Source organism: Nuphar pumila, chromosome 2 (assembly GCF_984573655.1).
Source record: "Nuphar pumila chromosome 2, dmNupPumi1.hap1.1, whole genome shotgun sequence".
Taxonomy (NCBI): domain Eukaryota; kingdom Viridiplantae; phylum Streptophyta; class Magnoliopsida; order Nymphaeales; family Nymphaeaceae; genus Nuphar; species Nuphar pumila.
The window spans coordinates 100,092,323-100,164,411 of record NC_143250.1 but is presented as its reverse complement, the minus strand read 5'-3'; the positions used below and the strand labels follow the sequence as shown (position 1 = coordinate 100,164,411).

Here is a 72,089-nt window from a genome sequence, read left to right as displayed (position 1 = left end):
GATTCATTCCATCAGTCACAATCAGCCTAGGATCTCAGAGTTGAAAGTTGTTTTGACTCGAATTTTTGCATGGTTGATTTGTTTAGGTTCGACCCCTGTGTCAGATTTTTTAACATAAAATATATTTTTCAACTTATAAAATTTTGGTATTTTTAAGCCCATCAAATTTTGAATCGCTGAAAATTTTGCCACAAATTGGAATATCTGATTCAATTGCAGATCTCCACTAAACAGACCTGCACTAACTATCTAACGATTTTTATCGATCATCCCATCGTAAAAGTATTGCACCAGTTGCAAATGGGGCACATGATGGTGGGGACACTTTCGGATAAGATCTTTCATCTTTTTTTACATCTCATGAAATTGTTATCCTTCAATCTGAAAAAAACTAGTGATGACTTTTTGAAACTTGTTTTTCTTACTAATTGAGAAGTATTTCTTGAGAAACTCTCTCTGTATTCGTTCTTAAGTAGTAAACTACACCGTGTCTAATGCCTTCAGCCAATGCTTGACTTTGTCCTTGAGGGAGAAAGGGAACAAGGTCAACCTTGAGGCATCATCTCCGAAATTATTGATCTGCACCATAGAGCAGATCTCGAGAAACTCATCAAGATAATGGTAGGGGTCCTTGTTACTAAGGTCGTAAAATAAAGGTAACATCTGGATAATACTGACCTTGATCTCGAACTGGTTTGCTTCTACAAGGGGTCTAACGATGCAGGAGGTGGGAGTGTATTCAGTGGGAATGAAATACTCCTGGAGGGGATGGGTCAATTGTTGATCATCAACCATGGGGACGGATTGACGGGCTCTCCTAATGATAGACTCGGGGTCCTCTACTAGCTCAGCAAGCGGCTCTGTACCGAGCTCCCCGACGACAAGCTCGACGTCGAAGACGGCAAGCTCGACGTCGACGACGGCACCCTCCTCAAGTGGAAGGCCGAGTTTGAGAGTTGCGCCATCCTCGTCGCCCCCTCCTTCCGCCAGTGGCCCGCTGCTGGCTATGATCTCCCCATCGATCCCGCCATTGAAATCGAGAGGGACCCCAATTACAACCCTGAGGACCAAGGAGGCATCTCAGAGTCACTTTACATGAACGGCAGACTGAAGTTGCGCGTCATCTGGACGATCACCTCGCTGATCGCCGCCTTCGTTGAAGAGCATGCTAGAGAGCATGCCGATTCTGTGCAAAAGACCCTGCAGTGGCGGGCCAGGCCGCTCGGGTGCAATGCATGTGTGGTGCGGTACAAGTCCAGCCTATTGCTGCCGGAATACCGCCCGACAGGGAGGAATTTTTTTTTAAAAATTTAGCGACGGATTAGCAACAGATATTATCTGTCGCTAATTTAAAATAACGACGTACTCGCGATGGATCATGACCGTCGCTAATCTGTCGTAAATTAGCGACGAAAGTAGAGACAGATAAGTTCTATCGCTAATTAGCGACTAGGATTATGCGACAGACGCTATCCATCGTTAATCCGTCGCTAAAATGTTTAGCGACGGATAGTGTCTGTCGCTAATCCACATTTTTCTTGTAGTGATAGTAAACACACACCACACACTTGCACCCAAACAAATATTTTGTAGAAAGCAAACTGTGTACACAGTACAAATCGTGCACAGTCACCTACTAAGGGGTGACCTACTAGGTGGGCCGTGCAGGAAAAGTAAACTAGTCTCTAGGACTCGCTAACAATGTGGTTCTATAAATCTTAATTACCAAAAATGAACTAACAATCCTAATTAATGAGAAAGAAAATAAACTAGCAGTCCTAAATAAATAACAGAAAGAAAAATAACCATCTTAAATAAAACGTGAACACACAAGAGACAATAAAGTGGATACTTGTTTCTATATTTCCGTTCCTCGATAATGATGTCAAAAAATTGGTGTAAGTTTTATGAAATAGATTTTTAAAGAGATTTTTTTGATAAAAACGTTTTATAAAAGCCAAACACCAAATAATAAAAAACTGACTCGCACTAGGGTGAGATCCGGGTCAAACTCAGGGAGCGGAAGAAGAAACTTTGTATTCCACAAAATGACAAGCTTTGTTGCCTTTAAAAATAAATAAGTAAAAGTAACTAGCTATTACAATGAATTACCCTCTTGCAAAGGGCTCAAAAATAATAAATGGCTTTATTACAAACCCAAATTAATGAATTAAATAAACCTAATCTAAAAGAAAAGAAAAAAGATCTTCAATTGCTTGAGTTTTAGTTCCTTTGATCTTCACTGTTTCTCTTTGATCAACAAGCTTATAAAAGATACTAGTATTTTATTATTATTTAAATGTCTTGTATTCGTTGAGGGCTCTCTGAGGGACTCGAAGAGCCTTTTAAGGGGACCTTTTAGGGACTTCAGAAGGCTCTTCAGGGGCTCTTTTGAGGGTCTATTACACGCATAACCACTTTCTTGCAAAACAAAAAGGTAAAACAAAAATAAAAACACAAAAATCTATGCCAAGATCTAAGGTTAATTTTATGAAAAATCATTAAAACAAGACTCTAAAAAACTTAAAACAAACTTTGTAACAAATAACTAACATGTAATAAATAAATTAACTAAGTAACAAACAATGTAACAAATTAATTACTTGAAACAATAAAAAAACTAATTAATCTTAAAACAACTAAAACAAAGTAACTAAATTAAAACAAGAAAGAGACTAACTAATCAATAAAAACATGAATCTAAACTAACTAAAAATTAGATTGACTAATTAAAAACATGATACTTAACTAAACTAACACTTAATGAAATCTAATTGAATATGCAATAAGCTAAAACAACTTTTGACTACTAAAATCAAGAAACCATGAGATCAACACTAATTAAATCTAACAATTATCCAAAACCTAACTAGTTATTAAATATTCTAAAAGTAATAGTTAAATCTGAAAACACTTTGAGTCAAGAAAAAAAATGGACTAAACAAACAACATGGAATAAGTAGATTCAAACTAATGTATTAAACTAATGTAACAAGTAACAAATGCAATAAAGAAAAGAAAGACTAAAAAAAATTAAACGTGACTAGGTTATACCACATTACTAACTAGCTAACCAATTGCCAAAAAAATAAAACGTGAAATGTAATCTAATCTACAATAAGAGAATAAGTAAAGAGACTATAGTGCAGAAAATAAAAACCAAAAAATATAATGCAGAAAATAATAAACAAAAAAAATGGTTAGGCTGCAAGTTCTGGGAATAACTTTTACGCTCGAAAGGTGTCGACCAGTCTGATCAATACATAATGAAACATTACAGATCATGATAGACTCATGCGGCTGACCTGTTCAGGTTGGTCGATCGGGTATGGGTCGGTGACAGCCACCCAGTCAGTCGACCAGAATTGGTCCGGTCAATGGCCTGGTCAGATTCTGATCAGAATCAGATCAGTTAGCTTGTCACGCAGGCCAGATCGAGGGTGGCACTGGAACCCAACCAGGTCTGTTCCAAATTCAAAGAGAACTATGTTGCAACCACATGTATTAAAATAAAACAAAACATGTAACGATGAAATAACATAAAAACTAACTATGCAATGTTAAATCACAATCTATGTTATTCTGCATGCAATGATACGACAAAAACTAAACTATGCTATATGCAATGCTAGACATGATATCTATACATTTTTTTTTCTTTTTGCAATGAATAAAAGCAAGCAATCTAAACTACATGTCACAAATATAAAGCTATCCTATATGCAATGATGAACTATTATGCATGTATTCTATAAAATAAACAAGAAAAACTAATCTAACTAAAGAACTATGGAGAGACGGGAGAGAAGAAGCAAACCTCATGATTTGCCTTCGATGGAGGGATTAAGAAGAAGAAACGATCTTTACTCTGAGTTGCACGTACCTCCGACGATGGGGACAAGAAGAACCGATGCCAGAAGGGATTAGAAGCAAGAAGAGAACGAGGGAGAAAGAGGAAGAATAACAGGGAGAACCGGTTGGGAACGAAAAGGAGGAGGAAGAGTGAGAGGAAGTTGTGTTTTTCTCTGGAGGCGAAGACACCTCTCTCTGCTGAAATTTTGGTTTTTATATTACAAATCTAGGTTAAAACTAAATTTTTTAAAAAGTCCAACTAAATTTTAAAAATTCTAAAAACTACCCTCCTCTAAAAACGTGTTTCATAAAAAGAGACTTCTAAACAAGATAGAAAATATTAGTTAAAATTCTTAAACTAATTAAACTACAAATTAAAAAGTCTAAACTAATCAAAACACTACAAAAATGTAGAAAAGGATTTAAATATGTGATTTTATCTATATTTTAATTTTGAGGCAGTTGACAAGAATGGATTTTTAATGCAAATTTTCAATGGATTATGCATAAAAATATGTATATAATATGCAGAATTTATGCATGATCATATACCATTAAAATGTGGGGCCAATTAATTAAGGCTTGATCCTTGTGGGTTTGTTGCCATAAAAAAGAAATAAACCAAAAACCTTCAACCAAAGGGTGTCAATGGTTCAGGCATAACCCGATCCGAACATGTATATGATCTGTTAGGCTTATGGTTTGGCAACAAAGGAAAGAGTCTGATCAACTATCTTGGTCAGGACCAAAATGAGATTCGGTTATCATATGAAGCCAGGCACGGTTTATGAAATTTCATACCAGACCCGAGTGCGACCCAAGTTCTAATTGGGATATGCAATTCTTTAATGTAAGAAACATTAAACAAAATTATTTTGTTGGGTATGGACCAGGTCTAGCTTATTTAATCCTTATTAAGCCTGCATGGTATAAAATCATTCTCCTCATTCCTGACATTCGGCTCCTTGCTCCCTAGGTATTGACTCAAATCTATATCTGTTTTTTCAAAAAAATATTTTTTAAAAGAACTTCACCGCCTCCTCCTCCTTAATACCCTTCACCTCATGAATAGTCGAACCGTCTTCCATGATAATGGAGGATATATGATTCCTTTTGATGTGTTCCAGTTACATAGAGAATGGAAAAAGATTGTACTCAATGGGCCATCTGCACCTGGCCTTTTGTTTTCACATGGATTTGTCCATTTCATGAAGAAGCTGGATCGAGTTCATCTTGCAAGCTTACTTCTTCCGCAACTCCTTCAGGATCACCTTGATCAATCATCTGATGGCATACTTTCAGCTCCACCTCCACCCAGATGAAATTATTTCTCTTAGAGATGGATCCGAGAGAGCCTTTCGCCCATCTAGAGATTAGTTTTGTGTCCTGGCCATGCGGGAATACAAACAGAACATAGGTGTGCCTAGCATCCCAACTCGACAGGATGACACTCTCAATAAGAAAACTAAGTCTACGGAGATCTTAGTTTTCAATAAGAAAACCAAGTCTATATCCCCTAAATACGGATCACGTCGTAGATTTGCAGGAGGGCCCACCAGCGACCTAGCCCCCTAACGTTCCACGACTAGGGATGGCAGTGGACCCGGGCGGGGGACAAGGTCTCCACCCCTGCCCCGTTTCAAAATCTGAACCTCCACCCCCGCACGGGGATGGATTTTAACCTCCACCCCCATCCCCGTTTCTTGTCCTCCATCCCCGGTCCAAACGGGGGGCGAGGCAGGGCCCTGTTTCCGCTTAGTTTATAGTCATTCCTTAAAGGATTGGGGATGGGGCGGGGCGGAGCTAGGCGGGGATTGGGACAGGAACGGGACGGGGTGGGGAAAAGCGTAAGTCCATCCCTGCACGGGGATAGATTTTAACCTTCATCCCCGCCTCCATCCCCGTTTCATGCCCTTCGTCCAAGGTCCAAATGGGGCGAGGCGGGGCGGAGCCCCGTTGTCCCCCGGTCCACTGCCATCCCTATCCACGACAGAATTTTTATTAGAAACCGAAGGGGAAAAGAGGGCCGTGGAATCCGCTTTCTGCTTTGTGGCAAGCAGCCCAATTTGATAAACTTAGGCTGTGAGTTCCTCACCGTGTACCCGATTCTCTAATTGAAGATTTCATTTTTTAGGATTTTCAAACAATAAATTAAATGAAATTTAGAACTTCAGGGCTTGCTGAATAATGCCTTTCCGAAGAAATGGATCTGTTTTTTTTTTTCTTTTTAAATGACAATTATAAATGTGTACTTTCATTTTGACTTTTATAATTGCAAACTAAGAGATTTAAGAAGCAAAGCCATAAGTTTCACATAGAAATTCAAGCTTCTGCTAACTTGATGATGACTTGTTCAACTTGAAGCCAAGTCATGTTAAAATATATTGCGTAAAGTGGCTTCATTAGACCAATATTAAGAAGTCATGTGGCACTTGACACCTAAATCCTTCCTATTATAATAAATAAGCCTACTTATTCCTATTCTAATAATCAAAACCCACTTAAACTAATTAATAGATCTGTCTTAGTTCTAATATAGAAATTTATATAACTACTAAAACTACAATTATTCAATTAAAAAATTTGCCAAAAACCTTCAGTTATACTCAAATATAAAACATTACTTTTCATCTAATTTATTGAATCAAGGTTTTATTTAAAATGAGGAACAAAGTTTAATCAACTTTTTAGTAATCTTTGGGCTATGCCTTATAGGTTCCTTAAAGTTAGGCTTTAACTTGTCCTATATCAACTTCTCTTAAGCAATCAAAGGGTTCAATAAACTTCTACTCTTTCCAGAAACAAGCTTTATTCATGAAATTACAAACCCAAGTTCACCCAAGGCACTACACAACAAGAAAGCAGTTATAAGCATTCCTAACTAATGAGTGGATATAATCTTTTCACATCATCAACGGAATACATGTTTTCTTGTTTTATAAAATTCACAAAGAAAAATTTTCAATTCTAGGGATTGAGCTTTCAACTCTTCATCCTGAGCAAGACTTCGAATTCCATTTGTCATGTTCGGTTTCATGGAATTGAAAGCACGTTCAATGAAACCATGGATTTTGTTTCTTGCATTAAATTGAATCTACACTATAAAATATGTGGAATTGTGATGTAAATCAAGAGGCTCTGATTTACGAGAAAGCTATGTTATGCTACTCCTATGCACAAAAATCGTCAAAAGCAAAAAATACTGAAAGAAATTGCAGGAACTTAACAAAAAATAGGAAATAACTGAAATTAACTAAAACAATAATAATTTTAATATTGTCATAAACTCTGAACTCTGCATAGGGGTCTCATCCTTTTATAGACGGTCTCCCAAATCCCAATCCAAGTGAACTACCTAATTTGATAAATTCCTAAAAAGATAAAATTTATCTTAATTAAGATATAGATCAAACATAAAGATCCAATATCCATTACAAAATGACCTAAATACGACAAATGATTCAAACAATAAAAATATCCAAAAACATCAAAATGAATCCAAATGGAACCTTATGGACATGGGTCTTGTACTCTGCTCTTGCATTATTATTCATAGGTTAAGAAGGACTCACCCTCGAGTTTGGATCCTGTTTGCGCTTTTTCTAATCTTGTTCCACCTTGTGGGTTATGGACTCACAATTCGGAACCAAATCTGTGTACTGTTTCATAAACTGATTGGTCCAAACTGCTAGAATACATGTTTGAAAGCCAGACATATTCTTCTCCAACCATTTGTAGTCATCTTGAATCCTCTCTTGATCTGGATCAAATGAATCCAATGACTCTAAGGTTAGTTTAAGCCAATCTAAAGAAGTCCATGGATAGAAGATCTGAACCTCTCGCTTTGTCAACATGTGCTCTAAACATTGATTCAAAATATGACTCTAGACTCAAAACCATGATGAAATTTGGAAACTCGGGTCCTCTAACGAACGAGCCAGGATATGAAGGAATGAACCGATACGCACGACCACTGGCCTAGTCTGATTAAGATTCGAATCGACTTTAAAATGGTAAATGGAAGATTGAATCAGGATTCAACCCCTGAGACTCGGGTTTGGAGGTCCAGAACCGATGTGTATGGTCTTTGACATCCAATTAGGATCCGGATCGGCCAAATCCTGCTCTAAACCAGTCTAGTATCGATAGATACTCGGTTCCACTAGTATAACTGGACCGAACCAGTTTAGAACCAATTCTGTAAACCTATTCGGTCTGTTAGAGGGTCGAGAAGTTGCCCTCCTGAATTCAGAGCGTTGGTGGAGGCGCCCTCCACAGTCACTGTGTCGGCCTTTCCGGTGTTGCCTTCGGCATACAAGGGGTGCACCAACAAGCTAGATCCGGCCAACGATCAAACGTCAGTATTGATCTTCCCCACGACGGCAGTCCACACATTGGATGGTTGCTGCAACTCGGTGATGGAGGAGGCAACCTCCACTGCAACTGCCTCTTCCTCAACCTCGTCGCCTCCGTCAGGTAGGGGGTGCGCCGGCTAGTGGGATCCTACCAGCGGATGGACGCCGACCCAGAGCCCATCGAACTATTTTTTCCAAGAAGAGAATGAAGCGACAAAAGTTTAATAAGTTCTCCTGGTCACAGGGAGCCACTCGATAGTGAGATGATGCCGGTTGGATCCTGGCCGGCCCCATGGCTCCGCCCAGTGGTTGGCTCCTACCATGAAGGTTGTGGACCAACGAAACCTTGGAGGATTTCGTGAGCTGTTAGAAGCCCTCCGTTTGTCCATCCCACATGCAAGCTCGTCCTGGCGGCCAGGGACAGGGAGACTATCAAACAGTTGGATCCAACTAGCATATGGTAACTAACCAAACTCAGATGCGGTATAAGTTTGTCGAGCCTTTCTTCAAACTCTGTAATTTTTTTTACAGTTGATCAATTATTTTCATTATCGAAACTTTCTCTGGCAGCATTGTGAGATTGATTGTTCTAATATACACCACTTCTCAAGTTGAATGCTTGGAGAAATAAAAAATTCAAAAGGATTGTCTCTCGAATATATTAGAGGTGATGATCCCTTGCTCTAATATCAAATTGATGTAAATCGAGAGGGCTCGATTTACGAGAAAACTATGTTATGCTACTCTTATGCACAAAATCTAGAAAAATAGAAAATACCAAAAGAAATTGCAGGAACTTAATAAAAATAGGAAATAACTAAAATTAACTGAAATTAGCTAAAAAATACCAATTTCAATATTTTCTTTGAACTCTACATAGAGCTCTCATCCTTTTATAGATGAGATCTCACAAATCTTAATCTAAGTGAACTACCTAATTTAATAAACTTCTAAAAAGATAAAACTTATCTTAATTAAGATATGGATCAAGCATAAGGATCCAATATCCATTATAAAATGACCTAACTACGAAAAATGATCTAAATGATAAAAATATCCAAAAACATCAAAATCGATCTAAATGGATCCGTATAGACCTGGGTCTTCTCTTATGCTCCTGCATCAAATTGGCATCACAAGCTAAACAATCAAACAAGCATTGTTTTCATCTACATAGAATGTCGATCAATCAAATTATCTATTGCATGGCATCAACTTTCAATCCCACAAGGTGCACCCTATAGCTTGGTTGTTCGAGTGCCAATGGGCTTTAGGGAAAGTGTTGACTCCTTTGTCCTAGGTTCTACACTCACCGGGTTTGCAGATGCCTTTAACTGGTGTGCTCCATAAGAGCTTGGGTGTTTGCAACCCCAACCAGGGTTTACCTTGAAAGATTGCTCTATGATGCCTTTTCACCCAGGGTGGACCATTAAGTGACCCGGTTCTAAGCAAGGATTCCTCGTCATCAAAAGACAATGGTAATGTATGCTTGACTAGAGCTTTTCAAAGCTTCTCTATGATGCCTCAAATTAAAAACTTTCCTTTCTTGATTGTTGTTATTAGGGATGGTAGTGGACCGGGCGAAAATGTGGCCCCTCCCTACCTCTCCCCGTTTGGACTAGGGATGGAGGTTAAAATCAAAACCCCTTTAGGGATGGAGGCAGAGATGGACTTACTCTTGCCCCCGCCCCGCCCCGCCCCGATCCTCGTTAAAAAAATTACCATTATACCTTTATACATATTATAAAGTCCTATATATATTCCTAACCTTAATGTAAAACCCTTCCTTAAATATCTTATCTCTCTCCTTCCTTTAATGAGCCATGTGAGCTCTCATTTCTCTTCTCTCCTTCCTCTAACAGCCGAAGGCAGCAGTGGTGGAAGGACTGGAGAATCGGGGCTTCGCCCCGTTTGGACCGTGGTTGGAGGACATGAAACATGAAATGGACGGGGGACGGAGGTTAAAGTAAAAACCCATGCGTAGATGAAGGCAGGGATGAAGGGCAAAATTTTGAGATGGGGGCGGGGGTGGAAATCTTGTCCCCCCACCCCCTCCCCAGTCCACTGCCAGCCGTAGTTGTTATCATTGTCTCAGTTTTTGTTTGATAGGCTGGTTGGGAAATGAGAATGTATTTCTGTCAATGCGTCGGGTATCTAACCCATCAGGGTGCACCCAAACCCACCCGACTAACAAATATTCAGGTTTGGGTTCCGATTATGTTGGATGGAGAAAATGAAAAGCCCAACCTGATCCACAGAATTTATATTTTTTGTGCATTATATATATATATATATATATATATATATAGGTCAGCCGGGTCCAGTCGAATATCTGGCAAAAAACAGAACCCAAACCTAACCCCAACATGTTACTTCGGTTGGGTTCAAGTCAATCCGAATAACATTTTGATCGACTTACCTATCTTCAGGTCCGATACCTTATCAGCCTAATGCCTCTTGTAAGACGATATTTATATAATAAACTGGTTTTTTCTCTCTCAAAAAAACATTTTGATCGGCATTTGTATGCCCATACCTGGATATGTGGGTTCAGGTAGGGTCGGATAATTGGCACATTGACGACCCTACGAATGACCTTGGTTAGACGAGCCCAGGAACCCTGACTAAGATGGTGCAACTTAATCCAGCCATCATTTCGTCTCTCCCTGTAGAAAACAAAAAATATGGTCTCTTCTTATCACTATACTAGCTTGAGAACGTAAATAAAATCAGTGTTTTTCTCCTACAATTACAATGAAAGATTACATTCTACATGACATGAATAGAAAGGCAGTGCCCATCTATTCTTCACTGTGAGGGTGCTCATTGTCTGATTGAAGTTTCTGCACTCAGACCTCTTTTTGTATACAGGGATGAAATTCAGCATGGGTCTCACATCATGTTAGGACAAGTGAAATCATCCCATCTTTAGGACCAACTACCCCAGTCAGCTTTATATAGGAGGGTGAAATACAAGTCAAGGGGTGATCCTTGCAAGAGTTCAACATGGTTAATTATTTCCTGAAATACCAAGACGATCATTAGTTTTATCCATATAAGCTACAAAACCTTCTTTTTTTTAAGGCAAGCTGGGGTTAGGTACCCCACGAGTTATTATTCAACGTACCACTGGGGTTTGAACCTGCAACGTCCCACCATAAGGAGACGTGCACTGGCAGCTCCTACCAACTGCGCTGAGCCCCTGGTGGTGTATAAGCTAGAAAATTTATTAACATGAAAGAGAGATCTCAAATAGTAATGCTCTAATTGAATTGGTATTAGGCCACCAATGACCTTTACAAAATAAAGGGTCCGACATAATTTTCTAACTAGGCTATCGCTCCAACGGAGGGCTCCCCTTGTTTGGCAGGAGTAGTTACTGCACGTTAATTACCTTATGTTGGGAAGTTTGCGAGTTAGAATCCCAATGGTAGGGTTGTATAACTAGCAGGGGTCTGCCTAACCACAGCTTTCTCTGTCGAAAAAAGTAGGCTATCACCCGTCTTGTCTACGATGGTTGTGGTGGTTGTAACAACAATAATAATAATACGAAATACTGATGATGATGGGCATAAGTTTATACTAAAAAATGTTATAGAAGTGATATCTCAAAGGGATACTTCAATTCACTCGTGTCATTGCCTCGCGTCGCATAGAAAGAAAGAGAGATGTTAGAAAACCAGGTCAGCTGGATTAGGTTGATATCATAACAGATCAATGGGTCAGGTCCAGTTCAAAGAAGATTAGGATAAGTGTCAAATAAAGGGAATAAGAGTTGTTACCTTGCGTATGAAGGCAAACCAAGTCGAGAAGTAAACATATCTAGATCAGAAAAGAATGAGAAACATAATGAAAACTACACGGGGGACTCGTATGGGAAACCGATTCTTAAAAATCTGTTAGAGGCCCAGAATAATAGGGAAGATAATATTCTTTGTAATCTATTCCATTGATATGTTGAATGAGGGAAACACAGGAGGCAGGAGGCTGACAGTGTTGCTTCTCATCTCCTATCGCTAGTGATGGAACTGTTAGTTCTACATACAATATTCATGATGCAAATCAAATTATAAATCAACAAGATATACATGTTTATCAATATATTCAAACCGTAACAGGGTTCAATCATGTCAAGTTTCATTTTATACCAAAATTCAGACGAGGACAACAGATCAAACAGATGCATAGAAAAGAATAAGAACAACAATAACATGTTAATATTCTGTAATAGGCTAAGGCGTATAAAAACACTTTTCTTAGAGAAGATTCGCCCCCACATACGATGCAAAAACGGGTCCAGCATCCTTCCCACCGGATACAATAGCCTCAGTGATCTAAATCGGTGCACTCCGATGGTAGATCGTCCTTCGAAAACAACCTCTAGGAATAACTGTTGCAAAACTCTTCTTTCCAGAAAATGCCCTTCAGATAAGCAAGAGAAAGCAAGGAGAGAGAAAACAAATTCTGTAGGATAATTCTCAAGAGTCCTCATAACCACAACTCTCTAACCACGTTTTATAATCCCTGAACGGATACTAAAGACATGAAAGATATCAGTTACCTATTATGAAGTGACATGACCCATCAACGGAAGGATTCATTATTTATTTTTCTCTTTTCCCTTTATTTAATCCAATTAATGGATATGGCCCTAAAGGGCCAATTACCCAAACTCAAACCCGAACCCAAACTCAGACCCGGCTCGGCACGACGGGAGGGCACGTGCGTGTGTGGTAACCATTTCATCCCCTTATTCTTGGAACAAGAGATTGAATCACCAAGTAGGATATAAACCCCACCACTATTTTGTGATTCATCAATACGAGACTATTCCACATCATCAAAGTTCAAACAAATGTACTTCATAAGAGGAGTGGTCCCTAAATTATTTTCTTCTTTGAATTATTTTTCTCATCTCTTCTTACATCCTACATTCCCCTACAAATTCAAAGAATGAAAACAAGAGGAAACAAAGATGCAAGATGGAGTAATCTGAAGTAGGACATATCATGCTTTCAGTAACGGTACCTTCCGGTTTGAACCACTACCTTAGTTGGCTAACTTTACCCCCACAGAAATGAAGTGAACTAAAGTCTTGAAATTGAACCTTTGGTGTAGGAGTATCCATTAGCAACAACATGATAAAGATTCTGGTTGTAATCTTTAGAGATGACGCGTTAATGACCATGCACCTGAATTTTGTTTCATGTCTGACTTCAAGAATAACCCAATTCCTTAAACTACGGTCACATAGTCGCACTCACATAGGAGGGTTTCTCTAGAGATGTACTGCTAACATCTCGCCTAGAAGGCTTTGAACCCATTCAGAGTTTTCACTCTTCCTTTACTTGCAGCTACATCTTTCCAGAGTAATCAAGGAAAAAGACACAAATACATAGTATCTCATTAAGAATGTGTTTTCCAGTTCACCCTACAACTTGTTATTACCACATTGAACCTACTTTGTGGAATCTTCACTCAGATAGGTTAGGTTGTCACTATAAATGAACTACTAATGAGTTTTTCAGTCTCATCCCCTCTCTGGATTTCAGGACTAATGAATTGTCTAGTCCTTTCATTAATGGATCAATTGTGTTCTCTTTGGATCCAATATAGTCCGCAACAACCACTAACTGAGACACTCGTTTTCTTACAGATTTTATTCTGACTTAGATGTGTCTTCTCTATTTTTTATTATATTTTATGCTTTTAATCTTTGCAATTGTGGCCATATTGTCATAAAGCACAGATATCGCAAGAATTAGTTTGCTCATTAAAGGAAGTTCCTTTAAAAGTCCTTTTAACCATTCAGCTTCTATTCTTGTGATATTTAAAGCACAGAGCTCAACCGCAAAAGTAGACTGTGACAAGATGGTCTGCTTTACTGACCTCCAAGCGACTACGCCGTCACCCAAGGTAAATACATACCCTGTTACACCATAACTCTCAGAGTTTATGGCTATTCAGCTCACATCACTATATCCCTCAAGTATGACACGAAATCTCTTGTAATGCAAACTCAAGAAAATAGTTTCTTTCAGGTACCTAAGTACCATGTCCAATGCCTTCCAATGAGTGCGATTTGGACTTGTGTATCTACTTAATTTTGTTACAGAGAACACAATATCCGGTCTCGTACAATTTGCAAGATACATCAAACTTTTAATAATCTAGGAATACCTTAATTGAGACACAGGAACACCAGTCATATTCTTATAAATAGGAGTAGAAGGGTCATATGAAGTTGCTACAGATCTTTTTTTGCTATAGCCGAATTTCTCAAGTACTTTAAATTCTCAACATAATGAGATTGAGAAATGGTTATACCATCAGTTGAACGAGTCAACTTTAAGCTTAAGATCATATTTGTAATATCCATATTCTTCATATCAAATTTACTACTAAGAAAGGACTTCGTCTCATTCACAATTCTCATATTGGAACCAAACAATAGAATGTCATCTACATATAAGCATAAAATGATACATGCATCACTTTTAACTTTGCAATAAACACATTTATGAGATTTATTGACAACAAAGTCAAATGATAAAGTAACTTTATCAAATTTTTCATACCATTATTTAGGAGCTTGTTTTAGTCTATATAATGACTTGACAAGTCTACACACTTTATTTTCATTACCAGGAGCCAAAAAACTCTCAGGTTGATCTATATAGATCTCTTCTTCAAGATCGTCATGCAAAAAGGCATTCTTTACGTTCATTTGATGGATTGAGATATCATAAATAGAAGTCAGTGCAATAAGCACTCTAATTGTGATCATCCGTGTAACCGGAGAATAGGTGTCAAAATAATTTATTTCTTTATTTTGTTTGAACCCCTTGGAAACCAGTCTAGCCTTGTACTTATCAATGGATTCATTTGATTTTAACTTCTTCTTAAAGATCTATTTGCACCCAATAGTAGAGCTACCATGAGAGAGGTCAACCAGTTCTCAAGTGCCATTAGAGACAATGAAGTCCATTTCACTCTTTATGGCTTTTTTTCAATGCCTTGCTTCAGGTGAAATCATTGCATCTCGAAAAGTGAGAGGATCATCCTCGATATGGTAAGTGATATGATCACTTCCCAAATTCTTGGTAATTCGTGGTCTCTTGCTTCTTCTTGGTTCAACCACTTCCTCAGACTCATTTAGTCCAGAGTGGGAATAAGATGGCTCAACACCCACATTTGTCATAATTTCCACATGTTCGAGAATGAAATCAGAAGTTGAAAGTACATCTAAGAAAGAAAGATTCTGAGGTACACCAACTTTCGTGGAAAATACATCATCAAAGAATATAGCTTCTTAAAGCTCAACAATAGAGTTTACATCTATGCCAGATATCTCAGACTTAATTACTAAGAACTTATAGGCATAGTTGTTCTCTATATAACCCAAAAAGACAACATCTACGATTTTAGGACTCAGCTTCTTTCTGTTGTGCTCTGGGACAAGTAGTTTTGCAAGGCACCTCCACACTTTAAGGTGTTTTAAGCTAGATTTTCTGTTTTTTCAGAGTTCAAATGGGTTGTTATCCTTATGTTTTTGGGGAATTCTATTCAGAATATAGCAAGTCATATTCAGAGGATCCCCCCACATATAGATAGGTAATCCAGAACTCTCAAGTAGAGCATTTATCATGTCAGTTAGGGTTCTATTCTTTCTTTCTGCAATCTCATTACATTGAAGAGAATATGGAGTAGTAAACTCATGAACTATGTCAACGAATTGGCAATATTCATCAAGTTTGTTAGACGTATATTCTCCTCCTCTATCAGACCTCAATCTTTTGTGTTTTCTACCAATTTGTGTTTCTGTTTCATTCTTAAAAATCAGAAACTTATCAAAAGCTTCATCTTTTGATTTTAGCAAATACACATATCAGTATTTAGTGTAATCATCTATAAAAGTGATAAAATTCTTTTTATGATTTCTAGTTAACACTCCATTAAACTCACAGATATCTATGAGCACCAAATCTAATATTTCAGAATCTCTAACAATCGTATGGAATGGTTTTCATGCAAATTTTACATTTTTTAGTTTTATCTATAGAATATTCAGGAATTATCTTCAAGTTTATCATGCATTTTACAAAATTAAAATTCACATGACCCAATTTTTTATGTCATAAATTAGATGATTTTATATTGTAAGCAACATTAGACAATGAATCAAAAGAAATATCATTCTCTAATTTATTACTGCAAACATGTTCAACACGAAGTTTAAACAAACCATCATCTAAATACCTCTGCCAATAAATGTTTCAGAATGCAAAATAACAACTTTATTACATTTAAAGTTAAATTGATAACCTTCTCTAACTAGACATGAACCACTTAAAATATTTCTTCTAACTACAGGCACATGGTGCACTATGTGTAGTGATAGAACTCGTTCTAAAGGAAACTTCACATCCACGCGTCCAATCCCCAATACTTTTGCAGTCGTAGATTTGCCCATAGTCACAGATCTACCTTCAGCGGCCTGGTAAGAGACAAAGACAAACTTATCAGCACAAACGTGAACTTTAGCCCAGTGTCAACCAACCACTTAGTTGACTCATAAATATGATAGATTTGAGGGTTAAAAGAAACATACTCAGTGTGGGTCCCAACTTCCTCAGTCACCATGTTGACTTGAGGAGTTTCATCTATGGTACCATGAGCTTTAACCTTCTCGAAAGGACATTCATTGGCTCAATATCCAAACTGTCCACAGTTTTAGCAAGGTTTGTTCTTTGTCTTTTTCTGTATTTTGACCTTGGGTTTGAATTGGTTTTTCGTTGCAGGTTTAGCTTTTTTGACCCTTGCCTTTAAATGATTCAGTCATCATATTAACTTTAGGTTGTTCAGTTGGAATCACAACTTGTTTCTGACTCCTATGCTTTTTCTCAAAGACTATGGCTACCATTAGATCATCTAGAAAAATCTTTCATCTACGGTGCTTGAGAGACATGTCAAAGTCTACCCAAGACTTAGGAAATTTTTTCACGATACTTATGACTTGAAACTTCTCAGGAAGTTTCATATCAGCCTCAGCCAAACTATAAAGCAATAACAAAAACTCATGTGCCTATTCAGTAACTGACTTGCCCTCAACCATCAGATACTTCAAAAACTTAGTAACAGAGTATTTTTCAAGACCTTGGTCTTCAATATTATACTTTTTTCAAGTTGATCCCATAGGGCTTTAGCAGTGGTAGAAGAAGAACTATATACGTCGAACAAAGTGTTGGACAGAGCCAACAGAATGCAACCACGATATATATCATCCTTCTCTTTCCACTCTACAGTCGCAGCAACAGTGGCGGGATCAGAATCAATATAAAAAATCGTAGGGCATTCGAACTCCAGAACATATATCAAGCCTATAGTCGTGAACCAGATTTTCATACGTTGTTGCCAATGCTTGAAATTATGACCGACAAACTTTTCAGGCATAGCAGACATGTCTACTTTCGGTATAAAACTAGATGAAATCAACATGCTTAGAATCTTCTCTAAGGTTGTTAGTTCTACATACAATATCATGATGCAAATCAGATTATAAATCAACATGATATACATGTTTATCAATAGATTCAAACCATAACAGGGTTCAATCATGTCAAGTTCCATTTTATACCAAAATTCAGACGAGGACAACAGATCAAACAAATGCATAAAATAGAATAAGAACAACAATGACAACATGTTAATATTCTGTAATAGGCTAAGGCGTATAAAAATACTTCCCTTAGAAAAGATTTGCCCCCACATACTATGCAAAAACGGGTCCAACGTCCTTCCCTCAGGATACAATAACTTCGGCGATCTGGATTGGTGCACTTTGATGGTAGATCACCCTTCGAAAACAACCTCTATGAACAACTGTTGCAGAACTCCTCTTTTCAAGAAATGCCCTTCAGATAAGCAAGAGATAGCAGGGAGAGAGAACAAATTCTGTAGGATAATTTTCAAGAGTTTCCGTAACTGCAACCCTTTAACCACGTTTTATAATCCTTGAACAGATACTAAAGACATGGAAGAGATTTGTTACATGTTACGAAGTGACGTGACACATCAACGAAAGGATTCATTATCTATTTTTCTCTTTTCCTTTTATTTGATCCAAATAAAATAATTAATGTGGGATAAAAAATTATTGGACCTAGATTAATGAATATGGCCCTAAAGGGCCAATTACCTTAACCCAGACCCAAACCTGGCCTGGCACGATGCGGTGGGGAGGGCGGGCATGTGTGTGGTAACCATTTCATCCCCTTGTTCTTGAAACAAGAGATTGAATCACCATGTAGGATATAAACCCCACCACCATTTTGTGATTCATCAATATGGGACTATTCTACATCATCAAAGTCCAAACAAAGGTACTCCATAAGAAGAGTGGTCCCCAAATTGTTTTCTTCTTTGAATTATTTTTCTCATCTCTTCTTACATCCAACAGGAACCACGTATATCAAGCTTTCATCTTGTGTGAGTGTGTGCATGTGTGATATGTGTTTTTTTCTCCTCATATGGTATCAGAGCCATATTATCCTCGTGGCCTTAAGATCAACATCAACTCAGTTATCATCTTCTTCGGGTGCCACTTCCTACCTCGTTTTTGCTACGTTGCTGCAGAACCCAAATAATTTAACGCACTTCACCAAAAAAAAACTTGTCAACAGGTAAGAGTTTGGTAAAGATGTCAGCAATTTGATCTTTGAAAGACAAGTTGCTTCTTGGCAATGTGATCCCTATCAAAGTGGATCACAATTCCAATTTGCTTGCTATGATGATGGAACACAGGAAGGATAGCCATGCAGGTAGCTCCACATTTATCACACTATAATATTGGTGGTATAGTATAGGAACTCTTTGAGGAGAAATTTGAACTAAATTAATTCGGCAATAGTATTGGAAACGGTGCGATACTCGGCTTCTATGCTGAAACGAGCAACTATATGTTACTGTTTTGGAGCTCCATGACAGGATATTAGGACCATGAAAAATTGCATATTCATCTATTGATTTTCAATCATTTGGGCATCTGGCCCAATCCGCATTTGAATAGGTTTGAAAAAGTAAGGTTATGATATAGACGAATTAGAAGCCCATGGTGAATGGTGTGTTTGATATGCCAAAGAATTGGCTTGACTGCAAACCAATGATCCACTAAGGGAGTGTGAATGAATTGGCGCACTTTATTAACCACATATGACAAGTCAGGTCGAATCAAGGTGAGGTACTGACTGACAATGCTCGGATATAGGGTTAAGTCATGAAAAGCTAGTCTAGATCTATTGACAAGAGTGGTATAACTAGATAATGTAGTACTAAGTGGCTTTGCTTCAATCATGTTTGCGCGATTGGGAAGACCTAAAATATATTTTTTTAGAACAAAAGAAGTCCAGCAGACGTCTTGACAACCTCAATACCATGGAAGAAATGTAAAGGTTCCAAATCTTTTACTAAAAACATTTAAGTATTGTTAAGCCATTGGTAACATGCCCTAGAGGCTTGTTTAAGGTCGTACCAAGTTTTTTAGAACCAACAAACATGATTTGGAACTTTGGATCTGCAAATCTGTGTAACTAACATATAAACCTCATTTAAGTCTCCTTGTAGGAATGCATTATTGACATCCAACTAACAAATAGATCATCCATTTGAAACAACTAAGGTCAGAATTATTCAAACTATAATGAACTTAACAACAGGGTTAAAAGTTTCAAAAAACTCAAGTTGTTCTTCTTGATCATATCCTTTGGAAATAAGTTTAGAATTGTATCCTTCTAAAGATTCGTTGACTTTCCTTTTCACTTTAAAAATCCATTTACAACCAATTATGTGTTGGGATGGGGATTCAAGGGCCATGTCTAGTTTTGATATAGTGCAAATGTTTCTTTCTCCATGGTTGCATGCCAATGAGGGGAGTTATTGGCTTGGCAAAAGGAGTTAGATTCATGATCTTGAACAAGAGCATGGGAAAGAAAAATAAATTTTAAAAATCCGAGTGCCATCCTAAGACGAGTGATCATGTGATGGGTACAAAGAGGCGGTCCATGACTTGTTGAAGGAGAATCTGATGGGATAGATCTTGTAGGAGACACATGAGTAGGTGAATGGTGAATTGGACCTAAGAGAGATAGGGGTAGCATCAGCTAGAGCTGATACAGGTTTACGGTTGGTGTCACTAGAAGTAGTGATGGGTATAAAGAGAATGTATATAGTCTAATTTACTAGAGATGTAGGAGAACTAGGTTTGGTTTGACTGTTGATGGTCTCAATAAAAAGGAAATTTAGTTTCATAAAAAATGACATTATTGAGAGATTAAAACTTTACATGTGTTAAGATCAAGACATTGGTATCTTTTATGAATTGAGTTGTATCCAACAAAAATGTGACAATGGGATTTATAATCTCGATAGGGTCTAAGAAATGGGTGACATGAACATCCGAAAATTCAAACAAAGATATAATAAGGTTTTTGTTTGAAAAGTTTTTCAAAAAGAGATATTTTCCATGAATTTGAAACCTTGTGTCCAATACCACATTATCATAAAAAGGGATCTAAAGTTTGATATTCCCCTACCCCATTGGTTTGAAGAAATTAACTTAATTTAACATTCTCTACGTTGGCCTTAAATGCACGAAACACATTTTGCACGTTAAATCATATAAATTCATGAATATATTGAAAAAACATCAACAAAAATCACATAATATCGAAACCAATCCAAATTAATAACAGGTGCTAGACCCCAAACATCTGAGTAAACAAGTTCTAAAAGACTAAAAATAAAGAGTTTGAAAATGACAATGTGTCTCTTGACCTATTGACATGCAAGTCAAATATTATTTAAGATTCTATAAAAATATGGCAAATCAAGTCTACAAATTAGTTGTTATACTATGTGAAGGGCAGGATGGCCAAGGTGTTGGTGCCCATTACTAGTCTTCCCTCAAATGAGTTCTTTCCCTGTGACATGGACTTTCACAAGACAGTGGTTAGGATGAAATTCAAACACTCTAGTGAACTTGTTCACAGATAAAAGATTGTGTGTAATGTGTGGGATAACAAATATATCATTTGAATTTGCAATATTAAAATAAGCTGATCCAATATTTTGAATATTCAGACATGCCCCACTATTGACTTTCTTTTCCTTGGTAAGGTGTAAGACTTGCAAATTTTATAAATTATTAATTAAAGAATTATTCAAATTTCAAAGTATTATCCTTATTAAAATCATTAGCTTGAGTGAAACTAAGGATTTCAAGGAATTTAAAACTTGAAATTAGCTAGAGTGAGCAATCTTAATGTTTTCGTAAAATTATTCTAAGTCATTAAATAGATAAACTAAACAAAAAAAATGTAAATGAAACAAGAGAGGTCGCCCCTTACTAGTGGGCCCCTGTTTAAATAAATAAGAGACCCCTCTTTGGTGGTCTCGTTTTTACCATTTTGTAATAAAGAGGTGAAGAGGAAAGGGTGAACCATTTCTGCCCTCTTCTTTATGGAAATAAATATAATACTAAAAAAAACATAATACAGTAAGTATTAAAAAGTACTAAAGTGGAAGAGGAAGAGACACAATAACGTTGTGTTTCTCCCTCTTCCTTTTCACTTTTAACGAGGTTTACGATAGGCCTTTTCCTCTTCTCTAAAGTTAAAAAATAAATTAAAATCTTGTGCATTCATGGAACGATGATTCACCGGAGACGAAAAAACATAGATTATTAAAAAAAACCACCAAGGGGGAGGGGGTCTACCCCGACCCTCTCTCTCTCCTTAACCCTTGTGCTATGGCCAGCGATAAGGCCACCAATGAGAGGCCGATGATAGCACCCCAGTTTGTCTCCTCCTTTTTCTTTTTTCTACCCCTTCTTCTTCTTCTTCTCTCTCTCTTCTTCTTCTTCTTATCTTTGATTAGGGCTCTAAATAAGCAATTTTTTTAATTAAGATATTTTATATTTAGTTTGATTAGGTTTTTTTGTGATTTTCTTTGATTAGAGCTTTGAATCATTTTTTTTTTAATTACGACTTTTTAAATTTAGTTTGATTAAGGTTTTTCTTTATTTTTCTTTGATTAGGGATTTGAATCAAATATTTTTAATTAGGACTTTTGATATTTAATTTGAGTAGGTTTTTCTTTGAATTGATTAGGGTTTTTTCGACTTTCTTTAATTAAGGCTTTGAATCAAAATTCTTAAATTAGGATTTTTTATAGAGAGTTTGATTAGGGCTATTCTTTGATTTGATTAGGGTTTTTTTATTAGGGCGTTGAATCAAATTTCTTTAATTAGGGTTTTTTGTTGTTAATTTGATTAGGGTTTTTCTTGTATTTGATTAGGCTTTTTTTTCTTTGATTAATGTTTGAATTAGAGCATTTTATATTTAATTTTATGGTGTCTTTGATTTTATGGTTTATTTTTATTGTAGTTTAGGTTTTTTTGGTTTATTTATGATTTATTTTCTTGCATTTTATGATTCTATGATTTATTTATGATTTTTGCATTTGTATATAAACATATATAAATTCTTATTTTTCTCAAATTACATAAATTATAAACATTTTTTGCACATGGATTCATAATATGGGGATAAACCCATAACTTTTTATAAACTTTCGTAATCAGATCCAATATGACTCTGATTAAAGCATTTATATATCAAAAAAATATTTCTTAAATTACCCAAATTTTAAATATTTGTTGGTAATTAGATTCAATCTCTGATCCATATCCGGGGCTAAAATCCGTAATAAACATGTTCAAATATGCATATGGTAGGGTGGATCAAGTTGTACGATCCAAAATGAAGTTATCCGACTCATTATCCATGTGTGTCCAAGTTGTCCACACAAGGTAAAAATCAAATGTGAGATATAAAGAACAAAATTTCATGTGCAATCGAAACAAACACTGAACATAATACAATTGTTACAGAACAGACAGCACATGTGTCCTATCTTTTTATGTTTTGTTGTTCCGTCCAATCTTGGACAAGCAATCAAATACACCGGTTACTTTTGTAGGAATTGACACTTGAGTCAACCTTGTACACAAAAACACGTTGGAGTAGTGTTTGGACCCTTTTACCGAAATTGAAGTCCATATCCAAGTCCAAACCAAAAAATCGTATTCCGTAGACGAATTGTACTTGATATGAAAACTCAATGCAAAGGCTGTCATCATCGTCTCTATAGCCCATAACAAAATGTGCTTCCATACAAATGGTCAATCAACGAGTCGGTCAAACTTGGCTGCAATAAATAAAATGACAAAAGACGGCTCAACAGCCATGGAAAATTTGTGGCCAATTTGGCCTGGTGGGCCTTGGTCCTAGTGGTCCGAAGCTGTGTTCTACTAGATGGTGTCAACACGTTTGAAAGTGGTAAAAAATTTCCAAGAAATTTATGAGCACGAGACGTACGGGTGAGAAAATTTATGTACTTGATAGTCAAGTATCTGGTTCTGCCCCTAGCATTTAGGAGGCGTTTGATACACAAGACAATCTCACGCTGCACAGGGACGCCACGCTTCCTGCACGGCTCGGCGGTGCACGTTTCTGATGTTACTTGTCATTCTGGACAAACACCATACCTGGTGTGTGTTCGTGTGTGCATGTGTGTGTGTGGACGGAGTTTGTATAGCCAATCAAACGTCCTCTTACACAATGTTGTGAGTATCGGTATCGGCCCTGTATTGTTTGACCAATGATTCAGGTGAATAGGGTGATGTCGATACTCAAGTGAATCGTTTTGAATCAGCCAAAAAATAATTAAAAAGTATTATGAGTGTCAAAGCTATTAAAATAATATTACAAAATAATTTTAGGTATTTTTTTATATTTATTAAAAATAGCCGATTCAGGAGTGAACGTATCAAAATTTTGCTGATACGATATGTATTGGCCGATACGCACCACACTGACAACATTGCCCTTACGTCTCTTGGATTGGACTCATGGAACTATTGCTTTGACGAGGCTTCATGGCCTTTACACATTTGCAAAGAATTTACTCGTTAGGCTTAGGGCCATCACATGGATATGGACATAGGAGATTTTTTTTTTGTTTTTTTTATCTTATAACCCTAAGAAATTAACGGCACTCGGCACAAAGACCTGATTGCACTGGCTCATCATTTCTATGGTCGTCATGCCGACAGCGTAAAACTCCAACACTAGGACCCCTGCCCCCGAGGCTTTTTGTAGTTAATTTGAATAAGGTTTTTTATTTAATTTTCTTTTATTAGGGTTTTGAATCAAAAAATTTAAATTAGGAATTTTTATAGTTAATTAGATTAGAGTTTTTTTTTTGGATTTTTTATGATTAAGGCTTTGAATCAAATTTTTTAAATTAAGGCTTTTTATAGTTAATTTAATTAGGGTTTTTTTTTATATTTGATTAGGGCTGGCTTTTTTATTTTTTTTGTTAGGGTTTGAATTAGGGGTTTTTGTTTAATTTTATGGTTTATTTTTCTTATAGTTTAGGGGTTTTTGGTTTATTTATTATTTATTTTTTTGCATTTTAAGTTTTTATGATGTAATAGTGTTTGATGATCTGATTTTGATAGTTAATTTGATTTTAAGGTTTGATATTTTTATGATAAACTTTCATAATTAGATGTAATATAATATTTATTAAATTATTTATATATAAAAAATATCAGTGTTTATTTTTTCTCAAATTACTCAAATTTTAAACATTTTTTAGTTTTTAGATTCAATTTGAGATCCATATCCGAGGTTAAAATCCATAATAAACATGTTAAAACACTCTTGTGGTTTGGCTGAATCGAGTCATACAATTCAAAACGAAGTTATCCGACTCATTATCCATGTATATCCATGTTGTCCTCACAGTGTAAAGCAAACTTTGGACACAAAAAGCACTTTTGATTCAGTCGAAACAAACGTTGAACTTAGTAAAGTTGTTATAATGCATTAGGTTGGTACGTGCAGTTCAAGCTTGGACGAGGCATCAAACGAGGAGCATTTATGTTGCAGGGTAACATTCTCTATACATGAAAAAAAAAAAAAGGCACGGAGTGTGTTACAGTTTGGGAGGTCCGATTCTGTTTTCACTGTAAATAGGGGTGCAGCATAGAAAGCAAACGGTGGACAGAGAATTTTCAGCAAGGAGTTTTTTTTTTGTTTGTTTGCATGCACCAAAAACCCATGATGTGGACCCCATAGAAAAAGCTGCCTTCACCGTTCTGTGTGACACACAAACAGACCCTTAATGGAAGAAGTAAACTCAAAATCCATGAAAAGTTTGTGTGTTTTTAACATTTTTGATGATAAGGCATGCTCTTAATCATCTCAAATAGTTCAGGTGCGTTGTTTGAAAATTTTGTCTTTCAAAAGGATGTCTCTTGAACTTGAATGAATTGAATAATTGCACTCAAAACATTTTTCAACCACGCTATGCACGTCAAGTATGTGAAGATGTTCTATCAACTTCAAAATCTTCAACACAAAAAGTAGAATAAAGAAATGAAAGCTAAAGCCACTTAATTGTATTCAAATTAATAAGGTAGCTATTAACCATATTAATGTCAAAAGCATCCTTAGACTTTCATCTGTTGCAGTATCATTAGAGTTTCTTATGTGGGATGACGATAAATAAATAATAGCATGCATGAATGTTTCACACTAGGGCATGGTGGTTGTCCATAAGAAATGGGGTTTATCGGTTCTTACAAGCAATTAGGGCTGTTCATTATTCAAACCCCTCTTTGTGAAACGTTCTATTTAAATCTTTTTCTCCCTAGTGTGAAACATTCCAACATTCTTTCATTAAACCTATCTTTCTAAGCATATTGCATAGCTGATGTAGGAGGGGGAGCAAGGCACTAATTGGTTCATAGGGTCCATTCGGACCCATCTTGATTATTTGTGTTTTTTAATTATTTAGTTGGATATCGGATTTTGTTCAAGTCTTAGTTGAGATCCGGATCTATCTTAGATCCATTTTGTGATTAGAGTTTTCTAAGGTTTCTCTTTTGTTTTCTACTTAGATCTATCTTAGATCCATATTTTGCAGGGTGTTGGGATTTGGAAATGCTTGCATGCCAATAGAGAAAACGCTAGTGAGAGTTTTCTCAGATTTAATCATATCATCCAAAACATTCAAACTCAGTCAGACATGAAACATCTCAGATCTATTGGTTGGCAATCAACCTTTCATTACTCTGCCCAGAAAGGAAGCCATCACAACTATGACAGCCTAATCCGTTTGAAAATCACACAACTCATAAACATTCTACAAAGATTTAACTGTATTTATTTTGAGAAATTACACTCCAACAACAATTAGCAAAGATCACTAATTGGTAAAACGGGTTGAGTTTACAAAGATCTACATCATCTCCTACCCATGTGAAAAATTCCTGTGCAATACACACCATGTATTCTCTCAAGGCATAACACGAAATAGTATGCCTTTAAAGAGAAGCACACAGAACCAACAGAATCAGTCAGAACCGGATATAAGCATGATTCTATGGCCAACAATCACTATGAACATAGCTTACAGTTGTATGGTCACACCTCTAGCACCATTCATAGGACTACGAGGTACCCATGTCTGCATTTCGCCGTTCGGGTAAGCGTCAGGCCTGGTTACATCATATCTGTCCCCATCTCCCCACAGAGCATAAGCTTCTTCACCATGAACTGCATCATCACCAATTATGAGCTCATCTTCTGACATGCGCAATGGCACGAAGATTCTTATAAAGAGAAGGATGAGTGTGGTAGACACAATGTTCCAAGAAATGACAAAAGCAGCAGCAACCAACTGCTTCAACAATTGGATGCCGCCTTCGCCTCCATAGAAGGCACCCCTTGTGTTGATGCCAGGAAAAAGCATCCTGCAGAGCACCGGTTCCGCAAGCAGGCCGGTTAGAATGCCACCTAACAGACCGGCAACAGTGTGAGTGTGAAACACTCCTAAGGTATCATCCACCTTCAGCAACAATGCAGATCTCTTGTGCAGAATCATCATGGTGACCCACGGTACACTTCCTGACAGTATCCCCATTAGTATGGCTGCCCATCCTTGAACCACCCCTGCATCAATGTCAGAAAAATAACAAAATTTTAATAGAATTGTAAGGCCTAGATCTCATAGTTAATATTTAAAGCACAGAAAGGTTTAGATTAATAGAGGAGTTCAAAATGCATGGAAATGTATAGATTCCCTTGCTAAGCAGACTAGGGGTTAGGTTTTATAATTAACATATCCAGCGGGTATAGGTAGTAATTGAAATTGATTCACTAAATGAAAATTGGTTCTTGTAATGGCAAGGTGCTTGGGTTGTCAGCATGGAGACATGAGTATGAATCTCGAGAACAGCAGATTGGATCTAAGGAACTTTCGGCAGAAACTGTCCATGGCACCTTGGATGCCGTTCATCATCATGATCAATGATAGCCAAGCATCACAAACTCTTGTGGGACTAGTTGTCGTGACCAAGGTGTGATTGGACAGTTTTCTATCAAAGGCTCCTTGTACCTGATCCGCTCACTAGAGCTAAAAATTGCATAACCAAACAAGATAAACCAGTTTTTTTTGTTTGTGTTTTTACCTGCACCAGGGGTGATACACACTAAGCCCGTCATCATCCCCTGAACAGCACCGATCACCGAAGGTTTTCCGAAGAAGACAACATCAAGAGTCGTCCAAACAAGAAGGCTCGTAGCGGCACATATATTTGTGTTCAAGATAGCCATGGAGGAGATGACATTTGCAGAATAAGGTGCTCCACCATTAAAGCCGGACCAGCCCAACCATAGCAGCCCTGCTCCAGCAAGCATAAGCAACACATTGTTGGGTGGAAACCTCTCTTTGTCACCCTTCAATCTTGGCCCAACCTATATAAAAGACCAATCATCCCAAAAATAAATGCACAAACTAATCAATAACCAATAAAGAAAAACCATCACCTTAAAATCTAAAAAGGAATTAAAGATGTGCAAAATCCCAAAGAACAAAACCTTGTTTTTATCACACAATTGAAATAACAAATAATCTCTTGATAGTCCGCAGGTTCAATTTGACACAGGAGCCTTGGACTAAAATTAGGAATGTCTCTTGTAACATCCAAGATGGTTCAATTTGAATCATAAGCCGTGATCCTCAAAAGAGTTTGTCAGAAGTTTATGGGGTATGGTGCTTTTGATTTGAATATTTTTTTGAGAAAGCTTTTGTTTCAAATAGAGCCAAATGGAATGTTAAAAAGAGACCATATTAGGTGTACGCCATTCTTATGATTGTTTCCTTTCCCTAGGGGCGTTTCCAAATATATCCGCATATCCTGAAACACTCGGGTAAGTTGGGATTTTTGCATTATGGAGCACAATTCAGCATCCCAAGTTTCCAAATTATCCAAAATTTCAGGATACGTCTGTGCGTCCTGCCAGTCTGTCACACCCGAGAGAGAGAGAGAGAGAGAGGTCCAAATACACCCACATATCCTGAACTCTGGGATAAGTTGGAAATTTGAATCATTGGAGCATAATTCAGTATTATCGAAATATTGGGGATAAACATCCCAACACACCCGAGAGAGAGAGAGAGAGAGAGCAAATAGTCGCGTTGGGGAATCCTTACCCAATAAGCGGCCACGAAGCCAGCAGTGCCAGAGGAGAGATGGATCACATAACCACCAGAGTAATCGATGACCCCCCACTGAAAGAGGAACCCACCGCCCCAAAGGCTGAACGCCCCAACTGTGTAGGAGAAGATCAACCAGAGGGGCACAAAGGCCATCCAAGCCTTGATGTTCATCCTCCCCAGCACGGCCCCAGCGAGCAGGATGATGGTGATGGCGGCGAACATGAACTGGAACCAAACCATTGAAGCCATGGGGAAGAAGGGCTCGATCATGGAGATCTCGACGGAGCCCTCGGACCGGCCGCTCTCCGGCAGCTTCGCGCGGTCGATGAGGAACTTCTGGCCGAGCGCTGGGCCGGCCTTCCCCCAGAAGGGGAGGAGCTTCTCTCCGAAGGCCATGCGGTAGCCGAAGACCACCCAGCAGATGAGCACCGCCGCGAATGCGTAGAGCGCCATGAACGCCGCGTTCACCGCCCACTTCTTCTTCACTATGCTTGCGTACAGGATCACCAGCCCCGGCACGCTCTGCAGCCCCACCAGAGTGGCCGCCATCATCTGCCACGCGTTATCGCCTTTGTTGAGCCAGTCCGGCACCGCCGCCTGCCTCTCCGTGTAGGCGAACGGTACAGTGGACGCCATCTCTTGTATGGCGTTCCCAGCCCTGGATCTCCTCTGCTCTCCCTTGTATGTCCTTCTACAGATATAGGGCAATGGATGGTGTCTGTGGTGTGGTGGTATATATTGTGAGATTGTTAGGCTTTCATGGTTGGTTGGTTCACATGGTGGTCAATGCAAGGAGGAACGAGGGAAAGAGAGGATTGGAAATTGGATTTGGACGGAGGGAGGGGAGAAGATTCTGCGTTGTTTGGTGTGGACTGGGAGGGGTCGTGGAAAGGTTGAGTTAAGAAAAGGAAAAAGGAGTTCAGCTTCTCCTTTTGATTGGTCAGAGAACCGATGAAGCAGGTATTTTTTGTCTTACAAAAAGAGTTTGACCCTTTTTTTATATGAATCTTATATTTCCATTTCTTTTTTCTTTTTAAAGATATGAGATTTCAATGTTTGTTAGCATCCTTTGCTTGCGTCCGATGTCAGATTCCATACGGAATCTAGAAATGTGCGGTCTGGAAGTAGTTTTTGTTTTTTTTTTGTTGGGAAAGAGAAAGCTGGGGTTAGTCAGACTGCTACCGGTTATAGAACCATACCATTTGGGTTCAAACTTGCAACGCTCCAATACTAGCTGCCCCTTCCAAACAAGAGGAGCCCCCGTTGATGAGGAACATGCATAGGAAAGCAGATAAAACCATCGCTGCTGAACCCAACGAAGGGACAACGGAGTTCCGACCATACGGTAGGAGCAGTTTGTGCAAGTCACCATGTGATGGAACGTTGCAAGTAACTGTTTGAACAAGCTCTTGGCTTGTCTGGGTTGGCTCAAAAGCTGTTTGTAAAATGGGTGGGTGCCCTTCCACCCTTCTTGTAACAAAAAAACAAAAACAACCAAAGGGCTCTCCTTTTTTTAATGATTTTTCAAATGGGTCCCTCCTTATCAGTGTTTTAAAACTCAGACTCAGCCGGGTCATGTTAACTTTATATCTTATATAAAATATATAAATATATATGTACTATCTATATTTTATAGTATTTTATAAATATATTATATTATATGATATTTTATAATATATTTAATATATAATCATATATATATATATATTACAAAAGAGAGAGAGAGAGAGAGAGAGAGAGAGAGAGAGAGAGAGAGAGGGTCAGTAGAATAAGGTGTAAAGGAAAACTTGGGTGTAGGAGACTGTTAGGGAAAATTTGAGTGTAGAACGAATGGACAGGAGTAGATCATCATTTTTTCACGAAATTTGATGATGGTCAATGTCTGACCACGGTTTGTTTGATGCAATTCTAACAGGACTATTTTGCACTAATGGCGAAAAGGACAGGGACCAAGCACAAGGGAGAGACTATTTTGCAAATCACCCACATAGTGGAGACCAATTTGCCAAAAACTCTTTTTTAATACATTGGTAAAGGGTCTAACCTCCATGAGGAATGGCAGCGGACCAGGGTGGGGGGTTTACTCTTGCTCTGTCTCAAAATTTTGCCCTCCACTCTCACCTTCATTCCTGCACGGTTTTGATTTTAACTTTCATCCTCTATCCCTTCTCCGTTTCATGTCCTCTATTCTTAGTTTAAACGAGGCCAGGTGGGGCGGGTCCCATTTTACCAGTCCTTTCTATGCTACCACCTTTTGTCATTAGAAGAAGAAGAGAGAAATGAGAGTTTTCATGGCTCGCTAGAAGGAGAGATGAGAGAGTCGAGAAAGAGTTTTATATATATATATATATATATAACAAAAAAATCAGTCAAGGAAAACCCAAGTCTTGGGCATAAAGAAAAAAAAATTTGCCAAAAGTTGTCTAAGTGGCTATTCATAAAATGTATTAAAATGTTTTGGTTGTTACATTTAGCTGGCAGACTTTTTTTGTATTTGTTTCAATGACATGCTTGGTCCTAAAACAGGCATTCAAATTTAAAATTTGAAACTTTTGGCAGGTTTTCTGTAAATAGCTGGTAACAAGGTGGACTTCCGTAAAATACTTAAAAAGAAAATGTAAAGGGTGTGCGAACGTTCCTAAGGACTTGCGTTTCTTTTAAAATTTTGTAACTTTCGATGAAATTGGAGTGTTCCTAAAATCCACTGACTTGTGTTGCGGTGGGAAAAGGCAAGCAAATCAAGACCATGCAATGGATCCATAAATGACAAAAAACCAGTCAAAGCCCGGATCTACTTTTTTACATATAAACGAATTCGGATATTCATCAAATTCTAATATTTGTAGAATTCAGTACCAAAAGTCAAAGCCATGTCCGATTATAATTGGATATGGTTTTGACTAAACAAATGCCTAAAAGGAATGGAATTGGGTCGGATGTCAGATAAAATCTGATTAGTTGACATCCCTAATCCCATTAACACGATTGAGGATTCTGGATAGGGACTTATGGCAAGGAGTTGAGTCACGTTAATAGGAGGGTAGGCACGTGCCCGCCCTGACCCACAAAAACCCCACAAGGGTATAGGTCCAAGAAACATGGGCAATGCCCACCCTAACTGGGTCAGAGTGGGCACTAGTGCCCGACCCAAAGAGAACCGATGGGCCCACCAGCCCTTCCCTTTTCTAAATCCATTACCATTCCCCCATTGGCTAATACCCTAATCTCTCTCTCTCTCCTCCCCACAACCCTATTGTGGCCCCCTCTCCGTAGCTCTACCCCTGCTCATGACCCTATAATTGGGCCCCCAATCTCTCTCGATTTGCTCCCATCCTTCATGGCTTCACCCTCCACGTGACCGCACCTATGGGCCATGCCCTCTCTCCACGACTCCACCCAATCCTGTGACCTCACAACCGTCCCCCCACTCTTTCTTTTTCTTTCTTGATTCACTCTTGGCCTCCGTGGCTCTAACCTTGCCTGCGACCCAACAACCTCTCTCTCTCTCTCTCTCTCTCTCTCTCTCTCTCTCTCTCTCTCTCTCTCTCTCTCTCTCTGCGACTCTACCCTCCCCACAACCCTACCTGTTGGCCTATCTTGACTTTATGTGTGTCCCTCTCTCTTGATGGCACAACCATCCGGTGCACCCAGCATGTCACAACATGCACAAGATGAGGTATACTCTCCCTCTTGTGTGTATAATACATAATTGATGATTTAAGAATTAGGGTTTTAATTAACATTTAGGTTTAGTATTTTTTTTTCAATTAACATTTAGGTTTTTAATGAGATAGATATTAATTGGTTATTTTTGTATTTTTTAAATCGACATTATATATTATCCATATGCTTGGTTTTAGTTAGAAATTTAAGGGTCTTATTATTTTTTGTTTCAATTAGTCTATGTATGAAAATGATGAATGATGTTTGTTACGATAGAGGTTTTTTATTTAGTTTTTTTAAATAGTATAAATATTTAATTAGATTTTAGAGTTTTTTTTGTATTTTTAATAGCATTTATAATTTTATTTTATTATTAAATAAGATAAACATTTAATTTAAGTATTTTTATATTTTTAATTAACATTAAACATGATTCTACATGATTGTATAGCATAAGTGCATAATTGATTATGTAAGAATTAGGGTTTCGATTAACATTTAAGTTTAAGATTTTTTATATATTTTTTAATTACTATTTAGATTTATGATTTTTTTGTATTTTTTTTCAATTAGTATTCCAATGAAAAATGAATGGGTAAATGATTCTTTGGTGGACTACATTGAGAATGACATATTTGACATCATTAACAATGAATTAATTATGAATGATTTTCAAAATATGAAAAATCGATGAGGATAATATTAAAGGTATTCGTTAGAGTAGCCATTTGATGTTAAATATGTTTGTTGTTTTTCTTTGGTTTGAGTGACTTGTACTTTTTTTTTAATTATTTATAAAACATTTATGATGCCTTTTATAGATTTTTGAAAGATTAACTAATTAATTGACTTTATTTATAGGATGTATGTATTTCTTTGTCATTCATTAAAAATATTTTTTTTGTCTTTATATCTAACAAAGCTAAATTTTGAAACATACAAACATGTTATTAAGGTACTTTGCAATTCTTAAATAATTTTCTTTATTATTTTTTTAAGAAAAGTTTTTTTAATATTGAAAACATGTTTAGTTTTAATCAATTTTTTTTTTACACTTGTTAGTATAGTTTATTGTCATAGATTTTGTTTTTACCTTTTACTATGCATTTGTGGCGACGCTAGCTTAACTTGGCATGAGGTATGCCCTTTTTTGAAGATTTTGAATGTGACTGATATAAAAATGTATACAGAGTGATAGAAGAATTGAAGTATCCCTGTGATGTAGCTCAAAACCCTCCAATTTTCTGTTGAAGATTAGTGGTTTCTGAGACCATTTATGTCTCTGTGCACACGGGTGCATCTCATTGGAAATAGAATGTTTTACAAATCTTGTTGTCAGGATTTTTTTTTAGTAAGAGAAAATATTTGGAAATATTTTTTTTTTGTCTTTTCAAAGAAAATCCTGAAAAGACATTCAAGGCCCATAAGAACCAGGTTTTCCCTTGACTTATCAGAAAAGTGAAAAACCCAAGAAAGAAACAAGAACAGTTTAATTATATGGGTAAAATGGTTGGTGCTAACTAAGGTACATAATTATTGAGCTAAAAAATCATAGGTGCAAGATGTATTAACTAAGTCTAACTAAATAAATATGTCCCACATGGTTTGTTTGTTAAGAATTTAACTCTTGATAATGCTTTTCTGATCTAAGCACACATTTTTTCCAAGATATGTAGTTTTTTAACATTGTGATCCCGTCATTTTTTAATCCCTTTAAAAACCTGCTTACATGTTACAATTAAGTGATTCAAAACTCACTTCCTATTAAAAAAACCTGATCTATAAAAAGTCAAAAACTGTTGCAAAAATGTGATTTCTACTCAATAATTCATTACCTTCACCTTCATTAATATGATACACATGTACCTCTTTATAAGATTAAGTAATGAGACTGCATACTTTAATCGTGTGTATGCACCAGGGCCGTACCTGTGTTTTATGGGGCTTGAGGCGGAGGAAAAAAATGGGCCCCTTATTAACAGGAGGAGTTCGGGGGGCAGGGCTTCGAATTTTTTTTAGCCCCTGTTAAAAATGGGCTCCCTAAAAATAGGTCCCTTATTAATAGTAGGAGTTCGAGGGCAGCGCCTCAAAATTTTTTGAGCCCCCTATTAATAGTAGGAGTTCGAGGGCAGCGCCTCCAATTTTTTTGGGGTTTCTATTGAAAATGGAATCCCTATTAAAAATGGGCCCCTAAAAATTTTTTTGGCCCAGGGGCCCTAAGGCCCAAGTCTCATTGGCCTCTTGAGAGGTCCGGCTCTGGTATGCACCAACTAGTATGATTAAACCTTTCCCCATCGCTCTGAGTGCTGCATGAACTGCATCATCACCAATCACAAGCTGACCATTGGGCTTCCACTAAGGATGTCAATGTTACATGTTTGGATTGGATAATTGACGACCCAAAACCTGTTTAGTTGGGTTTGGTAAGAACACTTGAGCCCCATTGTTTAATCGGGTCAGATTCGGTTTTATATGGTATAACCTAATTAGATTCAGTTTCTTACTGAGATCCCATCTGACTCTTAGAAAGCTCCCAAATGGCAGAACCATTTCTTGTAACATCATGTATAATGGGAATCGCTGATCCAATTCTGGGTGCAGCTATTAGTATCTTTTGGATCCATATCTGACTCAAGTTGGACCGGCTAATTTGTCAGATGAATCAAAGATCTTGACCATTGGATCTCAAAGCCAACAGTCCCTATGGTACTGCTCGTGGGTGAATATACCTCCAGGAGCCATGGGGCCCACCGGAGTTCTGGACTTCCCATTTGGTAAGGGTGTCAATGGATCGGGTTTGATTCAGATATTTGATCAACAGGTCACCATTTGATGAGGTTCAGTAAATGATTCGATGTCTGGTCAATTAAACATGTTGGATTCATCTGCAGGCTTTTAAACTGTAGACTTCTACAACAAAATCGGAATAAACGTAAAGTGTTTGTTCAATTTGCTTTTGGTAAAATAGCTGTTTCTAGGGATGCAAATGGGTCAGATCCAGGATGAAGGTTTTGCAATTTTTGACTATTCCGAATCCAATTTCGATCTGAGTCTCATTATATTTAGCTGTTCCAGATCCAAAATGTTTGCATCCCTAACTGTGTCCATCCACATTGAAATCTAATCCCAGATTGGTCTTGGCCAGAACCAATTAGGTCCGATTCAGTAATGCCTACGTCTGAACCAAATCCGATCCGTTTCATCCCCAGGACTTTGCCACATGTAATAGACCCTCCTAAATTGTTAACGTAGTGAGGACTATGATTGCATAGGCATGTGGACCTTCCTATCTTTGTTTAACGGTTGTCATCCATACCCTTTTTGTTGTTAATAATTATTTGGATCGGTTCTATGCCCAGGTGTTTCTATCAACCGGGTCAATGCCCATACTAAGGTCTACCGATCCAAGTTGCAGATTTGGTTGCCACTAGGTGTTTTGAACCGAGTGCCTTTTGGCTAAGACCTATCAAATCTACCTCTAATCTCAACCACCATGCAGATGATTTTGTTGATCTCAAATATTCATCCCAAGCAAAAGCCCTCAATGTTGTGATATGATACCACCAGTGTCACAAATATTGCGATATTTATGAAAAAAATCGCAAAAATACCACAAGAAATCGCCTGAAAATTCTAAACAGCAATTTCTCGTGATATTTTTAAAATATCAAGATTTTTCATAAAAACACAGATGTCATGTTTTGACTGTGATATTTATGTTTTTAATGGCTATTTATCATAGAAAAGATTTGTATGTTTTTAATTTTGAAATATAGTTTATTTTATTTTACATAAAATTTTGGTTTTAAATTTTTTAAAATTTGTAGAAAAGATGTGTGTTTTTAATTTTGAAATATAGTTTATTTTATTTTTCATAAAATTATGGTTTAAATTTTTTTTAAATTTGTTTACTATTACCAGCATTTGGCTGAAAAAATGCGATTTTTTTTTTTATTTCTCACAGCTGATGTTTTGCCGTTTTATGAATACCGCTACCTAGAAAAGTGAGGGCACACTCAGCCGATTGTTTTTGTAGGCTTAATCTTTGCAAAAGAGAGTCTAGTTCTACCTCCTTGAAATCTACAGAAATGCTTCCTGTGGAGGAGCACTGACAGAAAAAGAGTCAGAACCGTCTTTCTCTGCGGCATGCGTTGCGAACGCGCCCTTAGGGTATGTTTGATCCCTTGTTTAGGGTTGGAAAAATGAACAAAAAGAACAGAACAGAACATTGGTTATGTCAGTTCTGTTCTTTTTGTTCCAAGCCCAACAAATGTCCTTTGTTTGATGGGCTAAGAATGAAGAAGAAGAAGAAGAAACCCTAATCAATGAAAAAAAAAACTCAACGAAGAAGAATAAATCCTAATAAAAAAGAGAATCCTAATCAATAAAATCAAACAAAAACCCATATTCTAAGAAAACCCATACATATGAAAACCTAAAAATGCCCTAAAAAGAAATTTGATTCAAAACGAAATTGGTTATTCTTGAATATCAGAATCAAGCACGACATTGTTATGAACACAGAACATATAGCCCAATTGTATGGTAGCAGTAGGATATATAGCAGGCCGTTAAGAAACAAACCTAGCTAGGTCCAACCTGAGTTCCGATTACGATATACAATTTTTTAATGTAAAAGCTTTAAAAATATTATTTGGCTAGGTATGGACTGGGCCTGGTTTATGCAATTATCAAATCTGGGTATGGTTTTTCTTATGAAAGATCTGGTCAGAGGCCCAATATTGACACTTCTTAGTCTCCGGGTATGGACCCATAAATTTTATCACCCGTTGATGCCCCTAGCTATATAGATGGAATCTAGTGATATTTGTTGCAAGTACCACAAGGAACCCGGAGGTACAAGGTCCAAATAATTTTGGGAGTTATCCTCTTAACTGGAACAATCTGGAAACTTCCTTGGTGGACTGGGTCCCAAAAGCATAAGCAGGAAGGGGTCCATTAGATTTTGTTTTATTCGCTACTCAGTTCAAGATGAGTCACGTTTAGACCTATTTTAGGTCCGTGCCTAACTGCCTTTAAGGCTGGGTCTAAGCTACTTGAGCCTTATGAGTTGGTTGAATGGACTTTAAGAAATTAAAGATGAAAGAAATTGAGCAGCTTGAAAAATTAGGGTGATGTCTTGTGGGCACCTGGTTCAAGGTTTTATGGGTTACAGACGTATACGATAACTTTCTTGTTTAAACGTGTTTTTAAAGTGATAAAAAAACACTGGTTCATATTATAATAAAAATGTCAAAGTTTTTGGATAATGATCTAAAACACAAATTTTAGTAATCCACAAGTTTAGATTTAGCTTAGGAAATAAAACCACATAGACCCCACTTGGATATAGGCATATAGCAGGCAAAACCTGCTTATGTGAAAACTAGGTTTTGCCTCAAAACTTTTTGGCAAACCTGGTTAGCCAAATACCAAGTTTTTAACTTGTTTGGCTGACCAAAAAGGTTTTTGGCTATTCAAAACTAAAAAAACTAAAAATAAAAAAACATGGTCAGCCATTTTTCAGCCAGCCACCAGCTGAGAAATGGCTGGGATGGTGTCACCTGGCACCACCCCACCTATTTTGCAGTTGGTGACTGGTCAGAATATCAAAAAGAAAAATACAAGTTTAGCTGTTTTCTGACCACCCACCGGCGGCCAGAGGTTGCTTATGACTGGTGGTGGCTGAAACTAACCAAAAGACTTGAAATAAAAAAAAGAAACAAAATCACCCACTATTTTGCGGCCACCCATTGTCTGGGAAATGCCGAGACCATGGATTTGAAGAAAAAAAAAAAAAAATAAACATTTCGGGCTGGGGAGGCCCCGGCCAAAAATGGTTGGACAGAGATCAGGTTGGGGGAAGGCTATCCCCAAAACGGTAAGAAAGCAGGTTGTTAGGGGGTTGGAGACACCCCCTCCCCCACAATAAACCAAGTTAAAAACCTAGGAGGGGGTGGAGGGTCTTTTTTCACTTGGCCAGGTTTTGGCCAAAAGCTGGTTATAAAATCAGGCTTTGGCTCCATCCAAACAGTGCCAAGATTTGGCTAAAACCTGGTTTTGGAAAAGAAAAAAACCTAGTTTATGATCCAAATGGTACTAAAAGAGCTAGTAATCAGGGTGCTGGTCTACCCACTTAAACTCTATTCCAAAGTTCTCATGTAACATATTTTTTAGCAAATCTAATCTTACGGATGTGATTTCCATGCTAGAAAAAGTAGCAAATAGACTCTTAGATAACTTTTTGATGTGTGGGTAGGATTTTATAATGAATTAAAAGTCAATTATTTTGATTTTTTTAAAGTTTTCTACATTATAAATTCCTACCTACTAATTTGAAGTAGAGGGGTACGAACCCTTACATGGAACTCACAGGGAGTAAGTTGTTTTGACCTAGTAAAAATTGAACCTTGGATAATAATTTTTCAATGTAAAAATATGTTCTTTCAGGTTTGAAAATTTAATACGGCAGTTAATTTTTTCAACCCTCATGAAATCTGACATATATGTCAGACAACCACGATCCAAATGTCCAGTTTGTACAGAACTTAATATGCAGATCACATGTGAAGGCTCAAATGTGCCAAAAAGCTTGAAAAAAATGAAAATATTATATATAGTTTTACTAGGGTTCCTTACCCCCATGGGTAGCAAACATTACCCCATATATATATATATATATATATATATATATATATATATATATATATATATATATATATATGAGACTTTTTAAGTTCAATTTTAACAGCATGCAGCCAATTGAAAATATGGGTGTCAACAGGTCGGTTTTACCCGAACTCAACCCATACCAAACCCTATAGGGTTAAATAAGAAGACCCGATTAAGATCTGGGTTCGAACCCGAAGGTCCGATTAATACATGGATCTAGGTATAGTTTGTAAAATTTAATACCAAACTTGGGCCCAACTCGAGTTTCGATTAAGACCTGCAATTTTTCAATGTAAAAATGATAAAAAATAGTATTTTACTGTGTGTATGACCCGGGTCTGGTTCATGTAGTTCTTATTGGGTTCAGGTATGGTTTCTCTTATGGTGGTTAGGTCCAAACCAGATACCATACCTGAAAATCGAGTCCAAGTTTGGTTCCACCCGGGTCCGAACCAATCCCGACTCATTGACACACTTAATTGAAATGACCTAATCCCTTGAAATCATGACATGTTTGTTCAGTATTTATGATACCTTTGGACTTCTTAATAAATTGAGCAAAAAAACTTTGGGTTTATTAGTTACATTGATGAAATTTTCTTTTGGGAGTTCTTTTGAACAATTATTTATGATTTCACATAAATTAAAAAGTGTTTTGTAATTTATCACCATTTCCGTACAGTTTCTTGAGTACCTTTATTGCACATTTTCAAATATTGTAGTATTAATAATGTGGTTTTTAGAGCAAAAGTCATCTGCTAAAAGAATTGTTATTAAAACTATAAAAAAAATTCCATTGTAGTGCGGCATAGCAAACAATCAAAAGAGTAAGAAAGTTCGTACTGCACTCAAAACTAGTCATTTCGTATGCTCCATTCACTGCATAATCACTTAATAATATAAAAGAATAATGGACTTGTTGCTATCTCATCATTTGGAACTACCATGCATAATTGCAGAAGCATATGATTAAGGGAGAGAGAGAGAGAGAGAGGCAAATTTTTTTTAATTCCATTTACTATGAGGGCATGACAACCGTTAGCTGGTTCTCAAGTCCGGTTACATTGTGTTGATGCAAGTTAACAGTTAGTTCCTATGGTATAATACCTAACCACTCATCCATGTGAAGAAGAGAGCTAATCTTTTTTTTTCTTTGAAAGACAAGATGGGGTTATGGCAAACCCTTACCAGTTATACAACGATACCATTGGGATTAGAACTTGCAACGTCTCAACACAAGGTGACGTGAACTAAGCCGTAGGAGAGAGCTAATCTTGTCTCAACAAAATTTTGATTGAGAAAGAATATGTTGGTGTTGTTGGCATTCAATGTGGCAACTCCAAGCCACTTTCCTCATCTCCTGGAATGCGCCCACACACTCCCCATCAAAACCTCCCACAAACTGCACATAAGAGATTAATGTTAAAAAAAAAAAATTCTTGGTTTAGAGAGTGAGAGAACTAACCTGATGCACTCGATAAGCAAAGCGAACAGCTTGGAGCATGAGATCTTCTCCCTCTGTACATGACATTGACTTCAATTCAATAGTTACCCGTTTCATGTATCTCTTGGCAACCTTTATTGAACTCATCTTCAACTGCTAAAAGAGTTTATTGTTATTTTCATTGTTTAAAATGCTCAATGTGTAATTAAACTAGTTTTTAACACAGAGCTTATAGGTTCCAAGTTTTTAAACATGAGATCTTGTCACGTCATTTTGTCTGCCCTTTCCATAGATGTACAGATTCATACTTGGTTCAAAAGTTTCTGTAGGAAATATTTGATCAAACTTATTATCCCTTCAGTATTCTATTGCATGGTATTACATTTGATTTTATTATGTGGCCATTCTTATATTTGTTTCCTTACGAACCATACTTAATGGATAGGGCCGCTAATACATTGTAACGAATGATACTTGCAGATTTGCTATGAAAATGGGTGAACTCTCTCAAGAAAAAATCCTTTCACAATAACTTGAGAGTTGCAGAATATGAACTATGTTAACCTTTTTACAACATTCAGGTAGGGCTGGGAAATGAGATGAGCAGCTCCCCGTTCATCTTGGCTCGGAAATTGAGCTCGGCAAGCCAAGCTATGAGCCAACATATTTAGGTAAATGAGCGGAGCACGAACATGACAAGCTTGACTTGGCTTCTATAGGCTTGTTTTGCATATTATATATTTTATACATATATTATATATATTATATTCTTTATAAATGTATATTATATATGTTTTATGCATGTATTATACTTATATTTTATATATTATCAAGATTTAAAAAACACTTAAAAAACACTTAAAAAACAATCTTTTTAGAAAACGAGCTAGCTTATTATCGGCTCGTAAAGCTTGGTGTGTAACAAGATCAGGCTTGGCTCGACTTGTGACAAGCTCACAAGCCGAACTATAGCAGGTGTGTACCCTTAATGAGCCAAGCCCAAACAGCCTAAGCTCGGTTCGTTTACCAGACCTACATGCAAGTATTTGTATGTGGAGTAATTGGTCTGTCTTCCCTAATTTGCATATGAACCCGGTATGGACCATACTATTTTTTATGCTCTACTGTATGCTTTTTAAATAAAACCTTACAATATCTGATCCCTATAGATTATGTTACGGAGAACATATTTTCCCTTCAAAAAAAAAAAATCTATTCGATGAAAATTTCTTAACTTAAGATAGCTTTACAAAAGAATATAAAAATCAACAGTCCATATTGCACCATACCTTTGCAATAAAAAAAAATCAAACATTTTATGGGAGAAATTCAGTCCAAAGCAAGCTTAAATGTAAATAAATAAATGATAATAACCACATCTAGGGAACTGGATTAAGCAAAAACCTCCTGCAGCTAGAATTTTTGAACTGGTCCATCCCTAGTGCATTCTCAAACTAGTAAGTATAGACCAATTACTCTCTGTATGTGTTCATGTCAAGTCATACCTGGTCAACAATTCCAGAATCAAGCATCCACACCCACGGTATTCCAAACTCTTTGCACCTCCTAATTGCACCATCACGTACCTTTTGAACGCTATATACACCTTGTTCTATTCTATAAGCCAAAATCATAAAAAAGCATTGTTAGAGTTTATGATACATATATATATATATATATGTGTGTGTGTGTGTGTGTGTGTGTGTGTGTGTGTGTGCATGAAAACAATTGAACGGGGGTCCAATCATATGAGTTGATCCTAGTGGCCCAATAATGGATGGCTAAGGATTAGTCCACATTCTCCCCCTGCAGAATGTGGACTAATCCTAGTGGTCCAGATGCATTGGTTGAATGGCCATGATTATGCCATGTGACACTATCTGTTTCAACATAATTTAGAGGGATAGAATTTGCTACCCTAGTGGGCAAATAACCAGTTAGCTGGAACTCATATGGGGAGGTTGTTTTGACTAAATCTGACTTCATGGATGTGTTCAACATGGTCAAAATAGTAGGAATCAGTCATTGGGTAAAGTTTTTTTTTTTTGAGGTTTGAAAATTTGGTACATTTGTAAGCTGCTGATTTTCAGCCCTTATAAAATCTGACATACAATCTGTCAGACCTGCCTCTGATACCGCTCATCCTATAGATAGATGGCCTCCAAAACACGCCAACTGTGTTCCTTTTGTCTTAGATGGGTCTCACAATTTTCAGAGCCATTGAGGCTGTAGATGCATCTAGTGCATACAAACTAGACGGCTGAAAAACATCCCAAAATCTTGTGACTGGGAGGCCATCCGTTCATACTGGATGAACGATATACCTGATATGCATCTAAAGGGTCAGATGTGCAAAAAAATAAAAAATAAAAAATAAAAAGATAAAAAATGTTACATTTTTTCATTAGGAGGTTCCTTACCCACCTGGGTATCAAACATTACCCCTAATTTAGAATCAGGAAAACTCTCATGTCCTAATTTAGATAAAAATAAGGAAACAGAGAAAAAAAATGAGAAAAAAAAACATGAACATAGAAAGCCCCAAGTGGTGGGGTTGGCTTAGTGGGGTGGGGCCTTGGCTGCTAGACGGGCAGTCAAAATTCGATTATCAGGGGTGACACCTTTCTGCGCAAGTCAATGCATAGCATAGGCTCTGGGGGCAGGGGTCCTAGCCTCGGAGTTTTACGCTGCAGCACGATGATCATAGATATGGCAGGCTGAGCCAATGCGACCAGATCTTCCTGCGGGGTGCCGGTTTCTTCAGGTTATAAATTCAAAAAAAGCATGAACATAGAAAGAAAAAGTGTGTACTTCTCTTGCAAAGCTTGCATTTGTTTTAGGCACACTGCATAAGGTTGGCGAGCATCCTCATCGTAACAGGAAGAAGGTTGAGATTGAACAATGCTCATGATATCACGATAATTGAAAGCAACTTCACGCATGGCATCAGTTTTGTTCTCTGGCCACTTGAAATGCTTGAGCACTGCCCTTTCATCAACCAAATGGGAGAGCTCCTTGTCAAGCCACTTGACAAAGGCTTCCACCTCTGACATCTCATTGAATCTTGCTTTCTCCACTTTCTTTATAAGACAATTGACAAATTCTCCCTTGGTTTCAACATCTGATTTTATCTGCCATAGACTTTGCGCCTTACTTTCAAATAATGAAAACTGAATAAACTGGTAGCAACTGAAGATAATACAATATATATATATATATATATATATATATATATATATATATATATATATATATATATATATAACTGCCACATGAGAATGAGAATCAAATTTCATAAGAACAAAATTTTGTATTGGTTTGTTATAATTTTTTGGTAGTTCCAATGGTAATCATGTTAATGTACTATATTTAAAATGATTACAAGCAATGCCCACAAGGGTTCCACTCATCTGGTTGGGACCACTTGTGATTGTCACCAAGTTAACATAACGTCACAAGTTCTAAATCCATGGGTAGCGTCCCTTGCCATAAGATCGAAGCTGGGCGTACCCTCTGGTGGGCAGGGAGAGACCTCAAGGGTTTTACCAACCAGAGATGAACCAATGTGTTGGCGGTTATGGGAAAAATTTTCATTAAATTATTCATAAAAAAAGAAAGAGATAAAACCAGCAATTGCTTTAGTATAATATTCATAAAAAAGAAAAGGAAATGCTTTAATATGATATAAGAACACATTTGCTAATACTCTTTTCCTTGGGGCCTTTGCATCTAAGACGCGGGCCGCATATCCGAGATGCAAGAGTTAAGACCTTGGGGAGTCTGACTCTTGCATCCCAAGAATTTAGGACAAAACAGCCCCAGTCCAAGTCCACGCCTTTGCAAACGGTGAACATGCCCCCAGCTGGAGCCATTTTATCCCTGAGCAGGTTTTGTTTCAAACAACTCCTAAAGGCTTCATAAATATCATTGAGATTGACGCAATTCAACCTTTAAATTAAAAGGTAATTTGCTTCTTTTTAGTAGAAGTCATCATTATATGTGCCATATTTACTGTAACGGGCATAAATTTTTTGCAAACTAGCCAACCTAACGGTCAAAGGCCGTGCATCAATATTTTTTCATGTTGAATCATTTCATTGGCTCTATGCACTACCTCGTACGTAGCTGCCTAGTTGAAGCTGATCAAGCGCATCTTCAAATACGTATTTTATTTAGTTCATGCCACTTAGTACATACATAGTCGTCTCATATCAACTATCACTTCTAAAAAGCGCACAAACTTGCCTTAACCTTGTGTGTCATGAAACATATTGTGACTTCATGCGCACGCTACAACAAAACCTCGTTATTAAAAGAACAAGACCTTGTGGCCCCCAGTCCAAAGACTAGTTGATGATTGAATACCATAGCGAAGAGCACCACCTAGACTCATTAACTGGTGCCTAGGCATTCACTCGCCTAGCTTCTAGTCACCATACTCGGTTGGAATCACCTAAGGTGATCCCGAGAGGAATTAGCCCTAACCCACACGCACTTTCATGCATCCAAACACTACACGTGAAAAAACTTGCAAGTCAAGAGGTCCTTAACCACTACAAGAAAAATGCTAATTAGCGAGGGAAATTTTCGACAAATTTTTTTCGACGCAAATTTGTGACAGATCAGCGAGCGAAAACTATTTGTCGCTAAAATTTGAAATATTTACAAAATTAGCGACGGAAATATCTTTGTCGCTAAATCTGTCGCTAATTAGCGATAGATTAGCGACAACATTTTTTCGTTGCCAAAACACTACAAAAATGCTAATTAGCGACGGAATTAGCGAGGGAACTTTTCCATCCTTAATCCGTCGCTAATTAGTGACAGAAAAATTCCCTCGCTAATTCCGTCGCTAATTTTCGATTTAAACCGTCCCACCTGCGGCGCAAAATTTTCCCTCCCCCCCCCATTCGAATTTTTTCCTCCCTCTGTTTTTCCCTCCTGCCGTTCGATTTAAACCATCCCCACCTTCCTCTGACGATGCGCAGCGACCTCTCGCACCACAGAGGTCGACCTTCTCAGGCACCTCTCGCACTACACGCAGCTTCTGCAACCGCTCTGCAATGATCCCTCCATCCCCGTCTCGTCGTCCAACCCGACAACACCTCTCACACACGCACAACTTCTGCAGCCGCTCTGTAGCGATCCCTTCGTCCCCGTCTCGTCGTCCAGCCCGATGACACCTCCATCCTCCATTCTCAGGCACGTATCGGTGGAGACTGCTCGGGCACCAATGTCACCTCCATCCTCCGCGTCGTCGTCCAACCCGACGCCTCATGCAAGTTCTCCCCCGTCAACCCTGGCTATGCCGCCTGCCTTGACCGCTCCTCTCGGTGGTGCCCCTCGGCAGTCTCCACCGTCTGTCCCGCCTCTCCCTCGCCGGATCCCGTCTCCACTATGACCCTCGCCGGATCCTGTCTCCAACCGTGATTGACTCGCTGCGGAAGAGTGTCCCGACGCCAGTTCTGTAAAAAAAAAATTTGCTCCCTGCCGAAGAACGCGCCGGCAGCGAGCAAATTTTTTTAATTTTTTTTTAAAATTTAACAACGGATTAGCGACGGATATTATCCATCGCTAATTTAAAAATAGCGAAGGACTCGCGATGGGTCATATTCGTCGCTAATCTGTCGCAAATTAGCGACAGAATTAACGGCGGATAAGTTGTGGCACTACTTAGCATCGAAAAAATTGCAATGAAAGTTATCCGTCGTTAAACAGTTTAGCGACGGATTAGCGTAGGATTAGCGACGGATTTAGATCATCGCTAATCCACAGGTTTCTTGTAGTGAACCAAATCTCCAAAGACAACATCCTCTGATCCGTTAGTACTGTTTAACTAAACAACGCTCCATGTCTATGCCGCCATACAACGATACTGTTGTCTCCCGTGTTTCATGCTATTACTGCACGTTATCAATCAAGCCAATGCATACCGTGTGTTCCTACACTCGATGCATTTTTCACTTCGTAGATCTTCCCACACACACACTATATATATATATATATATTTGCTAAGAAAAATGTTTGGTACACGTGAGTGAGTGTACCAAGATAGTGATACATTTTGGCATCTTTTGCCACATTTTACTATTGGCTTCAACTTTCAATGTCACACCCTGAATGGTGCCACCCTAATGGCTTCCGGCCAATCTGATTCAAGAATAGTTTAAGCCAAAGAGTGACATTTTTTTAGGTAAAATTGGATCCAAAATTATCCTAATTATTATAGTAAAGGATATTCATGAGATCAAACATTTTACTGCCAGTTTTGAGATGTGATAAGACAAAATATAGGCATAGGTCATCACACAACTTTGCCAGTTTTAGGTATCACAATAGTTAGAAGATGGCAGAGTACATAGGGTTTTCTATACATACGAGTGTTAAAAATCAACCACGTGTTTGCTATAATCATTTGCTTGTATAAACAACTTAGAAAATCTTATTATTCTTTATTTTTTTTTTTGTTTTTTTAGTAAATCTGACCGCATGGATGTGATCTATATGCTCATTTAGTGAGAATTGACAGTTGAACCATTGGTGATTCCAACACCAGATCAGATTTTTTTGTTGACTGAAAAATCAATGGTTATAAATGCATAAATTTTTTTAACTAAAAAATATGTTTTTTCGTCAAAAACATATAAATTTAAGGGTCAATTCCCAGTAAATCGAGCATGTTGAACATGTCTACGATGTCAAATTGAGTTGAAACAAGTTGCATCATCATATGGCAACTAGATTGTACATACAAACAATTATAGCAAATATATAGTTGTGCATGTGTGTGTACATGCGTCAACTGACCAAAAAGTTTTCATGAAAAACAATAAGTTGAGTGTATCAATTATTTTAGCTAGTTCAGTGTATGATTTTTGTCCCTAAGGATTCTAAAATTTCTATGACGGTTTCATACCTTGACTGTTACCATAGACATTTCAGTAATTTTAGTTTTTGTTGGTTTTTGAGGGAAACTCTTCATTAACTATAAAGCTTCGAAGAAACTTTTGTTAGATAGAGTTTAAAAACTAATATCTTAGCTAAGAAGCGATCTCTATAATGGCCAAGGAGCAGAGCTGCTACCATTGATCCGAATTCATTTTTAACAAATTCAATTAGGGCTTTTGCAGGCATTTCTGTGGAAAAAAGAAAATTGAGAGAAAAAACAGGGAACGGCTAGCTTTACTTACTGCCAATAGATGAGCCGAACGATTCTCGATTTCTCCAATCATGTCTCGGGCGTTCACATTTCCAGCCACATCAGGTAACGCAACTCCCACGTCCCTCCTGGCTTCCCTCCTAGTCATCCATTGGTAAAGCTGCACAACCTCTGGAGCCCGGCGTACGGTCAGATCTCCAGCTTCCGATGATTTTGTTGATGGTGGTGGTGGAGGTGGTGGTGGAGGTGGTGATGGTGGTGGTGGCAGTGGTGGTGATGGCAGTGGTGGTGATTGTGATGGTAATGGTGGTGGTGGCAGTGGTGGTGATGGCTGTTCTTGACCTTTGCCGCTTTTGGCCAAAGCAACTGCTGCCGCCATTAACGAACCAAGCGTGGGAGTGGAGGAATCTAGCTGCCTGGGCTTGGTAGGTGATGGCACCAGCATTTGTGCTGCCCGAAAACTGCCTCGATCTCCTGCATTGGTGGTGGCAGCGGGAGATTCCACTGGAATATTCTGTTTGATAGATAGGAAATGGTCTGTTTGGTCCTTGAGGAGACCAGAGATCTGTGATCTTAGGCGAGCCACCTCCTGCCTGAGCTGTTGGTTCTGCTTTTCCAACAAGTGGCACCTTTCTGTCAACTGGGCGTTGTCCAGCTCTCTGCAGGAGAATCCATTTGGGGAAGCGTGCAGCAACGATCTCACGGCGTTCATGGTGAACTTGTCAGCACTAAGCACGGTGCAAGCAACCAGCAACCATGGCAAGCAATGGAGAAAGGGGCTGGTTAGGCTTTTATGCTTCACATCTCACTTACTATTTATAGTCTTTTGTGATGGTCTCTACTCCATTTCATAAAGTTGCTGTAATAAAGATTTGACACTTTGATTGATAAATCAAAGATTTGTTTATCACAAGATTAAGTTTGAGATGACAGTGACATGGGATTGGTTATGGAAAAAGTTGGATTTGTTGGTAGGATTTATTATGAGCCATTTGATGCCTTATTGTCCATAGCAGATCCAGACCTCTCCTTCTCTCAGCAGGGACGTGTGGCATGCATTGATTGGACTGACTGCCTTCCAATTGATCACTGGATCTGTTCTCCTTCTAAGGTGGACTTCCGTTGAGACTGGCCACAAGGTTTCCTTTTGGATTTAGGAAATTCAGTGGAATGGAATCCAATTCCTTCCAAGTTCTTTGTGAATGAAAAACGGCCAAACGATCTAATAGAATTTAGTGCATTTGGATTTAGGTTCCACTAAATTTCTCCAATCTAAAGGCACCCTCAAACATGTCATTGTCGTCAATAATGAATGTTTTTGTGGTATGCAGCAAGCTAACCAGGATTCACAATGCTTCGATTATATATGAGGTTGGTGTAACAATGCATCCAAGCAACCCACTGAGAATCTTCATCTTCTCTACACTGGGAATCGTCAAGTTGTTTGGGAGTTAAGTAATCATGGACCATTCTTATGAATTAAGTGATCTTGATAATAGAGGACGAAAAAAATTCAATGATCATGTTTGTTAAAAGCATTGCTTGAATCAGGGTTAGTATATGTTAGTGTCGGGTCATACTACTTTTCAAAGTAGTGCGAGTGGTAAGATCCATGGATGATCTTTTAATTTGGGGTTATTCTTTCCTTTGCATACAAGTTTTGCACTTTGAACTTGCAGAAAAGGCATTCTCTCTCTCTCTCTCTCTCTCTCTCTCTCTCTCTCTCTCTCTCTCTCTTGGGTAATTAATGAGCTTGCCATTTTTTATTTTTAACCAGGGACTTGATGACAAGGGTGCATGTGACTTTAAAGCAAAGCCAGTACAATCGCTTTCGCTTTTAAAATTGTTGCTTTACCATTATTTCTGATTTTACTTTTGTGAAATCCATACTTTTGAAAACCATATTTTGGTAAATACACTGGTTTCTTTTACTGCTAGTAACAAAACTACAAACTGTGCCTCGCCTAATTGCTTTGGTTTAACCAAGTCACTGATATTAGAAAAGTTTGGTGCACAGACTTACCAATCAAGGAGAAAGGATCTTATCCTACGAATTTTATTCTACATTATATTTCAATCCTAGCCATCCAACCGATGCCTCTGGACGGCTAGGATTTCTCCACATTCCAAGTGTGGATCCCCAATGTATGTCGTACGATGGGATCCATGTCATGGCAATTCCTTTATATAGTGTTCTTATTCTTAGTATGTTATGCAGTCCTTTGATCTACTTTTTCACCTAAATCTGCACTTTTGTTATTCTATAGTTTTTTTTTTTTTGCCCTATAAAACATTTTATTTTATGTTCCCACGATTCTTTTCCTACTCAAAAGCGAGAAGCATAACCAAAATCCATGTCTTTATTTCTTCATCACTGTCTGGTGGCAAGCACAAGAAAGACCTCTGATCTCTTAATTGTTACCTTTGCATTCCATTTTTTTCTATTCGGCTAATAGAAAACCCGATCACTCACAGGCATATCGGCAGACTTCCAGTTGGTAAAACCAGTGTTGTCAGTATCGGTGTGTATCGGCCTGAATCTGCAGATACGTATCATATCACCAGAGATACTGACCTGAATCAGCTATTTTTTAATCAATGTAAAAAATAGCTTAAAATTAATTTATTATGATTATTTTAATGGCTTTAACACGCATCGCATTCTGATTGACACATAATATTTTTTAATTATTTTTTGACCGATTCAGAACGATTCACTTCCCCTCCTGATCCCCCTGTAATTCACTCACGGAATGCTCCCGCATTTTAAACCATGGTCTTCTAATGTCAGGTGAAAAAACACTGTCACCCTTAACCTCCCCTCCCCCCCCCCCCCCCCCATGCACCATGTTGTTGTTATCTTTTCAATATAATAATTTTTATTAAGAAAATAACAGGGCATGTAGTAGGCTACTGACAGATGTTTGGTATATCACCATTTAATAAGTTTGACTCAGCATGTAAGGTTCACTTATGTCAAGGGAATTTGGTAGGTTTAGAAGACGTAGGGATCACGGTTGCAAGCCAACGTCGCATCAAATTTCATGGACACCCCCATCCCCATCATAAAAGCCTGTCCTAACTTATTAATTTTACAACTACACTTGTTTGTTTCCCCTCGAGTCCCTTGCGCGTAGCTGCATACGCGGAATCTTATTCAAGAGATAGAGCAAACACGATAATTTAAATTTTAAACCAACAAATATTGATTAATTTTCAAAATTTCTCCAGAACATTTTATACACTTTAATGTTTCACCATAGTTTCTCGCACTCCCAAAGCATTTTTTCACCACCTTTGTATGCCAAAGAAAGGGGGCTCAGCACAAGATATATACTGTCTCCGTGGAAAATGAAATCCCACCCCGACTCCACCCCTCCCAGTCACCGACATCATTTCTGCTCACAAGGAGGCTTTCATTGGAAAACATATCTCTTTCCTTGTAGAACGAGATTCTTGTTGTTATTTGGTTAAAAATATACCTCCTTCAAATCAAAGTTTTTGGTCAAAATAACTCTTTCTTTTACTTAGTTGTTTGTAAAAGCTTTTTTTTTAAGGAAAAAACTCACTTTATGAAAAATGTTTAATCCCATATTGATCATCTTTTAAAAACTCCATGAGTTTATAATGAGGTGTGTTGCTTTAAGGGCAAGATCCTCAAAAGAACATTATATCTTGAGTTTATCAAATAAACTTTGACTATTAAATATTAAATATGGTGTTGGTTGAGTCTTGGTTTGACCTATCTTTTGGACAATTTTACCTCATAAGACAATGTGATTTTCCTTTGCGAACTTCCTCATTATATGCAATTTTCGTTTATGAATTTTCTTAATATATGTGATTTTCTATTGCGACCTTTCTCTTTATGTGCAACCTTTCGTATTACTTGCGACATTTCTTTCTTTTTTGGTTACCCTCAACGTGTAAACACTTTGGGACATCAAGTGCATGTGGCACCTTTGTCTTGGTGGTGGCCGCCCTTGATGGTCAGTTACCTTGCACTCAGTTTGGATATTTTAGATGCTTTTTATAGTTCAAAAAAGATGTCGAGTTTAAGAAACAAAAAAAGGTTGTGCAAAATTTCTCTGCTTTTCTATTCTTCGTGTGGGTTTTCTCCTTCTCCATTACTGTGAATGTAACACAAGATTTTTTTTAATAAAGATAACCTATTCGGTAAATAACCTTAATTAAATTTCATGGACAATTTTTTTTTAAGGAAGGGGGAGGATGTAATACCTATGATTTTTCAGAATTGATTAAATAATATAAATATAAAATTTTCAATTTAAATTTGGTGAATAATTAAATATTTAATTAATGTTAACTTGAAGTTAAATTCTCATATTAAATAGACATAATTGAATTTAGTTTAAAACTGAATTTAAAAGCGAAGAACACCCCAAAATTTTAACAAAAAAAAACATTTTTTTTTATAAAATAGTTTAAAAATTACATCAAAGATTATTTGTTAAAAATATCGGTTAAAGAGATTCGGTGGGTTATAAATCCTTCAAACCATATAATGAATTAAAATGAATTTATCAATGGCATAGATAACTTAATTCAGTCCCATGAATTTAAAATAACATTAGAGTCAATATAATATCTAAAATAACAACATCGTATCCAATCAAAAGTGCCCAAGAAAGGAAAAAATTTGGCTCTCAACCCACCACAACATTCCGCTATCGCAAGGCATCCTCAATCAATACCTATATGCAATATTTTGGGTCAGAGTCACCAAGTACCAGTAGAAGGTACTAAACCAATACAAGTAAATTAAAACCAATATATATGAAACATACTCTATTTAGTTCAAACAATGATTTAGAAAAATATGCATTATATCACCATTGAGTAACAAGAATAAATTTTAGAAACAAATAATAATTTTACACATGAGCAGAGTAGATAAATAATGCATGCATTTACCAATGCAGAAGAGTAGTTTTTCCATGCATGAGTGACTTTAACTTTATTTATTTAAGTTTTTTTTTAAATAATACATATCATGACTAAGTTAATGCATATATACTTAGGATTTCACTTTTTAGCCCTGTGGGTACTAACAAATGCTTAACCTAAATTAGGGTCATGACTCATTAGCACCTTTTATAACACTCCAAAATTTTGACCCGAAAATAAGATTTTTTTTAAATGAGGTATTATCTATGTCATCACCCTATTTGAATAAGCTCTAAAGAGTCAGCCTGCACATACACCGACATTTAATAGCTTCTTAGAACAAAGTCCAGAAAAAGACATCCAACTAACAAAACTCTTTTTTAAATAAGTTTGGAAACACAACGAAAAACACTAATTAAAATTGGTTAAACATTCTGGGCGGGTTATAGGTAGTTACACATATCCCATCCAACCATAAAATAAATCACAGTAGATTAAATAGTTCATTACATGAATAAATTTTACATATCCAATCTCAAAGTTTAAAATTACAAATAATAAAATAATCAATTCATGTCCCTTGTGTTACGACAATGAAGCCGTACATGATACTTCAAGTACAAGGTTTTGATGATGAACAAGTGAATCAACTGCATTTCAACTAAGGCAATGAAGAAATATGACAAGCATTGAAGAATTCGATGAAAGAATCTTTAAAGACTAGTGTGCAAATGTAAAATTCATTAAAAGTCTTAGATTCTTGTAAGAGCCTTACTTAAAGTGCATATTTCGGTTGCATTTCACCTAAAAAGTCTTTAGAAAAACTTTTCTAAAAGAATCCTTCATGAAAATCTTTTTAGAAAACTCTTTATTTAATTTTTTCGTGTTTATTAGTCGACCAATAGACTCACCAGTCGACTAATCCTTTCACTCCAAATTTTCTAAACAAAATATCATTTTTGTCAAATTAGTCGACCAAAGGTTTTATCAGTCGACCTGACAGAATGTCTGTTTTCTAGAAATTTAGCAGCAGTTGACTAATGATTTTATCAGTCGACCGGACAGAACATGTATTTTCAGAAAAATTTAGCAGCAGTCGACTGAAAGGTTTTTCAGTCTACTGATGATATTATCAGTCGACTAACTTTTTCTCTAGTCGACTAAGTTTCAAAACTTCAGATTTTCAAACTGCTTGATAAACACATTAGTCGACCGACGATAACTATCAGTCTACTAATAGCTAATTATTAGTCGACTAACTACTGTTCCAGTCGACTAATTTTGTCATTTTTTCTAAAAATTTTAAAAGGCGTGTCTTTTCATTTTTCAAACGTTTTGATCGTTCAAAATGGACTGTTTTGACACCCTTTCGTACCCTTAACATATGGAATCTTTCAACTATAAATATGAGTGCATTCTACACTCAAAAACATCAAATTGAATGCAATCCAATTGGATTACTCTTTGCTTTTCACTCATATTCATTTTCTCACTCACTTGATATTTTTCACTTCAGTTTTTCACTCAAATTCCTTTGAAAGACAGTGAATTCGTGAGTTGAGTATTTCAACAATCTCAAAAGCCAATTGCATCTCATTTGCATTCATAAGAAGGGCTCATAGGTTGTTGTGTAAGTTGTTACTTATTTTTTTTTTCTATAAAAGGAAGGACTCCTTGGTTTAAAGGAGTTGTTTGCTTTCAGTAGGTGTGTTACTGAAAGTAGGACCGGATTTGGTCTGTATGATCTTGTAGTTACACAAGGTTGATAGTGTAAATCTCAAGTTGGTTTTGCTTGGGGACTGGATGTAGGTCGGGAAAGGCCGAACCAGGATAAATTCTTGTATTATTTGTGTGGTTGCTTTGCGAATTGCAAAATCCGTCAAAATTCTGAAGACGATATTTAAAAGCACTATTCACCCCCCCTCTAGTGCTTGTTGCCTCGATCCTACAGCACTTTCACCTTGAATTTTCAAATCATTGATTCACACGATATCCCCGTAGTATCTTGCAACATCTTACTCATTATCTGTATTTATTTAAAAATAGGGGGTGAGACTTCACAAGTCTTAGTAGGTTATACGTTAGTCAAACACACATACATAATATTTAGCATACATGTAACCAAAACAAATTCAGGGTAAGAATATGATAATCATAACAGATGATTTCAGTTACACATTAGCAGGACGTATCATGAATTTACACAAAAATAATAACATATGCATGTTTTCGGTAACATATATGACATGAATGTTATTGCATAATTAAAAAGTGTCCTTATCAAATAATGCATTGTTAAACTCCATCAGGTACACATGGGTATAACACGAAACATTCCAGACCACTCGAATGTTTATTATGTTATGTGTTTTAAGTTTACTTGAATGACTAACTGAATCGAATCCACCAGTAATGGTCCCAGATCGAGAGAAACTCTTCTAGTTGGTTGCAGACTCAAAAAAGGATCAATCCTATACTTTTTTAGAAGGTTAGACATACTGCTTAGGACTTAAGATTAGTAGTCCAAGTCCCCTAACTCTCCTGAACCTGAGGACCATTTGAGTTATTGTCACTTGCCGCATATTTAACAAATTCACGGGTCAAAAAAATTTGTACTGCCTACCTTCTCCAAGGTAGACATAGGCCTTTCGATTCAGCATACCCTTGTGGGGCACACTCAAAATTCAAAAAAAGTTATCCTCATTAGGGCATGTGTTAATTTAGCTATCACACAGGAATATCTCACTGTATTAATTTAAGTTTGGTTCTCATTCAGAACCCCATGTCGTGTGTGCAATATAATATGTATGCATAACCTGCATTTATCTCATACACTACAAGAAAATCATTAATTAGCGACAAAAATTTGCGACAAAAATAATTTGTCGTAAATTTATGATGGATTAGCGAAAGAAAATTAATCGTCCCTAAAATTAGAATTAGTTACGGAATTAGTGACGGAAAAATTCTATCTCAAAATTTGTCGCTAATTAGCAATGAAAACGTTCTGTTGCAACTTCATGACGGATGAGAGATAGAATTTTGCCATCGCTATTTAGTGACAGAATTTTTTCGTCGCTAATTTTTGATGTAAAATGGCCCATCTAGGGCATAAAATTAACTCTGCAAACATGCTCTCTCTCTCTCCCCTCTTCCGTCGATCGCCCCTGTGCTGCTCGCCATCTCTGTCACCGCTCTCCAAAGACCCACCATCCGACAGCTCCTTCTGGAGACCTGGCCGTCCACCTCTCATTCTCCTCCCTCGATCATTTTTTGACAACCTTAGAACACATATAAGCATGATTAAATCACTATGAAATTTGTTGACTTTCTTATAACACATATATCATGATTGAATCACTATGAAATTTTTTGACTACCTTATAGCACATATATGCATGATTGAATCACTATGAAAGTTTTTTGACAACCTTAGAACACATATAAGCATGATTTCATCATTATGAAATTTTTTGATTGCCTTATAACACATATATGCATGATTGAATCACTATGAAAGTTTTTTGACAACCTTAGAACACATATAAGCATGATTTCATCATTATGAAATTTTTTGATTGCCTTATAACACATATATGCATGATTGAATCACTATGAAAGTTTTTTGACAACCTTAGAACACATATAAGCATGATTTCATCACTATATAAATTTTTTTGACACCTTTAGAACACATATATGCATGATTGAATCACTATATAATTTTTATGTCAGCCTTAGAACACATATATGCATGATTGAATCATTATGGATTTTATTTGACAATCTTAAAACACATATATGCATGATTAAATCACTATAAAAATTTTATGACAACCTTACAACACATATATACATGATTGAATCACTATAAAAATTTTTGACACCTTTTGAATACATATATGCATGATTGAATCACTATAAAATTGTTATGACACCCTTAGAACACATATATGCATGATTGACTCACTATGATTTTTTTTGACAACCTTGAAACACATATATGCATGATTGAATCACTATGTAATTTTTTTGACAACCTTAAAACACATATATGCATGATCAAATCACTATGAACTTTACTTTTATTGACAGCCTTAGAACACATATATGCATGATTGAATCACTATGAATTTTTGTTGTCAGCCTTAGAACAAATATACAAATGATTGAATCGATATGAAATTTTTTTATAGCCTTAGAACACATATATGTATGATTGAATCACTATAATTTTTTTTGGCAACCTTAGAACACATATATGCATGATTGAATCACTATGAAATTTTTTTGACTGCCTTATAATACATATATGCATGATTGAATCACTATGAAAGTTTTTTGACAACCTCTGAATTATGTTAATGTCCTTCACTTTATTATTAGTCTATGTGTCAGCCATGTTACTTTGATTGTCTTAGATTGGGTGCATTGGATATAATTTATTTCATTATATTTTGTTTATCATTACTAACATTTTGGTTCTCTTGTAGGATGCTGGAGATGATCAGCGTAAAGGAGCTGATGGAGGCATGGATGAAGGGGAAGATCGAGACAATGAAGTGGCTGATGCTCCGAATCTTGGTGAGGATTAGATTCATGTGTTGAATTTGTTTCACGTACTTATTGTTTCAAATGAAACTCTTTGTATATGTTCACTTGTAACTAATTAGAATTTGGCGAGGATTATACTGGGTTGTTAAATTTGTTTCACTATGTATTTTTTATGTGTACTTTATTTTTTATACACAGGTTATATAAATTGTATAACCAGGAATTTTTTCTCGATATTTATATTTCAAACAATTTTTTTTTTTAAATTTGCGATGGATTAGCGACGGATATTATGTCGCTAATATTTGCCATCAATTTAGCAATGGATTAGGGATGAATATTTATCTATCTCAAAAACTGAATCAGACGATGTTTTGCGATGAAATATAATCCATCGCTAAATTGACTACGAATATTAGAGACGGATACGTATTCATCGTTAAATTTTAGCGACAGATTAGCAATGGATATGTATATGTCGCAAAACCAAATCAGTCCTTATTTAGCAATGGATTAGTGATTGATCATGACATTTGCTAATCTATCGTAAATTAGCGACAAATTAGTTTTGTCGCTAATTAGCAACCAGGAAATTGCGACGAATGCTATCCATTGCTACGTCATCGCCAATCCGTCGCTAAACAGTTCAGTGACAGAATTGCAATAGATTAGAGTCGGATAGTGTTCATCGCTAATCCGTAGAATTCTTGTAGTGATATGCATATTACATGTTATCCAATTATATGCATCATGACATTGCATGCACATCATAAACATGTAATGAAACATAACATATGTTGAACATTAATTGAACATACATACATAATCAGATGCAATATAACATCATCACATGCTAAACAACATAACATAAAAATCTTCATATTGCATTACATAAACAACATTAGAATCACACACTGATATCTAATAATTAGTGTGTTTAGTTGATTCAGTTATTGAACCAAACCATGACCCACTAGTCCACTTTTAGGATCAAGACACCGAAATCATAAGAGTTTCAACAAAGAAAAGTAAGGATTGAATTTTATCAATTGGTATAAATTCAGTCTTGGTTAGATTATAATAAGAAAAAATCTAAAACTTTAATAGTAGATATACAAATATGTTAGTTAAACATAACTACAAACCTTGCCTTAATCGAAATCTGGAGCAAGTAGGAATAAATATTTTACCAAAATTGGTATTTCTCCACCAAGACTGATCTGTCTGATTCAGTCCCTTCAAAAAAGCATCAATTCAGTAACATTACAAAATGAAAAAAAATTTATAAAAATTATTGAAGATAGATGGATATGTCTGAAATAACCAAGTTCAAATTTCATCCGAGATGTAAATTAAAATTCATGAACCGCAGCCTGTCAGTGCTTCAAAAATTTTCAAGTTTTGGAGACAACTTTTGTGATTGTTAACTCATAGACCATAGTATATATCTGCATCAAATTTTTATTGAAGGTTCATCAATATGTAACCTCACATACATAAAATTTTCAACCATAAACATGGAACAAAATATGATAAATAAAATTCACAATACAATGCAATTGAATACAAAATTTATGTCCGGAGTCTGTATTTTCTCATACAAACTCAAACGAAGCCAAAATTTCTCTTGGAACTTTCTCAATGAGTCTGAAACGTCTCAATAAAATATAAGAATTTTTTGCCAAACTGTTTGGGTGTATGATAAAGTTCTTGAAAAGTGTTTGAGCCCGTGAACTTAAGACAACATGTTATTTTTATTAACAACCATGTATATTTTATATTTTCACAAAATAAACCACATAAATATTATTTTTATATTCAATTCACTACAAGAAAAATGTTAATTAGCGACGGAAATTTGCGACGGATTTTTTCCGTCGCAAATTAGCGACGGATTAGCTAGAGAAACTTTCTTCATGAATCCATCACTAAGTAGCGACAAATTAGCGATGAAAGTTTTCTCTAGCTAATCTGTCGCTAATTTGGGATGGATTAACGACAACAATTGTTTCGTCGCTAATTCTCAATACAAGAAAAATAAATTAGCGAGGGAATTTTTCTGTCGCTAATCAGCGATGGATTAGCGACGGAAAAATTCCCTCGCTAAATCCCTCGCTAATTTTTTATTTAAACCGAGCGTGAAATTTTCCCTCTCTCCCCGTTCGAAATTTAAATCGATCACGCTCGATTTAAACCGACTTCTTCGGAGGACGACGACGTTGGAGAGCGCATTGGAGAGTGGAGGACAGCGACGCCGGAGGATGGTCAGCGACCGCTGGAGGACGTCGGCGTCGGTTCACGGAGGACGACGACGCCGGTTCACGGAGGACGACGACGCTGGTTCACGGAGGATGACGGTGACGATGGTTCACGGAAGATGACGGTGTCGGCTCATGGAGGACGGCGACGCCGAAGAGCACCGGTTCACGGAGTACGGCGACGCCGGAGGACGGTCGGTGATCGCTGGAGGACATCGGCGCTGGTTCACGGAGGACGACGACGCCGGTTCACGGAGGACGGCGACGCTGGTTCACGGAAGATGACGGCGATGCTGGTTCACGGAATATGACGGCACCGGTTCATGGAGGACGGCGCCGGAGAGCATCGGTTCACGGAGGACAGCGACGCCGGTTCACGGAGGACGACAACGCCGGTTCACGGAGGACAGCGATGCCGGAGAGCACCGGTTCACGGAGGACGATACAAGTCCGGCGACGAGGCAAAGCGATCATTCTGTGCAATGCCTGTCGGGTGCGGTATAAGTCCAGCTTATTGATGCCGGAATACCGCCCGACAGGGATCATTTTTTTTATTTTTATTTTTAATTTAACGACGGATTAGCGACGGATAATGTTAGTCGCTAATCTGTCGCAAATTAGCGACGGAATTAACGACAGATAAGTTTTTCCGCTAATTAGCGAGCAAAAATTCGTGATGGCCTCTATCCATTGCTAATCCGTCGCTAAACAGTTTAGCGACGGATTAACGATGGATATAAGCTGTCGTTAATCCACGATTTTCTTGTAGTGATTCATCATAATATGAACAATATCAGTTTAAACATGCATCAACATAATTTCATGCTGCATACAAAATAATCCTACACATGGACTTGAATCTGAAACATACAAGAAATGATTTATTTAAAAAAGAAACACTCATACACAAAAATATGTATTAAAAACATAAAAATTAATTATGAATCGAATATGAATCATGCACATGTATATCAGATCTATCATAATAAAAAAAATATAAGTTGATCATGAGTTAATCAAATATAAATCACAAACAAACTCATATAGGGCATATTTTTTCGAAAAAAGCTCCAATAAACCCTAATCGGTGTGATCTACATGAATTTATTTATGAAAATAAATTCAGTTGTATGTAAAATCATGCATATAACATGAATATGGTTTAGTCATATAGTACATGATTCATAATAGAAAACACAATGGCAAACAACTCTTAACACCCAATTTTCCTAAAAAGAAATCCTGAATCCACAAAAAATGATTTTCATTATTCGGGTTCTTCTGTTCTTTTTCAAAATTTTTCTTTGATTTAAACCATAAATATCAATTTAAATAAGGTTTTATCATGCTGATCAAGCTGAATAGACATCCTTCATAAATTTAGAATATTAAACATAAAATTGATTTCATAAAAATATACATGAATATCTCCAAAACCAATTTATCTCAAAATAGTTTTTGAAAAACCAGTTCTACTAAGAAACCGATAATATCAACCCCATCCATGTGATTGGTCGGTATACATGTATTGATGAACATATGTGGATCATCCACAATATATACATGCATTTCAAATATGTATACATAAGCTAGAGTATGTGTACCTACCAAAAAAGGCAAAAAATATGATGTCGAACAACGAAACACAATTTTTGCATTGTAGCGGGATTCTTTTCTTCAATGCACACCATACACCAATGTGTGCAACTTCAATAGAGGTTGAACTAAACCTGAACCAGTCTTCCTCAGGGTGTGGACTAGGGAGGAAAAAGAAGGAAAAGGAGAGAGAAAAAGAAAGGAAAAAGAGAGAGTAGAGTGGGTTTCTAAAGAGAGAGAGAGTTTAAGATGGAGGACTAGTTCCCAATGGGGGCAACGTGTGGGGGGTCTCCCCCTTTATAAATTTTACATGGGATATCTAAATCCCATGTGGACTCTCTCATTAGACTCCAAAAAAACTATCTGTTACATTTTTTTTTGTTTTTATCCATTATGACTCTAATTAATTTAAGTGTTTTAAATAGCTTAGGTAATTTGTGAATCCAGCCCATTTGGATAATCTAGAAGGTTAGGAGGGTCCCACCCTATAGAGAGTCATATTTAATTTACAAGTTCTTAATTAATTATATTAATTAACTATATAATAATTTTAATTAATTAATTAAATTCATGAACGTTCTAATTAAAAATGAAAGATTCACCAAGTAGGATGGGCCCACCTAGGGGGCCATCCCACCCTATTGGTTTTCTATGTAATTAACTTACTTTGATTTTTTATAAATTAATTAATTAAATATTGTAAATTCGATTTGGATGGAGACCACATCCAAATATGAATCCATATCCATTCCAATTATAAACCCATATATTAAATCCTAATTGACACTCGATTAGATCCAAATTCAGATCTATAACTCAATTAAATCGAACTTAAATTCACGTTAAATAAAATTATCAATTTCTATCAAATCAATTTCAATTAAATTCAACTACGAACAAATATCACTCATGATTGACATGTATACTGAATTAAAATTTCAATATACTCAAAGTCATAATTTTGACATAAAAAATTATTTTATTTGATTTAATAATTGCCAAAAATTTGCAAGTATTACACAGTTCACCAGTTCTGAGTGAGGGACGACTTTGTCAAGAGAGAACTCCCAACATCTCTAATCCAATGCATCAGACTTCATTCATGAGTTCTTTACTTTCCACTTTCCACTATGCGACTATTATGGAGGTTTTTAATATCTCCATAGTTGAGAAGAAGTAACCTTTTGCACTTAAAACTTGGTCCCACAACCTAGAGTACTGCTTACCCTCTCATTATAAGCATCAATAAAATTAATGTTCACACGTTATTCTTTCAATTACATTAATTTTATTGCTTTTCATGCATGTACATACATAATAAATCTATTTGAAATTATTCATGCCTCCATTTTGGGCACGTTGATACATGATTCAATACTAACATGACTTTCATGCCACACATACTAATTATAACACATTCACATTTAGTCTTAGACATTGAATATGATTAACATCATGTATCTTACACATAGTCAATGCACATGCATTTGCAATTCAATTAGCAGTGACATGAAATAATAAAACATTCAATGACATGTTTCATAAAATTTTAGAACATGTCTTTAAACGCATATCAGTGCACCATTGCATGTTAACATCTCAGCACATTCATATAAAAAAATCAAGAAATCATGCTTTATATAATTAATTGGGGATCCGATTAGAGGAGATTCACCCCCACTGTTACAGCAGTCACCACACAGTGTACGTGCTGAGATTTGAGCTCATTTTTCTAACATAAGTAGTCCTCTTTGTCAGCTTTCATACACCGTAACCCGTTGTAAAAACTTCTCATTTAAAGAGAGTTACAAACATTTTACTGGTTAGTGATCATGTACCCACTGCATTGGTAGTTATCATTCAATACGGCCGACTGCTCACAGATGTATATTTTTTTTTCATTAGTCCTCGTAACTGTCAATGCACAAAATTTTCTATTTTGTTTTATTTTATCTTTTTTTGAACTGATCAGTCCCACAGCCAGCAGCGACTGATCTGAACTGCAAGCTAGAGACGACAAATTAGTTTCCCTTGAGATTCCTCATTATTATTGCCTCCTGAAGACAAAATTATTAACATCTGAAACCAACCAACAAGTTACACAATGGCAACCACAAAGAAGGAAGAAGTATGTGGCCTTTGTCAGCACTGAAGTTACTACGTATCATTTATACATATTAATAGGAAGCTCCTATTATGTTGTATGCGTAATCTGTAGCTGCAGATGCAAAATAAAGTAGGCGTAATCAGCTTAGACAAAATAAACATATATATATATATATATATATATATATATATATATATATATATATATATATATATATATATATATATATATATATATATATATTGGAACTGAACGGACCAGGCCAGTGAAGGACTGATCTAGTCCTTAACTGAAACCCATTTCAGGTCTAATCCATAATTGGATCGATCCCTGAATCCTATCGGTCATTTTTTATATATAATATCTGATCCAACATGCAAACAATTTAGTTCATTTTTTTATATATACAACCGATCAGTCTTATGTTTCTAAAGTTTGATGTGGTCCGGTTTTGGGAAGAAGGACCTCGTCTGGATGCCAAATTTATGGGTCTTTCTTTCTTAAACCAATTGTTTTCATGTTACAAGACTTCAGAGCCTATATTAGTTCCAGCGAGGTTGGGATTGATATGAGGTCCTAGTTTACCTGGATCAGGTTTGAACCCTTACCTTGTAAAGATGAAACTAAGCTTTGAGTCATATAGTACCTGATTCAGACGGGCCGGCCGGATCCTTCGGCTGGTCCTTTTCCTTCGCAGCTATGCCTCCACTTTAACGAAGGTCACTACCTTGAAGAAGAGGGTGGTCTGGACCAAATTTGGGAGAAGAGAGAGGGGGCGTCCGATCCCATCTTGCTAAATTAGAATTTTAAAATCTTAAACTACCTACTCTTAAGTCTATTCAATTTTTTTTTTCTTGTAAACCATTGACTCTTTTTCCTATGTAGGACCCTAGATGGTTTTGAACTTTTAGAAAGATAAAAGTCCAGTCACCAAAGAGGGGTCTATTAGGGGAAAACGTTCCACCCTAGAGATCCTTCTGCACTATTCAATTAGATAAAAATTTTATTAACAATTCTATTGCTAATTAAAACATATTTTGATTTAGGGAGCTTAGTCATTTTCCATTGAAGTAGGCTTTTCTCAAAAAGTTTTGCAGAATTTTACTCTTATTTTTTGGCAATTTAGGATGTCCATTAGGTTGGGCCCACGTAGGGTGGCGTCCAACCCATTGGACTCATATTATTCCATTAGACCTAGTTTATTTTAAATTTTCATTCCATCTCTTAATTAATTAGGATTAATTCTCATAATGGTTTCTCTTTTGGATTTCAAATCCAATTGGGATCCAAACTCAATTAAGACATCCAAATCAAATCTATGTTCATACCGTACTACAAAATCCAAATCCAAATACAAATACAAAAATTCAAATTTACATAAAATTATACTTGAATTAAATTTAAATGTTAAATATAATTTAACTCTAATTAACTTCACTTTTAAATTCATTTTCAAACTAAATTCAATTGTGCCTCTGTTTAACATGCAAATTTAACTTCATGTTAACATTAATTAAATCTTTAATTGTTCACAAAATTTAAATTGAAAATTTTATATTTTTATTATTTAATAAATTATAAAAAATCATAGGTGTTATAGTGTTGTTCAGGGTAATTGTTATGGTGACTAGCCTACCCAGTGTCAAGGGTGGTTGCATGAGACATGTAGGCTTGGTTGTGTCCCAGAAGCGAAGTTGTGTACAACCCTACTGCAGTCGGGTTTATTCCTGATGGGGCAATTGTAGATTTTAAGATAGCGTCATTGTTGCGCACCTTCCGGCATCATTTTCACCTATGATGGCAAAAATCTTCCCGATCTCCTACAATGGTTGCCATACTGATTGTGCAAAAATTTTCAACAAATCTTGTGTTTCAATGAAAGTTTTTGCGGCCCATAGAAACACATGGACTTCATTTTTGTTGAAAGGGGGGACGGAAGGCTCCTGTTGAAAAACTGATCTCTTTCTGTGCAGAAGGAGATTCATGTGTTTAAATGGGAGTTTGTGGGCTCACGGAAACTGATGGGCCTGCTTGCCTTTTCACAGAAGCCCCCAACTTTCTTCGGCACACAAACATGACATAAGGCCTGTTTTTTATACAGTTTTCATATGAAAGCGTGAAGCTGGCATCGTTTTCCCTCCTTTTCCACCATGAATGAAATAAATATCAAATCATCACGGTGTCCTGTTGGCACAAGTTAGCCTTAAGATTTCTTACTACCTACCACATTTCATGTGAAAACCCTTCTATAACTCTCCCCCAATATGAAAGCATTTTTACGAGAAGACTGAGTTGGCAAGATTAAAAAGATATATATTCATACCCTTTCCGATGAAATGCCCTCTCGTTCAATGGACATAAATGAAATGAGACCCTAAAGGTCTGTTTGATTGTTTGTCCAAGAATGGACATCATCCAACGTTCAATGGGAATAAGACACATGTTCTATCTGTTCTTTAACAACTGTACATCATCCAACGATTTTTTCAACTCAAATGAGAAATCATATTTTTTTATATAAAAATTTTAAATATAGAAATCCTTAATCAAATCAAACCTCAATTTAAAAAACCCTAAATTGAAAAACCCTAATTCGGAAAGCCCTAATTCAAACCATAATTCAAAAGTCCCTAATTCAAAAGCCTAAATCAAAAAACCCTAAATCGAAAAGCCTTAATTTGAAACCCTAAATCGAGAAACCCTAATTTAAAAATTCCTAATTAGAGAGAGAGAGAGAGAGAGAGAGAGAGAGCAATGGCATCACCGTTGGTGGTAATGCCACTAGGCTGTCTCCGCACAAGGGTGAGAGAGGGATAGGAGTGGGGGTATAACACAACCCCGCTCCCGGCCGTCTCTTTTGTCTTTTTAATGCCGTTCCCCTTGTCCCTATTTATTCCAAGTGTAGTAGGAGGAGGGGTGGAACACTAAACCAGTGTTTTTGAGACATGGCGAATGCGCATTCCGTGCATCCAGCGTTTACCTGAGCGTGTATTTCATATGAAAATGTACCTTTTCCTTCATTGTAGACTGAAACAAACACACCCGGGGTGTGCGTTTCAGCCGTTTTTTTATGAAAGAGGCTTCTTTTCATATAGCTGAAACAAATGTCTTATTGACAGAGAGGTGCAGGGCCCACTCACTAGATACAAAAACCCATTTTTTTATGCATAAGAGGTCACACCTTCACTCATGGGAAAAAACTTTTCCCTACGGCATCCTTCACAGGAAAGTGCCTTCTCTTGGGTGAGTGCATAAGAAAAACAAGAGCCTCAATTTTCCTGTCATGCTCAAATAAACCTTGGTGTCATTTTTGACTGCTAAGTTAAGATTACCATATTACATATGCATTTTTGTACACAATATACTCTTTTACCAGTAAGACGTTCCAAATGTTCATTGTTGTTAACCCTTGAAGATTAGTAAAGCAAACAAAGCAAGCGTCCCCGCAGGGGCTCCGTACACCTAGCTAGGTGGGTTGGGTTTAAGCAAGCAGGGATCCAAAGAGCGGCTAAGTGCCATGACTATTTGACAGAGCCAATCACATGACAGCATTTCGTGTGGACTCTGTACCTCTGGGCCCCATACAATGTTGTCATGTGATTGGCTATGACACTTAGCCGCACCTTTAATCTCAACTCGGGTTTAAGCACTCAAGTTTTAGGTTTAGAGTTTGATACTCGGGCTGCACATCCTTTCCCACACGGCCTAAGGCAAATAGAAAACTATCCCTCGGTGGACAAGGGAAAGTCCATAACACTGGTTTCTCCATACTACATATTATGGAAAAAACCACAAAAAAAGCAAAAATGTTTTCATTTGTCAATGAGCATTGTTATTTGAGACGAAAAGGGTAAGACCAAAACGAGTTACAATGTTGGCTAAATTGAGTCCGTTGGCTATGGAAGAATATGGAAAGATAAGCTACGTAAATGGTACTCCACTGGTGTGAGTTTTATAAAAATGATTTTTAAAATAATATTTATATAAAAACAATGTGAAAGTCAGACACCAAATAATAAAAATCGCCTTGCACGAGTGGTGGAATTCGAGTCGATCTTAAAGAATGAAAAATACTTTGTATTCAAGCATACAATTAAACTACGCTTTATTGCAAAAACTAAAAGGTTAATTAACTAAATAAACAAGAGAGTGTTGCCCCTACAAAGGGCTCAAATAAATAAATAAAGTGCCTTATTACAAACCCAAATGAATAAATAAATGAATTCGTAATCTAAAAATAAGAGAAAAAGTCTTTAGTGCTTAAGTCTTTTGTCTCTTTGATCTTCTTCTATATTGATCACTTTTGCATGTTTTGATTAAGGGCTCTCTGAGAGCTTTTCTGAAGGCCTGAAGGGTCTTTTGAGGGGACCTTAGAGGAAACTTTGAGGGTATGAAAAGGGGGCTCATCGCACGTCTAAACGCTTTCCTGCAAAACAAAAACACAAAACACAAAAACGCACGAAGAAATCTATGCTAAAATTTGGGGTTACTTTGCTGAAAAATCATAAAAAATCAAGATTTTAACTAATAAATAAACATGTAATAAACTACCCACTAAATGACAAAATAGTAGAACTAACTAAATTGATAAAAATGTGAATGAATATGTAACAAGCTAACAACTAATTATGAATCAAACTAATCTATGATAACTCTTTAACAATTAATTGACTTAAACAAGGAAAACGTGAACTAGAACTAATGAATCACCCGATGACATAAACTAATTAATGTATACTTCTAAAACTCTAAAAACGTGAATTAATATTAACTACAATCTAGCTAAACATGATGTAAATTAAAGCAAACTAAGTATGCTAAATCAAGACAAAATGTGAATCTAGACTTAATTAATAACCTAACTAATGTATTCCAAATTAACGACATTACCCTCTACCTATGAAAGCATTAAGTCAAGCAAGCAAAAAAAATGTAATAAGCTACCTACAAAAGTTCACAATTAAACATAAGCTATACATATTAACTAATTAATGGGTAAAATAAAATGAACGTGAACTGTCTAACCTAACGGATTATGACATTAAAACTTAAAAATTCTAATGAAATATTTAGCTTGGAATCAACAAATCTAGTATGAGTGATAATAAAAAAAATCTTTTTAACTGAATGACCAAACCAAAGCTATTGTTAAAACCTTTTCTTTTTAATAACTAATGAATGTTGGAAAGACTTAAAAAAAATATTGCAGATGAAACTTAGTCTACTCTAAGGTACAACGACAAAAAACAAAAACAAAAGAGACGCTAATACGCTGCAGCCTACTCTAATCGACCGATTTAAAGAAAAGCAAAACTTTTTTTTTATTTTAACTCTAACTAATCTAATATTCAGCTAACTTAAGATACGTCCAAACTAGTGAATTACAAAAACATGAAACAAAATTTTTGAAACATTAACCTACAACTAACTGTTTAATAAACCCAAAACAACTGCCTATAAACTCTTTTGAAACATGCAATATAGGAAAACTGTAGGTAGGGTTGATCACGCTGAAACGTGATTGATGCTGCTTAAAAAAAATCAGATAAACTAAATCAAAGCATCAAATCATGTTTTCTGTTCCAACCGTGCACCAGCTGCTGAATTTGTCAGACAGATTGGGTAAACCGTTACCATAATATATAAAATATTCACCATTATACGATCTACACGATTCAACATGTTTCATGGCTCATGTTTTGCTTTGAATCCCAAATACACGCAAATCATTTATTATTTTTCACAGTTTTCGTTTCTCTTAATATTCCACGTGATTCAATTACAACCCAAATAAAATATGCAACAACCTTAAATGAAAGACAGTAATAATCTATGAACGACTACTACTACTAAAATTTACGACTCTATTCTATGTTAATAAATGGCAACCAGATCTACGCTAAAAAGAAATATTCAAATCTAACTACGCTATATGCAATGCAAAAAATAAATATGCGATGCTATGATTCTAAACTATGGAGATGGGAGAGAAGAGGTTTACATTCGTGGCTCACCTCCAATGGAGGGGTTGAGAAGAAGAAGATGATCTCTTCTCTGGGTTGCACGTACCTTCGACAATGGGGACAAGGAGAAGCCGACGACAACACGGATTAGAAGCAGGATGAATCAAAGGGAGAAAAGAAGAACTGACTAAGAGTGAAACGGAAGAAGAAGAGAAGAGAGAGAGGGAGGGAGGTAGCGGATGCTTTTTCCAAGAGAGAAGACAATGGTTGCTGCTGAAAAAGTTTTATTTATAAACAAATTTAGGTTAAAGCACGAATTTTCAAAACGAGTCTGAAATATTTTTATAATTTTCAAAAGAGTCCTTATCTAGAAAACATGTTTTTCAAAAGGGTTTTTTCTAAAACTAATTAAAAATTAGTAAAACACTCATAATCTAATTAAACTGTAAATTAAAAAAATTTAACTAATAAAAACACCGAAAAACGCAGGGTCGAGCTAAAAAATATGATTTTTCTCGAAAATTCAATTTAAAGTAATTTTTTTAAAAGCATTGATAAAAATAGATTTTTAATGTGATTTTATCGTGGATCATGCATATATAGATATGAATAAATTATGAATATTATGCATGATCAAATTTTTCATGTTTATCGGTTGCTAGTCCTTGAGCAAACTGAAGCCAAAAGCAAAAATACTAAACTAATCAAAACAAAAGCCTAACTCACTTTCATAAGAATCATGGTTGCATTTAGCATATGCAACAAGCTTTTTCAACCCCTGGGTTACCTCAGTTGACGAGTAAGGTTTTGTGAGGGTTTGTAGTGATGTTACCCACAAACATCTCTATCATGTATGCATAAAATAATCAACTTCAAAAATCATTAGGTAGTTAAGGAGTTTGTTTTCATAAATATTTTATGTCATTGCATTATCAAAACATGATTAGTCTTTTACAGGCCACTACAGAATAAAACCTTTTCTTTCACTTTTCTAAATATCATAATTATTTATGCTTTATTCTTAGAAAATTAAATATGTATATATCATTATTTACTAATTCTCGCTCATATGTTTTCTACACAGGTTTTCTCAATATTTGTTTCTAAGCAACGAACTTTTTTTTTCTTACTTTTTAATTTTTTACACTTTTTCTTTCTTTCTTTTGTTGAGCACTATATCAAATTTTCATGACCCGTGTAATGAGCTTTGGGGCAGTAGCTCTCAGGCCAGACGACCTTAGGGCACCATATACAAAGTATCCCTCAGACTTAATTGCTCAAGTCACTAGACCTTCAATTTTCATAGTTTTACGTATATTCTGCTTTTCTGTCATGTGCAATGTCAACATCTATTAGTCTCTCTATAAAGTTCATGTAACGGGCTTTCAGGCCGGTGGCTCCCAAACCAAATGGCTTTAGGGCACCAAGTGTAAACACCCCTCAGGCTTTACTTGCTCGAATCAAATAGGCCACAAATATTAACTTAGACAAAGAAGTGATTTTCTTCATTATCCTTTTCAATATGGGAATCAAACACTTCAACTTATGTCTGAGTCCAGCTACTGGAGAATACAAAGACATCAAACAACTAAACGTATGCACTTTTTTCACTTTTTGAGCGTTTCTTTTCAATGTTATTCATTTGCTTAGTTTTTCAAAAATAAAACTATGCATATTCATACTTATGATTCAAAATAAACTCTAGCATGCATCTATAATCATTTATTTGAAATCTACATAAACAACCATGTTTTTCTAGATTAGTATCTGAAAAAAAAATTGTGGGGCTTAAAAATCCTCTAAAAACATTACATTTTGCAAAGCATTCATATAAGGTCAAACTCATTCCTTAAAAGCTCAACTTTTATGAGTTGTCATCAAAAGTGCAAGTACAAAGACAAAAAAGTTGGGTGTGCAAACTACATTGCCCTCAGTGTCACTCCCACATGCTTGCATGAAACTCAGTAAATGCATATGAGAACAAAAAAAAAATGACTGAGAGAAAAGGGGTAGAAGTCACCTGATTCACGCTGTGGAACCTTACCTGATATGGCATGTGAATGGCTCGACATAGGTTCCACTTGTCTACCTGTTATGCAGCTCATAAAACTATACCAAAAATCTAATGCATACATGATCTGGCATCTAACTCATGAAAGAAGAAACCTATCTAAAACAAAAAAAACTACTAAGACTACTAATAGTACATTACAAATATGGGTTGCCTCCCATAAAGCGCTAAGTTTTACGTCCTCAGCCAGACGGATCTCTAAAGACCCTTCATTGTTCATGAGATCAATGGACATGAAGTCATGCTCAATCAGGAGTTTTGAGGAAAAGAGTATCATATGTGACACTGCGCACTATGTGTCCTTCAACTTTACCCCTAAGTATCCTATGATGACTCTCTAAACTAGTAGAAAGAGCGAGATTAGTCTCCAAATGAAGGCTATTTTTAAAGGATGGAGAGCCATAAACTGAATGACTATCAAGACACATCCAACTGTGAATCAGATTGCTTCTCTGTGACATATGTCACATGGAAGCAGTCGTCATGTCTTGTCGCTCTATTGGCAGGATCAAAGATATGCAAGCGAAATGTTTTTTGCCAAAAAAACCCTCAATCTTCTCAGTATGAAAATCTATACGAGCATGGGCAGTGGCCAATAACGGTCTGCCCAGAATACTAAGGATCTGGTGGGCGATATCAGTGTCCTCCATGTCCAAAACAAGAAAATCGATAGGAAAGTATAAGTCCTCGACCTTAACTAACACATCTTCCAAGATTTCTCACAGATGCTTGGTAGACCTGTCAGCCAACTGCAAGACAGTAGTCGTGGGCTTCAAATCCCCAATCTCAAAAGTATCGTATAGGGAACCTAGCAATATGTTCACACTTACCCCAAGATCGAGCAATGCATGCTTGATAG

General features: G+C 36.6%; 3 protein-coding genes across 3 annotated transcripts in view; all 3 read right to left on the bottom strand.

Moving 5' to 3' along the window:
- Positions 1 to 26,475: 26,475 nt before the first annotated feature.
- On the bottom strand, positions 26,476 to 29,704 carry LOC149846379 (ammonium transporter 2-like). The gene is made up of 3 exons (XM_089996332.1): positions 28,830 to 29,704; positions 27,805 to 28,090; positions 26,476 to 27,286 (listed from the first exon to the last, which is right to left on the bottom strand). The coding sequence occupies exons 1-3, from the start codon at positions 29,469 to 29,471 to the stop codon at positions 26,745 to 26,747; spliced, it is 1,470 nt and encodes a 489-aa protein (XP_089852458.1). The 5' UTR covers positions 29,472 to 29,704; the 3' UTR covers positions 26,476 to 26,744.
- Positions 29,705 to 40,270: 10,566 nt separating this feature from the next.
- Positions 40,271 to 48,485, bottom strand: LOC149846378 (protein INCREASED PETAL GROWTH ANISOTROPY 1-like). The gene is made up of 6 exons (XM_089991110.1): positions 48,116 to 48,485; positions 47,805 to 47,944; positions 43,426 to 43,745; positions 42,120 to 42,231; positions 40,636 to 40,767; positions 40,271 to 40,572 (listed from the first exon to the last, which is right to left on the bottom strand). Exons 1-6 carry the CDS (start codon positions 48,483 to 48,485, stop codon positions 40,450 to 40,452), a joined length of 1,197 nt encoding a protein of 398 aa, XP_089847236.1. The 3' UTR covers positions 40,271 to 40,449.
- Positions 48,486 to 71,949: 23,464 nt separating this feature from the next.
- The window catches only part of LOC149846377 (uncharacterized), a 633-nt gene continuing 493 nt past the window's right edge, over positions 71,950 to 72,089 (bottom strand). Inside the window, exon 2 of the mRNA XM_089991101.1 lies at positions 71,950 to 72,089. This exon is cut by the window's right edge and continues 133 nt beyond it. Coding sequence (XP_089847227.1) covers positions 71,950 to 72,089 — 140 coding nt within the window.

Excerpts from the sequence above, each read along its gene's own strand:
- LOC149846379 (XM_089996332.1), bottom strand. The coding sequence starts at position 29,471 with ATGGCGTCCACTGTACCGTTCGCCTACACGGAGAGGCAGGCGGCGGTG. Across the intron at positions 28,091-28,829 it reads GCTTCGTGGCCGCTTATTGG|GTTGGGCCAAGATTGAAGGG; the intron begins GTAAGGATTCCC and ends TCTTTTATATAG. Across the intron at positions 27,287-27,804 it reads GTGTATCACCCCTGGTGCAG|GGGTGGTTCAAGGATGGGCA; the intron begins GTAAAAACACAA and ends ACATTGATGCAG.
- LOC149846378 (XM_089991110.1), bottom strand. The coding sequence starts at position 48,485 with ATGAACGCCGTGAGATCGTTGCTGCACGCTTCCCCAAATGGATTCTCC. Across the intron at positions 47,945-48,115 it reads TTTGGCCAAAAGCGGCAAAG|AGGTTGTGCAGCTTTACCAA; the intron begins GTCAAGAACAGC and ends GCCGGGCTCCAG. Across the intron at positions 40,573-40,635 it reads TTGCTTATCGAGTGCATCAG|TTTGTGGGAGGTTTTGATGG; the intron begins GTTAGTTCTCTC and ends TCTTATGTGCAG.